This window comes from Apium graveolens, chromosome 6 (genome assembly GCF_009905375.1).
Source record: "Apium graveolens cultivar Ventura chromosome 6, ASM990537v1, whole genome shotgun sequence".
Lineage (NCBI taxonomy): Eukaryota > Viridiplantae > Streptophyta > Magnoliopsida > Apiales > Apiaceae > Apium > Apium graveolens.
Genome location: NC_133652.1, coordinates 7,174,586 through 7,233,959, shown reverse-complemented (window position 1 = coordinate 7,233,959; position 59,374 = coordinate 7,174,586). Strand labels below are relative to the sequence as shown.

The following is a 59,374-nucleotide window of genomic DNA, read 5'->3' as shown; positions in this document are numbered from 1 at the left end:
TTACACAACCGTTAATATAAGTTATTTTTAATGAAAAAATGTTAGTATTTGAGATTCAACGTCTAGGTTGATGTTATATCATTTTCAGAGTCATAATTCGTTAACTAAAGTTGACCCGGCGTCCTGAGTTTTTAATCTATTGAATAAAATCTTAATTTTAAAAGATGTGAGCTAAATATCAATGTCATAATTCATCAATTAACATTGAACTAATTTACATAATTTTTAACACATTGAAAAAAAATCATGGTTCGATTTATCATTCTTACTTTCACAATATAAAAGAGTTTTATTATTATGTTCTAGTATATCAATAAATCTGAATACAATAACATTGAATCTTATACAATTAGTAAAGATAAAGGTATATGTGCGTGTGTATGTATGTAAATTAGTACTTTTGTTACATTTTCGATTAAATTATATTGGTTTCGTTTATTTATATGATAAATATCTTATTTATATGCATGTATAATCATTATTAATATTGAATGAGATAAATAGTTACTCAAATAACACGCATTTATAATTATTCAAAAATTTTAATTATCTAATAAATAAATTTTCGTTATATTAAATATTGTAGTCACTCTAACACTATAGACAATCTATATCAAATTTACTCAACCGAGCACCAATCATGGCCGCGACATAAAAATAATTTATATATTATAAAGACTAACTATTGATATTCAGGGCTTCTTTTTCCATAATTTGAAGAAAAATTAGTACTAATATCTTCATTCAATTTTTTTTCAAGTTTACTTTATAATTATAATCGTTCTCGATATAATAATTTGACAATATTTTATATTATTTATCTAAAATTGAATATTTCGGTCCGATAAATTTTTATAAATATTAGTTGAACTTCTTAGTCTTTTCAATTACTGACCAATATAATTTATTTTTTTAAATAGAAAAATGAATTAAATCAAATGGTATAATATAGTATAGTTTTACATTCCATTCAAAAAAACCTAAATATTAAAGTAATTTGAAATAATTTTATGACGTTATCAAGCATTAAATATTATTTTTGTTTTAAAAAGATTAGTTTCTTTAATTTTTTAAGTTATATATGTATATATAATTACTAATTTGGTAAAATTTAAGATTTCATTCAAAATATTTGAATGCAAATGTATTTTTAAGTAAATTGAGCAAGAAATAGTTTTATTTATTTTTATGAAGAGTCGGCGGATGTTTTACCATTTTTCAAATGACATAAACTAATTAAAAATCTATTTTTTTTTATTAATTGTAGTTTATTTTTTCCAAAAAAATCAAATAAAGTAGAAATTTCATATTACCTCTTTACAAAATTTACATCATTGAACAATTTTATAAGCCTAATACTTTATTTGAAAGTGAAATAAAAAATAAATTAATTTAGTATATCATTGTTGACAACTCATGTCAAATTCTGAATATTTTTAAAATACATACTCAAGTCCCAAAAATAACAATGTAGTGCTGGTCAATTAAGTTAATAATTTTGATATATATTATCAAATGACTTAGTCCTACAAATACCTCAAACCTAGGCAGCGACAATATATTTTAGGCCGTTTTATGTAGTAAAATTCCGAGTAAATTTTATAAAATGGCCAAGTTATTATTCTGAATTCGAAATAAACCGAAATATACTATTTTTTTATATAATTATATCATATCTAAAAGTGTAGTACACATATAGATTATTTATATATAAGTGATTCTATTTATTTATTTTTTTAAAAAGTTAATTATATATACATTTTAATCTCTGTTTATATAAAAAAAATCATAGTGAAAATGTATGATTCGTATTTTTAATTTAATAATTGATTAATATATAAGTTAATGATTCATTTATGTATTATGTTTAACCTTGTATTTTGAATTCAATTTTTTAAAATTAACTCTAAAAATATTCCTATATTTGAAGTTAAATAAATTGTACACTATTTACGAAACTCACATATTATGTGTATGATTAAAAATATATATGATAATATGGTGTACTGGTATGAAAAAGTATACGTGAATAAAAAGAAAAGTACAATTCCCACCAACTACATTTTTTATATAAATATTAAAAATAAGAGTAATGTAGTCATTTCACTGCGATTTTTATCCCACTATCAAGCTATTACATATAGAAGATATATATGTTCTGAGAAATTTTCGGGATTAGCGAGGATCGAACCCAGAAATTACAGAAGATAAACTCTTAAAAATTTGAGTTATTCAACCGCGCGTTCATGTGAAATTACATCATCGCTCTAAAATGTTAAGGTCGTAAAGGGAGGTACTCGTTATTCTTCAACAAAAAGAATAGTTCCATGTTAGTAGACAATTGTTTTCCCAAAAAAATAATATTTTATAATTTTTTATCTAAAATGAATAATAATATTAATATTCACACATGGAATAACTTTTACTATTATTATAAAACTAGTTTACTAAGCCACGCTTTGCAACGAACTTTTAAAACCGCTCGCGCATTAAACATATTTTCTCTAATGATCTGCGTTCTTATTGTTTACCATAAAATTGAGAGTAAAGTGCACTTTGTGTACTTGCACTTATACTGTCAATCACCTGGCATACTCATTTTCAGAAACTATCACTTGAAATACTGGTTTTAAGAAATACTTGCAAAGTGCACTTTTTCGTCAAATTCGTGGAACTTCGTTAGTCTAGTCGAGGGCATAATAGTCTTTTCCTTTTATAATCATTATTTCTTATTTTAAGAAAAGTTTTTAATTATTTTTTATAACCTTCTCTCAAGATCTAAGAGTCATGCTGCTTTAAATATATACATACATTTATATGTATATGTATGTATATCTATGTCCTGTATATATTCATATTTATGCTAAGTATATGTATGTATATCTATGTCTGATATATATTTATATGTATGCTTAATTAGAGGGGTTTGTTTCAATTTACGAGTCTATATGTCAATTACTTATCACATATGATTCTTTTTTCATATTTTTATCAAGTAAACCCATTAAGATTTTTTTCTAAGTAAATTCTTTTTGATATAATTTGTTATATGACGTTGGTTTCTCGATTCTAAAAATTTGAGTCGAGATGTCTAATGGTGTTGAAAATACAATAGTCATGCTAATTGCGAGGGTGAAAAGCTTATACATGTAATGGTGTTTGTTGTTTACTTAAAAAAAAATTAATGGTACTTGAGGTCGGGGAAGAAAGAAAAGATATGGTTTCCCCATTTTTTTCTCTCTCTGGAAAGGTAATTGGATTGATGATGTCATTTATATCGAATTGATGGACACTAAGTTGCAAGAATCACATGATTTTGCAGATTATATTTTTGAAGATAAACATAATTAAATGGTGTTTGTTAATTGTTGTGGTGAATTGTTAATGGAATAGATAGAGATTATAAAAGATACAAATGATTGTGATGATTTGACCATTGTTAGAAAATAATTAATTCTAATGTTGGGAGGAGAATAATAGATTTAAGATTTAATGAATGGGATAAAATATTGTAACTCCAAGATTAATCCTCACGCTATTAGAGTTATTTAATAAAAATACACAACTCGTAACGAAACTCAAATTTTAGTATAGCAAATGATCGTTTTTGAAAGTCAGTATTCCAAGTGGCATGACAGTCTAATATCAATTATACGAAGTGCACTTTTCAATAAATTTGATTATGCAAAAAAACTTTTAAAAGAATGAAAATTGTAAGGACTAAAATATACATTAAACACGTATTTACTTGACTTATAAAAAAACATACAATCACTTAACAACCCATGATGCGCACATATAACCATTTCAAAGACCTTTACATATAAATTTGGACAAACCTGAAATTCGAGTAAAGTAGTCGGTCACGGGTCCAGAATCAGATGTGAACTTTTCTTGCGAGAAAATAAAAAACAAAAATTAATAGTTTCAAATCTTAAAACCAAATATAAAAAACACAAAAATCAAAATTTGGATAAATTATTGACGATTAACCTTTAACTTATGTGTGTATATATAGATTAGTTCGACATAAAAAAAGCAATAATTTTTTTCATAAAAGTATAATAAATAAAGAATGACAAGAAATTTTATTAATTATTATATATTCCTTCCCTGAAACCTTAAAAAAAGTTTTGTCTTGAAGAGAAATTCAAGGAAATCAATAAAAATAAGAAAGAATTCCTAAAATACACCACTTTCTAGTTTCAAGTGCCCAGCGGGAAAACTGCCAAAAATACCGATGAAATGCGCATTTTACAGATGTGTATTTTGTTCTTTTAAAAATTTACAAAGAATACGCTTGTCTGGCATGCGTATTCATTGTTTACTGTATCAGTGAATACGCATGCCAGACATGCATATTCTTTGTAATTTTAAAAAAAAAACAGAATACGCATGATGGTAATGCGTTTCAAAGGGTAAAAAGGGCAGTCCCTCCCGTCAAATGTTATTTTGGGCACCAGCCCCACAGATGGTCGGTATTTTGATTTTTTACCCTAAAACTAAGTAGTTTTTTTTAAGAGAAATTTTAGAAAAATAATAAAAATAAGTTGACTTAAAAGCTAATGAGTTATTTTCTAAGACGTTTTATTGTGGACTTACTTTTCATATTTCGACTTGAAAAGTTTTAGCAGATTATATATTAAATTAGTTTTTTTTAAGATATTTTACCGCATACTTACTTTTTATCTTATGATTTGAATAGAAATTTTAGTAAAATATATGTATATTATGACTTGAAAAGAAGTTTTAGTTATTAAGTTTTTCTTTTATATTTTTTAATTCAAAAGATTGAAGAATTTTTTACTAAGTCACACTTTACATCGGTCTTTTATAACCGCTATCTAGTTAAACATATTTTCTCTAATGAAACGCTCTCTTATTGTGCACCATAAATTCATTTATGCAAAAATCTATTACAAGAATCACTACAAGAAAAATGCTTATCTGCGACCAACTATATCAGCGACCGCACCTGCCGTAGCTAATGTCTAGGATCAGCGACCGCTTACAGCGACGACAACTTAAGTTGTCGCTATTTAAAAATTAGCGACCGCAGCCCGTCACTGATCAGTTGGTAAAAAATATTTGATATTAAAAAAGTAGCGGGAAAAATTGGCACAAAAAAAATTAGCAACTGAATTTTATCAGCGACCGATAGCGGTAGCAGAAAGTGCCACATCATCACTAAAATCAGCGACCGAATTTTGTCACTAAACCAATTCCTATAAACCAGCGACCACAAGTTTTTTTGCGACCGCCTGCGACCATCCATATGTGGCTCCTCATTCAGCACGCAGTTTTCACAATCGTCGAGTCAGCCATCTGTTCATACTGCTGCTGACTGTGTTAGGGCTATATGTCGAGATCCTGAGCTTCTTCGTGTACTAGGAGCCCATTTGAGAGCTCTAGATCCTGAGGAGCTGGCTCGTGCAGTAGCAGAGGTGAATGCATCACAGCAGGGGGATGGCTTCGAGGTATTTTATTTATTGAAGCTACCCAAATTTCTTATTTTATGTTCTTGAATGGCGGAGTTAATTTGGTATACATAGTAGATATCATATAATGTAATATTTCTTTATTGTTTTGTTAAATACAGGGAGCGCATATTGATAATCATGATGATGAGTTTGGTGGATCTTCTTAGTTTTTCCCACTCGCATTTATGTTTCTTTTGTACTGGAAGTTGCTTGCGTTGTACTTTCGTTGGCTGACACTTGAACTTTTGTTTGAACTTTTGTTTGTATTTTTCATTTTTTCAAGATGGTGTAAAAGTTTTTAAATTTTTTATTAATCCAATTTGGATATATGGATATTATGTTTTGCCAATGTAAATTGGTTGTTGTTGCAATTTTTTTGGAAACCCAAGTATAAAATAATAGGGAATTTGAGGAAACAAGAAAAAAATTTAAAATATAGAAATTGTTTTAGCGACCGAATTCAGTAGCTAAAATACAAGAATTAGTTCACCATTAGCGACCGAAAGTGGTAGCTAATGGTTTGTCGCAATATTTCGCGACTGGCATTCAGTAACTAAAGATAGTCACAAATATACTATCTTTGGCTACTAAATTCGGTCGCTAATATCTTCGCAAAGAATAGCGACAGAAAGCCGTAGCTAAGTTAGTCGCTGCACTTAGCGACGGAAATGCATAGCAGATAGTGGTTGCAGATATCAGCGACAGATCTTCGTCCCCGAAAGCCGTAGCCAACCTTTGCGACAGTTGTCTGTCGCTACCACGTCAGCAAGCATCAGCAAGAATATTGCTGAGTCGGATTAGCTACGGCGGCGGTCGCTAATGGCCGTCGCTAGCAGTACGGTCGCTGAAAGGCGTAGCTGATATGTATTTTGGCTACCAGTTTTTGTCCGACGGATATCCGCGACGCCGTTCGGTCGCTGATAGACTATTGCGACAGAATGCGGTCGCTGAAAGAGCTGATTCTTGTAGTGAATGAAAGTTATAAAGACTAAAATATGCATTAAACTCACATTTACTTAACTTATAAAAAAACACACAATTACTTAATCACACATGATGCGCACATATAAAATATGTTAAAAACATTTACATATAAAGTTAAACAAATGTGAACTTCGAGTTAAGTAGTAAATCACGGGTATTCCATGATCAAATGTGAACTTTTTCTACAAGAAAATAAAAAAATAAAAATTTAGAGTGTCAAATCCTAGAATCAAATATAAAATAAAAAAAATTAAAATGCAGACAAGTTGTTAACGATTAACCTTTAATCTTGTATATACATTAAAGAGTTTGACATAAAAAGGTAATAAAACTTTTTTCATAAAAATATAATAAATAAAGAATGACATGAAGTATTTATCAATTATTATATATTCTTTCATGTATCTTTTTTTAAAAAGTAAATTTTATCTTGGAGACAAGTTAAGGAAAACAATAAAAATAAGTTGCTTTTTATATTTTTCTTGAAGAAAATTTTAGGAAAATAATAAAAATAAGTTGGCTAATAAGATAATAATTTTTTTTTTCTAAGACATTTTATCGTGGACTTACTTTGCATATTGTGACTTAAAGAGAAATTATAGCAAAATATATCTTAAATAAGTTTTTTCTAAGACATTTTATCGTAGATTTACTTTTTATATTATGAAATGAAAAGAAATTTTAGGAATATATATATATTTTGACTTTAATAGAAGTCTCAGTTATTGATTTTTTATTTTATATATATTAATTCAAAAATTGAGGAAATTCAAAATATCGTACACTTACTGTTCTTTATTGTCGATAAAAAACAATGGAAGGTACTGGACAATCATGAATGCTTTGTTGTCACTTCAATAAATTCATCAATATTTTTGCAGATGACAAACTAAAAGTACCCCCCACTCTGTGATGTTCATCTCATATATGGCAATGGTGATGAGTCCACCACTATCAAGACTTTCTCCTCCTCCTCTATAAAATTCTCCGACTTTTACCCCTTACTCCCGAGTTTTAATTAGGAAAGAAAGCAAGTGGTGGATGAGTAAAGTAATTTCACTTAGCATTCATATTTGTGCTCCCGACTTTTTAAAAGGAGCGAAAGCAAGTGATAATGAATATAAATTTAACAAACTTTCACTCCAAAAGTGGGATAAAAATACTTTACTTTCTTACCACTTACTTCCTTCCCTTTAAAAAACTCGGGAGCGAGGTATTATTCTATTATACACTGAATTGACTCCACAATATCTTACCATTCAATAACTAGGAATCTAATTATGTGACTTGCAAACAAATGCCAAACGGTTTGTGTTCTTTTAGGAAATTAAGGGCCTGTTTGGCCAATCGTTTAAGTCGACTTACTGACTTATAAGCTCATAACATCTTATTGACGAGTGTTTGTCGACCCAACTTATAAGTTGATAAATTAAATGTTATTAACGACGTACTTTTTCTCAATTTATTTTTCATTTTTCATTTTTTTTATCTATTTTATTTGTAAAATATTTTTTTAATTGTTAATCTAACTTAAAATATAAGAATTAAGATAATTATATTTAAAAATTATTTATTTTAGTTTATTTAAATAAAAAAAATTCTGACTTATAAGTTAAATTATCCAAACACTTATATAACTTATAAACATTTATCAACTTATCACTTATCAGTCACTTATTCAATTTAAGTTATAAATTACTTATTTTAAAATTTTCCAAACGGACACTAAGCAACTCAATTAAGTAACACAAATTAAACGGTGGCTTAGCTGGTTAAACCCACGGTGATAGGTGCTTTCTACCCAAGTTCCAAGTTTCGATTCCAGTGAACGCTAGGGTTAATGATGGGGGTTGTTGTGTTAGCAGTGGAGCTCGACGATTAGAGCAACTCCAAATCCAATGGAGGGGTGTCAACAGCGGTGCCAACGCCATGTGACATGTCATGGGACATGACGTGGCTTGACACTCTTGTTAACACTTTATTGGAGTTGAGTGATGTCATTAGGGTACCAAATGAGTTGGCATGGGATGCCAACTTCATTTGTGGTTCCAATAATGTCATTTCTTGAGTATATTTTTTGTTAAGTATTTTTTTTATTAAATTAATGAAGTTGTCATCTTGGGGTGCTAATCATTGGAGTTTTTTTGAAAGAACGGTGCTAAAGATGATATGGAATAGAGAGAATTTAAAATGTAATATTTTTGATTATGCGACGAAGTTTGAAGGTATCAATCATTGGAGTTTCTCTTAGTAACGATATATGTAAGCTCTGAACACTAGGTTAATAAAAAAGATGAGGCTAGTTAAAAATATGCAAGTTTCGATATTTCAACATTTTTTCCTATCGAATATTTTTGGACTACCGCGTTCATTTGTCCAAATTTGGACCGAAACCATTTCCCAAGTGAATATAGATCAAAATCGGTTTAAAGTTGAATCTTCAGAGTTCGGATCACCGTTAGATTTGCGGTCATGTATCATTAGGGGTGAGCAAAACCGAACCGGAACCGAAAAACCGAACCGAACAGTTCAATTTCGGTTCGGTTCGGTCTGAAATTTTTAAAAGTTTGGTCGATTCGGTTTTTTTGGTACAGACCGAAATTAAGTTTGGTTCGGTTCGGTTCCTTTTTAAAACAATTCGGGTAGAACCGAACCGACCGAATTAGACATATTATATATCTATTATATGATATCTTAAAATATATAATAAATTAAGATTTAAGAATATTATTAAATTACTAAAAGTGATCAAAGTCACTGAACAGTCTCTATTCTCTAATCTATACAGCAACATACCATAATTGAGTTTCAGCACCTACATTACATACGACTACTCAACCAAAATTATATATATTTTAAAATTCTATATTCAATAATTATTCCAATAGTACTGCACTAAATTTGTAATGGCTATGAAATTATGTTTGGTTTAAACTTATAAATTATTTCTTTCTTACGTTGTTTGTAAAATTACTGAAATTTTGATAATTCTTGACTTAGTAATGGATGCATATTTTTGTTTGTTTTTTAATTTAACTTACATATTGCTTAAATAATAATAATTTTTTTAACAAATTCGGTTCTTAAGAACCGAACCGACCAAATTATTACGGTTCGGTTCTGGTTCGGTCCATAATACAAATTTGGTTGGTTCGGTTTGGAAAAAAATAAAACTTCGGTTTTTGGTCTTTTCGACCGAACCACCCGAATGCTCAGCCGTATATATCATGTAGATCTTAACATTAGTAAATGCATGACATATATCATAGACAAAGATAGATACCGAATCCTTGGTGATTGACGAGAAGAGTACGTAGCTCATTATAGAGTAGAAGTTATGAACGAGGTATAAAATTCCAGATCCCCCGAAAGTAAAATATTATAGAAATACATTTTCTTGTAATATTCAATATATTACAGTTCAGCACCTGATATTTCCTGGGTCCTCCATTGGATTAAACAGCTATAACTCGACAACTAGTACGTATGTAACAGTGTTAGCAGAGCTTATCCTCGTCTTGTAGTTGATGGATCATTGAATTATAACTTGTTTTCATGCATTTTGTTGGGATTCATTTGCACCATATAGAGGGATCTGTGGGTCTGGTCATACATACAACTTCAGCTGATTATAGCCGTAAGTCCTCGATTTCGAGTTCGGGCATGCTGATTTTCTTTTCAATTGCACCCAAAATTGCACTAAACCTAAGCTAGTGAAGTATAACAGTAGAGTCCAGTGCATAAAAGTTTGATCGATGCAATCATTTATTCACTATAATTTTCTGCCTATAGAATTATAACATTGATTTTTTTTTTAAATATGGTGAGTTAGAGCATCTCCAAGGGAGATAGCTAAAATAGTTAGATAAAATAATATAAATTAACCTGTAAAGTGTTGTACTTCAACTGTGTTAGTTATACTTTAAAAACAATATATTATTATTATTATGAAAATGAAATGGGTGATGAAAGCATATATTTCTAGAGAAAGGAGTGATGAGTTGGATGTGTTCTAGAGGATGAGTGTGTTAGGTATTGCTGTTGCAGACAGCAACAACAGTTTTTCGCTGAAAAACAGTTAAAAAATTGTTTGATAAATTTAAAAGCTACTTTTTAGAAAAAGTATTTTTGGCCTAGAGAAAACAATTCCCCCGTGTTTTTAGAAAAAAACTGTTTTTCAACGGTTGCGGCAAACAGATGCTGATTTCCCAATCAAACCTTACCAAAAATATCATTATTTTTAATTTTTTGCATTAAAACATATATATATCAAAAAAATTACCAAACAGTCATCTGATTTTTACAATAGCACTTTTTTAGCAGCACTTTTTCTAACAACACAGCAATTTTTAACAGCAATTCCAAATAGAGCCAATATCTATATTTCATCCATGGTTCAACAAATTTGGAAGACCAAAACAGAATAGCTATAATTATAACTAACGAGAGTTGATGGTTGGAGTGACATTTTTGGGTGGATAGCTATATTTTCCTGCCACGTGGACAATATAACTAACAAGTCATTTGGGTCGGAGATGCTCTTATAGGGGTGATCATGTGATCCTGACCGGAGGCGGAGTAGACACAATTTTTTAAAAATCCTTTTAAGTAAAAATATCAGATTTTGCATGATTTATGTATATTACAAAACGAACTCCAAAACTTCAACTTAACCAAAATTCGAAAACTTTTACGTGGTTTCACTAACAATCAAAATTAAAAATACACATGCAGTGAATAATTAAAATGAACAATACGCATTGACACCTTATAAATCCACAGATTAATCACCAAGGTAGACTCGTGAATCGTGATCATCAATCACACAAATTCAAAAAAATTAATTAATTAAATTCGAAACTTTTGCCTGCAAGACTGGCAAGTGATCTCCATGCAAGCAGGACTAATCCAACGCATGGCCTTGATTTTCAGTTTCTCAGCCTGTTCCACCTCTTCTCGAGCTCTCTCCCACAAGACCCTAGCTCTCGAAAACTCGGCCTGAGCCATCTCCATTTCTCGTCTAGTTAAATCCCTTACGCGTTCCACGTACGCCTTCTCCAATGCAGCTAACCGAGTCTGCTCCCTAGCTTGCCATTTCACTGTCTCTGCTCCATTAGGGACCGATAATTGAAGATCTAAAGACGGAGATTCGTAGTTGTTGTATGATTTGTATTTGATGTAGGAAGATAACTCGGATGGCCATCTAGGGGTGGTGTAATTGGGAGAAGGGAGAAGTTGGAGTTCTTGATGATCTTGTTCCATGTTCATTGTGATGTTAAAATGAAACAAAATGATTGTTGTAAGGATGTGTGCAAGTAGAAGTGACTAGAGTTGGTATGTTTTGAGGGTTTGTGGGGGTGGCAAAGGTTCGCACTGTCTCTATATATAACAACTTTATTTCACCCCAACATCAATTGAAAAACAAGGCTCATATTACTTACTCCCCGTCCCTAAATACTTTTCTCATTTGTGTCGGACACGTTTGCCAATACACGTTTTTTATTATTAATATCTTTAATTTCGTATTAAATATAAAAACTTCACAGTATTAAAGTACTCGTAAACACGAATACAACAAGATCACTCATGACTATGTTTGATCTTATAAATTAACCGTAAATTAATAGTCAATCGCTTAACGTAAACAGTGACAAAAGTCAAAATGAAAAAAGTATTGTGGTACGGAGGAAGTATTATATTACTTATCAAGGATGTTCATGGGTCGGGTTGATCGGATTGGAGACGATTTTACAACGTGATTTAATTATACGGTTTGAAATTTACTAACTCAACCCGTAAAATATAATTTCAAAACCCAACCCTATCCGCCTTTGGATCGGATTTTGTCAATTTGAACGAGTTGATCAATTTTATGAAAAAAGTTCAAGACTATTTATCATCGTTCATTTCATAATTTAAATAAACTAAATAGGTAAATTACTTAAATTTGATTAACTTTGAAAATTCAGTAATGTATATCATGTCCTAAATCATATGCACACAGCACACGCATAAGATTAAATAATGTATAATTGCATATAATATATAACTTATATTTAAATCAAATAAGATATTTCAGTTAAATCGAATTAGGTTGGATTGGTCAAAAATTCTAGATCGTGTAATCAACCCATCTAATTTGGTTTGAATTTTTTTTAACCCACAACCAAGTATAGGATTTTTTAACTAGGTTGAACGACCGAAAAGAGGCTCGAGTTTGGTCGGTTTGATCGGGTTGGCCAACCCAAAAACACCCTTATTACAAAATGTAACGTGGTAATTTAATGGAACTTATCTCGATTTGTAACTTGATTTATTCACATGGAATTTCGAAAATAATTTCGTTAACTTGCAAGTGATATGTTACAAGAATTTTACTTTCTACCCTTGAATATACAATTTTTTGAATTTAGGTAATTTTAATTTGACTTGAAATTGACATGTTCATGAATATGAACGCAATCAGATATTCAAATTTTTTTGCCTCTTTAATTTAAAACAAAAATATAAACTTCTCAAAGCGAAAATTCTTTACTTGTGTTAAATATCCGAGTGTTATTCAAAAATTTAGTTAATTGTTTTATAATTTTCTTATTTAAGTATATATATTATGTTATTATATTATATAAATTAATGATTTGAATGAATTGAAAGTAAACATAAGTATAAATGAAGTATGAGATTGAAATAATGAGGACAAATATTGAAAGTAAAGTTATAAAATTTACAAATAATAAAATATGTGAAGCTAGCAAGCTGCCCAGGTCTAAGGCAAAAAATGAATGTTGTTGACAGTGGGATTCGAACCCACGCCCTTTCGGACCAGAACCTTAATCTGGCGCCTTAGACCAACTCGGCCATATCAACTTGGTGATCGGTTTTAACTGAAAAAAGTCAGATTTTTTGCTAATTTTCCTGCTTTTCATCCGAGATTTTAAAATTGGGTTTTATATCAAATTGTCCACCAAACTCGTTAAAATGTATCAAGTAGCTACTCAATCTCCACGGCGACTCATTAAACCACTAAAATATTAGTATATATCACTACGTTAGATTTTTTTAAAAAAGTTAACTTTAAAAATTTGTAGCTGTATATTTTTGTTAAACTACGATTAGGACCAATTAAACGGATATACATATGAGAGAGATGCACTCAAATTTGCTGATAAACCATAATAATCAAAGAAATACACGGTAAACACTGTACTTATGTCAAAAAAAAATTAAAAAATCTAATATTTTAGTTGTTTAAATGAGTCGCCGTGGAGATTGAGTAACTACTTGATACATTTTAACGAGTTCGGTAGACAATTTGATATAAAACCCTTTTAAAATTCATAGTAAGTACATTCATTTCATGTTACTATTGATAATTAATTATTATCACACACTTGATTAACATTTTATTATTTTTCCAACCAAGCACGTTGATTTTATAACATACCTGAACTTACAAAATATTACCCCGTATGAAATTCTTTTCATATCATATAAAAATGTAGCAGAGGGCATTGATGTAACCACATGTGAAGTTTGCTCTGATCACTGCAAGATTTAATAGTGTCAAGGGGCCAAGGGATAACTTGTTGGGATGTATTTGTCCCAAAGATGGTGTCACAAAATTCATGAATGTGTTACATTACAAGATAAAAAGACCAATGTAGGGAGTGTGGTGGGCAAACTGCATGTGAGAGGCTTCAAAAGTTTCCAAGTCCCCAAAATAAAGCTCATCTTTAAGGCTTTAGTCATGACCCTTGAAAGGAAGAAGAGGGTCCTTTGCAATATGGGACAGTGATTAAAGATTAAGAGACCACTTGTTTACCCCATCTCTCCACAATATAATACAACAATGATTTATATATCATGGTCTGCAACTAAGCAGAAACTACTGCTTTACTTTGTGTTTGTAAAGATTTCATTGTTCCCTCCTCCCATTTGCTTTGGAATCTCTTTTGTATATTTCCTTTTGACTTCTTTGTTCTAATAATATAGCACCAGGTTGTGAAGCATAAATTTCTTTTCTTTCGGGGCAGTTTGGTTCAAGACGTGATATCGGGTTGAAATCGGAAATGGTTGGAATTGTATGGGGATCAAGTATCATATCTGATATCATGTATTTTGTTGAGTGCTAAAATCAATATTTTTAATTTAAAATATTTTAAGTTAATAAATTTGATTTAATTATAAATATTATTTTAATTATTATTTTAATATATTTTTGGTTCATAGATTTATTTTTGTATTAAACAATTACATTTTATTGCTTAAATAATAAATTAAAATAATAGAATTAAAGTTGATACTCATGCCGTTCTTTCATATCCACCTCCCCACTTGGGTACGCAAAACCCATATCTTGAAGGTTTAAGGAATGAGTATCAAATTCATTTTTTCTGAACCAAAAACTAGATATGAGGTTGAAATGGTTGAAACTCATACTTGATTACAGAATTGGACGACCAAACCACCCCTTAATTTGTAATTATTGTTCCAAATTATAAGGTGAAATAGAATCTAAATCAAAGGGTTCAACCTCTTTATTTGGCGAACGAGGGTAAGGCTGCGTAAATTATTATTTTTTGCGTTAAGCGGAATATATGGAGCATGTTTTTTTAATAAAGGGCATGTTTTGTTTGGTTTAATTTAGTTCATTTGTTACGAAAGAAAATCTTAGGAAATTTTTTGCGCGATTATTTGAACTTTGAAAAGCCAAATTGATATTTTTTTTGTAAAGGTCAATTATTAATAGATTGAATCGAAAATTTTGGTAACTTTGTTTATGAGCGAAATGAAGTATCCTCAAAATCTTCGTTAATTCCCAAAAAATATACAGCGAATCCAGGATGCAAATGGCGAGTGGAAAGAGACGACTCAGGAAGTTCATGAGGTAATTGAAGAATACTTTACTCGGTTGTTTACTGCATCCAATCATGGGGGAAACTTTCAAATAATGGGCGGGTTTTACAGGTCACGGAAAGGGAGAATGAAGACCTGGTGGCTGATATAACAATGGAAGAGGTTAAATGGCAGTATTTTCTATGCACCCAGACAAGTCGCCGGGCCCGGATGGCCTAAATCCGGCTTTCTTTCAATCGTTCTGGAGTGTGGTACGCGAAGATGTGTTTCGATTCTGTCAGGAGTTCATGGCTACAAGTTTGCTATCGGATAATATAAATTACTCTCTCATCTGTTTAATTCCGAAAAAAGAAGGTCCCTCAAACAATGTCTGATCTTAGACCAATTTCATTATGTAATGTATTAGTGAGAATTTTGTCAAAAGTCTTGTCTAACAGATTGAAAGGGTGCCTGAAGTCGATCGTTTCTGACAAACAAAGTGCTTTTATCGAAGGTAGACTTCTTACAGATAATGCGTTGTTGGCTTTCGAAATAAACCATTACATGAAAAGGAAAACGCAAGGAAAAAATGGTTTAGCAGCCCTGAAAATAGACATATCAAAGGCGTATGATAGATTGGAATGGGACTTTATACTCAATATGATGAAAAAAATCGGATTCCATGACATATGGGTGGAGAGGATAATGAAATTCATTCAATCTGTTTCACACAGTTTCTTACACAAGGATGGGGAATTTGGTAATATCGTGCCTCAAAGGGGATTGCGGCAGGGTGACCCTATCTCGCCATACATTTACATAATGTGTGCGGAAGGCTTGAGTTCTATAATCAGAAGGAATGAACAGGTGGGGTTGATACATGGTTGTAGGGTGGCAAAAGATGCACCGACAATTTCTCACTTATTATTCGCAGATGATTGTTACTTTTTCTTCCGAGCAAATGTAACAGAAGCAGGAGTGATGAAGAGGATCTTGAATCGATATGAGCAAATTTCAGGCCAAGTAGTGAATTACAACAAGTCAGTTGTAACCTTTTCACCAAACTCAGATGGTGAGAATAGGAGAGCAGTGTGCCATGAGCTTGGAGTGGATGAAGCAGAGTCACCAGGAAAATACCTCGGTATACCAATGAGTATTGGGAAAAATAGGGTGGCAGAATTTAATTTCTTAATGGAGAAAGTTGATCAGAAGTTACAGGGGTGGAATAATCAAATTATATCAAGAGCTGGTAAGGTGACTTTACTCAAGACGGCAGCACAATCTATACCATACTTCTGGATGCAGTTGTTATTAGTTCCAAATATAATTTGTGATAAGTTGGAGAAGAGTATGAATGCTTTCTGGTGGAGAAGGGGAGGGACGAATGGTGGGATTAAATGGTTTTCATGGGATCGAATGTGTGGAATTCAAGAAGACGGAGGTCTGGGCTTTAAAAAATTAGTTGAGTTTAACTTAGCAATGTTATCAAAACAAGTATGGAGACTGATAATTGAAAGTAATCCACTGGTAAGTAGATTTATGAAGGCACGGTACTATCCTGAATCTGATTTTTTGAATGCATCACTGGGCTCGAACCCGAGTTACTTATGGAGAAGTATTTTCGCAACTCAGAAAATTATGCAGGAAAGTGTTCGTAGGCGAGTTGGAAATGGATTGAATACCATGGTATGGAAGGTACCGTGGCTCCCGGATGTAAATAATGGGTATCTCACAACTGAACCCCCTGAGTAGCTGCAACATATAATGGTGCATGGATTGTTAAATGAAAATCAGACAGGGTGGGACATGGAAGTGGTTTCTGATCTGTTTAATGAACGAGATAAACAATTAATTGTACAAATTCCAATTCCTATACGGGATAAAAATGACTCTTGGTATTGGATGTTGGAAAATGAAGGGAATTTCTCGGTTAAAAGCTGTTATAGGAAAATTCGAGGGGAATCTACGTGTACTGAGAAGAAATTTTGGAACAAGCTTTAGAGCTTAAAATTACCGGGGAAAATTTTGAATTTCCTCTGGCGAGCTTGTTCTAATGTATTGCCAACATCTGCTGCTTTGAGAGTTAAGAAGGTTGAAATTTCTGAGATATGCACATGGTGTCATGTTGGTGTAGAAAATGTTGTTCATACGCTTTTTGGGTGTAGTATTGCAGAAGAAGTCTGGAAATCGATTGGACTACAAGATATGGTCAGGATCAACTTGAATGATATTGTCATGACAATTCTTAAGCGGATTTTTGTTACAGGTACGAAGGAGCAAAGTGTGATGGTTGGATTAATGTGCTGGAGTTTATGGGTGAGGAGGAACAAATGGCTGTGGGATAAAATAAACATGTCTGCTTTTGGGATTAAGTCAATGGCTCTGAATTTGGTGTCTGATTGGAAACGAGCAACACAAACAGAGCTGGCACTACCGGACACTGCAAAACGTGGACTAAACCGGAGAAATGATGGATTAAAATAAATCTGGATGCATCTTACTACGAAGGGAGAGATAGAATTGGTATTGAGTGCGTAGTACGAGATGAAGAAGGAAGCTTTCTCCGTGCAAGAACTAATGTATTACACGGAACAACGCAAGTAAAGGAAGTTGAGGTATGGAGTTTAAGGGAGACTTTGGAATGGATACGTGATTGGAGAACAACTAAGTGCATCTTCGAATCAGATGCCAAGCTACTTGTGGACGCTTTTCACAAGACTAGAGGAAGATCAAATTTTGATACTATAGTGGAAACTTGTAACGAGAATCTGAAACACTTTGAGGAAGTGTCTATTGTTTTTGTGAGTCGATTCTGCGAATAATGTAGCTCATATTTTAGCTCAGACTGCATATTCTATGTCAGGTCCTATGAAGTGAATTGATATTGCTCCTGATTTTATTTCATGTAACCTTGATTTGGAAGCTCATTAATGCAAGTACGTTTATTCAAAAAAAATAAAAATAAATAAGGAGCATCAATTTTTATATTCCTGAATTCTATGAGACCGAGGCTTGTTTCTTTAGACAGGCCCAATAAGTACGAGGCTTTCTCACAGGTCCAATCCAACAAAATAATTGAAAACTTAAAAGGGCTGCAAATATCTTATACAATCCTACTCATGTTTTTAAGATCATTTTGGGCGGCTTTTGGTCTCTGCCCCACCAAAATATTGGATGGGAAATAAAATTAATAAAGACAAAATGTAAAAGAGTTGATGAATTTTTTTTGTTATTTTATGAAACATTAACAATTGCATTGCATGGATAACAAGAAAAAGAAATATTAGACTAAATCAACCAACCAAACAAATTCAGCAGTGGGCAAGTAACACATCAAATAATCAAATTATAATTTTAAAAGATCAAAAAACTTAAATAAAATTAGGTTATAATTTTATAAAGCATTTTTAGCAAATTAACACGTCTAAATAAAATACTATTCAAATAGAGTTCAAGACTTTAAACAAGATATAAATATCAAAATCTAGATATTTTTTTGCTAAATAAAATTTAGATATGAATTTTATTAGTAAAGTAGTGAATTTAAAAGGTTATACATGTCATTTTATGATGTCAAATAATTAAGTTAATTATTATTGTTTCAAAATTGTAAAGAAATTTAAAAATGACATATATTTATAAATCTATACTATATTATAATAGCCGGAATAGAGATAATTTGGTTCAACGGTGTAAAATTCGTAATTTTATTTTTAATTTATTTATTAGAAATTAGATATTAATTTGTCTAGATAAATATTTTAAAATTAGAATATTCTGAAAACATTTTGTGCAAGGTAGTTGATTTGTGAAAAGATTTGTTATTTGTGGAAATAAGTGTAAGAATAATTTAGAAAATCGAAATTTTTTTAGTTTAGGTAATTGTGTGTATCAAATATTTTATTTATGGAATTTACTTGGAGAGGTTGTAAATCTTTAGGAGGAAATATTATTATTTCCTAGTTGAGATATAGGGTTTTGTATCGTTATAAATACACCATATTCGTATTCCTTGTTTTTATTAATAAAATTCGTAGGGCTCTTCTCAGCAAAAATCAGCAATCTTGTAAAATTCGTAGAAAATTCATCGTAAGTCGGAATTCAGTGATTCTGGACTTTTCGGAGAGGTCTTTTCGTTCTCTACAACTTTCGTGTTTCGTGTTTTTCAAGATAACATCGTTTAGAGGGTCAAAATCGAGTAATTTTAGATCTGGTCATTTTTTGAGGTAAGTTTTCGATCGATCTTACTAGTGTTTTCAAAATTGTATGTTATGCGTTTATATTTGATTATCAAAATATGGGCTAAGTGATGATATTTTTGAATGTATTATGTGTTACAAGTATACGTATTGTTGTATATATGTGGTGTGTAGACGATAATTTTAGATCTCTGATTTGTGCCATGGTTTGTGAAAATATCGAATAAGAATTTAGGACCGCAGTCACCGGATTGTAGTGACAGTTTTATGAAAATTTAGGACCGTTATCACCGGGTTGTAGTGGTCGTGGCATGGGTTATGGATTTTGAATTATTGTTGTTTATGTGCTATGTGTATCGAATAAGAATAAGAATATGTATCAAAAGTATTTGTTTCTTATATCGTATCATATTGATTATCGTATTTTTTTAATATGTGTATGTGTTACTTGGCCTACTAGTTGGATCGATTATTTTCTTGCTGGGCTGTATAGCTCATTCTTACAATTTCAGGTTTCGTCCGAGATTCGAGTTGTATAGCATTGGAGTTCGAGGACCTTAGTTTTGGAGTAGATTGACTTTTGGACCGTTTCTGTTAGCTGCGCTTTTGTAATAGACACCTTTGTAATAGATTTTCGTATTAGTAAATTGTATTTTATTTTAGTTTTGATTTAGAGTTAATGGTCAGGGAGTGCGGGTTGTTATAGTTGGTATCAAGAGCAGGCTGTCCTTCGGAGTGTATTAGGTATGGGACTAGTACATTCCCTAGGATGCGATCCTTTAGACTATCGTATAGGTCTTATAAAATTATTTTGGATTTAGGGCATTTATTTGTTTGATTATTTAATATGTTTGACTTTTGTGTTTTTGTGATTATTGACTATAAGTTTAGAATTTATTTTGTGTGTTCTAGAAAAGATGGATGGAGATAATCAGAACAACAACGAAAATCAGAACAACAATGAAAATCAGGGCAACAATGATGAAGGAGGAAACGTCTTTGACCAGCTGGCTGAAACTCTAGCTGTACTTGTGAATCAGCAACCGAAGCCCAACATCGTCTCTCAATTCAAGCGTTTGAACCCGCCAACTTTTGATGGAGCTACAGACCCGGCTATCGTTGAGATGTGGATCCAAGAGATGGAAAAAGCTTTCGGACTTCTGGGGAGCAATGAGGAACAGAAGGTGACCTTAGCTGTGTACCAATTGCAAGGAAGCGCTTACGACTGGTGGCTTATGGAAAAGAGGAAGAATGAGACGACAAATCTTGAAGAAAATCATGAACCGTACACTTGGGCAAAGTTCAAGAAGGCTTTAGAGGACAAGTACTTTCCGAGAACAGTTCGTCTGCAGAAAGAGAGGGACTTCATTCGACTTCAACAAGGTGGAAGAACCGTCATTGAATACGAAGCAGAATTTGCAAAGCTTGCGAAGTACGCGTCGACCCTAGTAGCAGATGAGAGCAGTCGAGCACGAAGATTAGAGGAGGGACTTCGAAGTGACATCAGGAATTCAGTGGCGTCGTTTGAACTTCAGACGTACGAGGCTGTCCTCAACAAGGCGTTAGTGATCGAAAGGGGCTTGGCAGAATCTGAAAAGGCGTCTGGCAGTTGGAATAAGAGGCGGTTCACTCAAACTAGTGGGCAATCTTTTCAAGGGGGACCACTCAAGAAGCCACACGTGTACGATAACATCGGGGGTCAAGGTGATCGAGAGACGTGTACCAGGTGCGGCAAGAATCATCCGGACAAAGTCTGTCGTTGGAATACAGGTGCTTGTTTTCATTGCGGAGAAGTAGGACATAAGATTTCGAATTGTCCGCACAATCCGCCACCGCCACCAAGGAAGGAAGCAGATAACAAGATGGGCAAAGGACGTGTGTTTCAGCTGACAGGAAATGACAACTATCGCAATTAAGGTATGATTTCTTTTCTTTAGTGACTTATTTAATTTATTTATGTTATGTGAATTTGGGGACCAAATTCTTTTAAGGAGGGAAGAATGTAAAATTCGTAATTTTATTTTTAATTTATTTATTAGAAATTAGATATTAATTTGTCTAGATAAATATTTTAAAATTAGAATATTCTGAAAACATTTTGTGCAAGGTAGTTGATTTGTGAAAAGATTTGTTATTTGTGGAAATAAGTGTAAGAATAATTTAGAAAATCGAAATTTTTTTAGTTTAGGTAATTGTGTGTATCAAATATTTTATTTATGGAATTTACTTGGAGAGGTTGTAAATCTTTAGGAGGAAATATTATTATTTCCTAGTTGAGATATAGGGTTTTGTATCGTTATAAATACACCATATTCGTATTCCTTGTTTTTATCATTAAAATTCGTAGGACTTTCTCAGCAAAAATCAGCTGTCTTGTAAAATTCGTAGAAAATTCATCGTAAGTCAGAATTCAGTGATTCTGGACTTTTCAGAAAGGTCTTTTCGTTATCTTCAGCTTTCGTGTTTCGTGTTTTTCAAGAAAATATCGTTTAGAGGGTCAAAAAGAGTAAATTCAGATCTGGTCAGGCTTTGAGGTAAGTACCTTTTGACTTACTTTTAATTTTCGGAAAAGATATTTCAATTCTGTTTTTGATTTCGTATAAGATATAAGAACTGTGATTTCGAAAATTATAAGGTATAAGTATTTGTGAATTTTAGAACCCAGTCTCTACGTTTTCGAACCGTTCGTAATTTACGCTATAGTTCCGGAACTAGCCTTAGATACCCTTAGTAGGCGCACAAGTGTGCAACTTTAGATACCTATTAAGGGCGCGTAATTATTGAACTTTAGATGCCGACCACTGGCAAAGTGTGGTATAAAGAATAAGAATAAGAATTAGATGCCGGCTACTGGCAAAGTGTGGCCGTAGATCAAGACTGTGGTATTTATAAGAATTATCGTTTCGTTCTGTTTTATTCTGCTCAGATCTGTTATAAAATCTGTACTGTTATAAATTCTGCTCTGTTCTGTTTTAAATTCTGAATTTTAAAATATAAAACTTTGGGTTGGATTTATTTTAGAAAATGTTTTACAAAATTATTATTGTTTTAAGAAAAATCGTTTTATCAAAACACCCATTGTTTTTCTGTTTAAAAGTTAGTCAATTTGTACTTGCTGAGCTGTGTAGCTCACCCCTTTTAACATTTCAGGTTCGGAATTTGGAGCATATTAAGATTAAGGAATGAGAACTATGTGGAGATCTGTGCTGCTTCGTTTTGTGCTATTTGAATTAGAATAAAGATTTTGTTTTTAGAGAATAAATTTAATTATCTGTTAGACAATTATTATCGGATTTGTGGAGCTGCGTCTCTATTTTTATGATTTTGATTATTGAGTTTGACCGCTGCTTTGAATTTCGTGATCTATTAGAATTATCGAGTAATAATATATTTTATTTTTAGTTTTCGATTTAGAATTTAATAGTCCGGAAGTGCGGGCTGTTACAAACGGTTTGGTTCAACGATAATTTCCTAATTTTGATTATTACAAAAATAGATAAATAGTGTTATATATCTAATAAACTACTAAATTATTAAACTACTACTAAATATAGTATACTTATCCTACTAAACTACGAATACAACTTATCATATTATTAAAAGATATAAATAATAGTGTTACATATCTGCTAAACTACTAAATTGTTAAACTACTAGAAATAGTCTATTTATTATACTAAATTACGACAACATGTTATTCTATTATTTTTATTATAAATTTATAATCATTATATATTTATATAAATATTTTAAAATATAATATAACTTGATAAATAAAAATTTAAAATATTAATAGATTCCCGTGCATCGCACGAGATTTATGCTATATTATAATAGCCGGAATAGAGATAATTTGGTTCAACGGTTTGGTTCAACGATAATTCCCTAATTTTGATTATTATAAAAATAGATAAATAGTGTTATATATCTAATAAACTACTAAATTATTAAACTATTACTAAATATAGTATACTTATTCTACTAAACTACGAATACAACTTATCATATTATTAAAAGATATAAATAATAGTGTTACATATCTGCTAAACTACTAGAAATAGTCTATTTATTCTACTAAATTACGACCACATGTTATTCTATTATTTTTATTATAAATTTATAATCATTATATATTTATATAAATATTTTAAAAATATAATATAACTTGATAAATAAAAATTTAAAATATTAATGGAAACCCGTGCATCGCACTGCGATTTATGCTAGTATAATTATAAATAGTATATGTCTATAAATAAGTTTTTAGAATAGGACATATCAGTAGAAAATTCTAAAAAAATTTGTAATACTAATATTAATATTTTTTTATTTAATTAAAATGTGCGGAGAAAATCAAAGCCAAACTCAACAAACTAGATACATTGGCGGAACATCCTATGCATCTCAAACCTCGTAATCAACTCCCCATTCTTTAACCAACAACATTCAGTTCGAACACCCAGTTCGAAGTAGCTTGAAATCACAGCTTCTTAAGGTAATATTTCAATCACTTTACATCATTACAATACACACATACATATATTTATGTTGTTTTGCAATTATAAGTGAGCTATGGATATCCCATTATCAAGATTTCAAGGTTTATCATTTGAGCAAATTAAAAATAGTTGCAAGTTGCCATTTTTATACTCTAATTTCAAAAGATTTCAAGAAAGTTCTTTAATTTCAAGAAAATTAAAGACACCCTTTTTTCAGATTAGTTGTAATTATGTTGAGCAAGGTTTGAAACCTAGGCCTGTGGTAAAACCATCAAGAATTGAACTTGATGGGGAGAAAGTAGATGGTTTCGAAAAACCGAAAATGGGTAGGGCTAGTTCTGGTCTTGCTGGTCAGATAGAGAAGTTAGTTGTGTATAAGAGGTATAAAGAGGCTCTTGAATTGTTTGAGATTTTGGAATGTGAGGGTGATGATGATGTTGGTGGGAGTACTTATGATGCATTGGTGAGTGCTTGTATTGGTGCGAGATCGATTAGGGGAGTGAAGAGGGTGTTTAGTTTTATGATTAAGAGTGGGTTTGAGCCGGATCAGTATTTGAGGAATCGGATGTTGTTGATGCATGTGAAATGTAAGATGATGATCGATGCGAGGTATTTGTTTGAGGAGATGCCGGAGAGGAATTTGGTTTCATGGAATACGATCATTGGGGGGCTTGTGGATTCGGGAGACTATGTAGAGGCGTTTCGGTTGTTTATAACAATGTGGGAGGAGTATTCGGGTCTTGGTGTTGGGTGTCGTAGTTTTGCAACTATGATTCGAGCATCGGCTGGTTTGGAGCTTATTTATCCGGGAAGACAGTTGCATTCGATTACGGTGAAAATGGGGATTGCTGGAGATGTTTTCTTATCTTGTGCTATGATTGACATGTATAGCAAGTGTGGCAGCATAGATGATGCTCAGTGTGTATTTAATTTGATGCCCACGAAAACTACTGTAGGTTGGAACTCTATCATAGCAGGTTATGCTTTGCATGGTTATAGTGAAGAAGCTTTGACTCTATACTATGAAATGCTAGATTCTGGTGTTAAAATGGACCACTTCACATTTTCAATAATTATTAGAGTCTGCGCAAGGTTAGGATCTCTAGAACACGCCAAACAAGCTCATGCTGGATTGGTCCGCAATGGTTTTGGGTTAGATATGGTGGCTAATTCAGCTCTTGTGGATTTCTACAGCAAGTGGGGAAGAATAGAAGATGCTCGGAATGTTTTTGAGAAGATGCCTCTGAAGAATGTCATATCTTGGAATGCCTTGATCGCTGGATATGGAAACCACGGACAAGGAATTGAGGCAGTTAGGTTGTTTCAGAGAATGAATTTTGAAGGAGTAATGCCTAATCATGTGACTTTTCTTGCTGTTTTATCTGCTTGTTGCTATTCAAACTTACAAGATCACGGGTGGGAAATATTTGAATCTATGAGTAGGGATCACAAGGTGAAGCCGCGTGCAATGCACTATGCATGTATGATTGAATTATTGGGTAGAGAAGGGCATCTGGATGAAGCATTTGCTCTGATAGGTGATTGTCCATTTAAGCCTACTGTGAACATGTGGGCTGCTTTGCTGACAGCTTGTAGGGTCAACAAGAATTTTGTTCTTGGTAAATTAGCAGCTGAGAAAATTTATGGAATGGAACCAGAGAAGCTTAGTAACTATGTGGTGCTTTTGAATGTATTTAATAGTTTAGGAAAGTCAGAGGAAGCTGCTTGTGTCTTTAACACCTTAAGAAAAAAGGGGTTGAGAATGTTGCCAGCATGCACTTGGATCGAGATCAAGAAGCAATCTTACGTTTTTCATTCTGGAGATAAGTCGCACGCCCAAACCAAAGAAATATACGAGAATCTAGACAAACTGATGCAGAAGATCTCGAAACATGGTTATGCCCCTGAGAAAAATACTTTACTTCCCGATGTGGATAAACAAGAAGGGCGGTTGCAACCGTATCACAGTGAAAAACTGGCAATATCTTTTGGACTTTTAAACACTCAGGAGTCAACACCATTGCATCTTGTGCAGAGTCACAGAATTTGCAATGATTGTCATCATGCATTAAAATTAATAGCCATGGTATCTAATTGCGAAATTGTAGTGAGGGACGGCAGTAGGTTCCATCGTTTTCAGGATGGGAAGTGTTCCTGTGGTGATTATTGGTGAAGAATATAATTTTGATTCATTCAAATGTGTTCTTCTGCTCCTATTAGAATTTAGAACCATATACTCTTTCGCATACATATTCACATTACTTCTTACATGATTATATAAAGAATCCAAGATTGCTATATAAAGTATTTCTTCAGAGTTTAATGGATAGTTTCTTCAAAGTATATACCCTACTTTAGTTCAAAATTGTATTTATTCCTCTTGGTTTTTTCTAATCTTTCTCTAATTGATGAGTAACTGTACACTGTATCTTTTCGAAGAAGAGAAAGTACAAAAAAAAACGATTCTTTTACGATGGTTGCAATTGTTCGTTTAACTTTGAGGAATAAGTTGAATTGCAAGAATGAGTTCATAAGTTTATTGGCAGACAATATGTATGATAATTTTTAAAATAATGGGCTTTAGTACCATATTCACTATGGCTTGCATTCCTAATCCTAGGGACAAGCTTAGTTGTGTTGATTTCTTACATAGGAAATTTAATGGTGCGTATTCTAATTTACGGATCTCAATTAATATGCCACTAAAGCATCTTCAAGTTCAAGTGCAGATTCACCCTCAATTCAGAAGTCAGAATTAAAGACGAGGTAACCTGAGTAGATGTGAAATTTTTCATACTAATGAGGCTGAAGATGTTATGAAGGTAATTTAATTTATTGATGATACTGATTTTGATTAATTTATGTACCAGTTTTGTGATTAGTTGTGTAATGTCTACTGATTATTTGAATTGCAGGAGCTTGATGAGTCAGTTATAAGTACCAAAGAAGGCAGCTGGAGTTATACTTGGAGGAGCCGAAATTGACAGGAAGCAAATTTGAATGTTCTGGATTGTTGGTAGGGAAATTGGTTAAGATTTGCAGAGCTTGCTGCAATGGCGTGCGAAGTATTAAGCATTCCCATAACTGCTGTAGCATTGTTAGCTGCTTTTAGTGCTTCAATTAAAATTAGAGTTAAATGCATTTTGTGTGGCTGAACTATCACATAAATGCAAATGGTGTCGCTGAACTAAAGAAATTAGCAAATTGGTGGCCAACCTTTTTAAATTTGTGCAATATGATGGCTGCCATTAAATACTTATAACTCCGTTAGTTTAAGGTATCAAAAGTCGGTGACTAAACTGTAATTTAACCAAAAGTTTTTTTTCCGAATCTGACCCATTTTTTTGTTCTCCTCCCTGAACCCCTTCATCTTTACCCTTCTTTGTTTTCCTCATCAATTCTAAGCTAAGCTAACTTCCCCATACATGAAAGCTCTTCCAAGAACTCATCTCCATGATATCATTTCTCATCACCCTTCACAAACACACCAAAACCTATAAACACAAACTCGTATGATGTATGGACCTAGGTTCGGGGAAGAGTCATACTATGTTTGGGAGTGTGAAGCAGGAGGGATTGAGTATAAGGCTTTGAGGGATATTTTGGGTGGTGGTGGGGATGAGGAGAATGATGATGAGAAAGCCGAGTTTCGGACTTTTGTGCAAGTTACTGTTTTGGAGATTTATAATGAAGAGATTTATGATTTGTTGCCGGCTAATGGTGGTGGCGGTGGAGGGTTTTCTCTTGGCTGGTCCAAAAATAATGCTTCCAAGGTAAAAAAAAATGAAAATGTTTGGTTTATCATTTTACTGCGGTGTTAATAATGATGGTATATACATCTTACTTAGATTTGTTTAGTCTTTTTTTAAGAGTAAGTCCAATGCATAGCTATATTTAATCTTATAGCTATAATATAGGACTAAAATTATAAAACTCAACTCCAATGTATAGCTATACATTGATGGGTAAATGCATAAATGGATATAAATGGATACCTGGTCTTATATTTGAGACCAAGATTGGCTAGTCATCATTGCCACGTCATCACATAAATAACTAATAATGAAGTACAAAGAGATCCACTTTAAAATAAAGCGAATGAGTTGGATAAAATATTAGCTAAATATGGAATTATTTGATTGTAAAATACAACTTGCATTGAAGTGCTAGTGCTCTTTTAGCAACAAAAACCACTTTTTGGTGCCATATTATAGCAGTGGTTATAGTCATTTTCCATTTAGCATTGGACTTGCTCTAAACTTGCAACTTTTCAATTGGTGAGCTCCTGATCAGAAAAAAAAACTTGATTTAATGTTCATTTTTGTGTTTTTAATCTGCGAGTTCTAGTGTATGATGTTCGTATATGCTCAAATTTTCTTTCCTGGCATTGGTATTGTATCATGATTTGTTGGCTGAAATTTTTCGAGATGTTTTCTACTGCTCACATTATTGTCCTTCTTCGTCTTGGTAGATCTTTTTAACTGTAAACTTGTCATCTTTGTTTTCGTGTTTGTGATGGATCCTAGTTAGTGGAATTTTCTAAGTTATTGAGCTACATAACTACTTGATCCGATGTTCATTTTGTGTTGTTCAAAAGCGATTTCTTCTATATGATGTTCTTTTATGCTCACATTGACCTTCTCGGTCTTGGAAAATTTATCATGTTTTTAACTGTGAACTTTTCTTTGTTTATTTGGTTATTGTGAGTGATCTCAGTGCTCGTAGAGTTTTGCTTCATTTGATGTTAATTCTCATATTATATAAATTGCGACTTCTAGTGGATCATGGTCTTTCAAGCTTGATAATATCCTTCTTAGATGTCAGTGTTAATAGTTTTGACCCGAGCATTAGTTTACTTGTCATAATCATAAAATCCTTCTTAAATAGTTTAAACCGCTCAAACTGCTTAAATCGCACCGCACCGCATTTTCGTGATGTGGTTTGCGCGGTTTAAGATTTACGCGGTGCGGTTGTGGTTTGAGAATTTGGACAAACCGCATCCACGACGATTTGGTTTGCGGTTTTGATCTAAACCGCACCACACCGCACCGCGAACACCCCTAAATCACATTGTTGTCCTTTGAACTTACATTTGGGTAATGCATGACAGTTTTGGTGGCAGCTTTTCACTTAGTTATATAATAGCATAAGTTATCTCATGTGGTTTTACAAAACTGAATACGTGCAGCTGTGCAGGTGAGACCGGAAGTGATGGGAGGAGGCTAAAATGCAACTTTTATATCTGGAAATGAAGCTGGGAAGGGAATTCAGAAAGTAGAGAGGCGGATATCATCAAAAGCCATATTAGCTTATCCACAAATAAAAATTCCCAGTGCCGAAGCTGATCAAGATTCAAAGGCACCTAACTTCGCCGAGAAACCATTTTTGAGCACTGTTTATGAGGACGACGAAGAAGATGAGGATGATAAAGAAAAGCAAGCTGATGATGAAGTATATGGAGAGCTGTATCATCAAAGCAGTAATCCATATCGTACTCTTTATCCTACTAAAGAGATCATCTCCAACAAAGAAAGCTGCTAATGCCCCTGTAGTTAAGCTAGCTCTGATGAAGGGAAATGTCATTAAAAGTGAATACTAAACTAACGGTGTTAATTTCTAAGTTATCGGAGGCATTATTCTGTACAATTCACTGCAGCACACCCCCTTATTTGCTACTCCCTCCTCTCACTATGTTATTAACATTAACATTGGAGTGGACACACATTTTGAGACTTATAATTTCGTGATTCATTTTTTAAATTTTCATTTTTGAATAAAAATTTAATTTAGAAAATGAAAATTTTAAAAATAAGGTATAGAAATATCCTAAATAAGAGAGCTTTAAAATGCATGCCGAACTTTCTATTTTAATTTTTTTTAATACAATTTCTCCTCTTACTCCTAAAATCAACTTAGTATATTATATTTTTATAGTTTTTATTTATTTATTTTTGAACTATGAAATATTATAAATATGCTTTGTCAATATTTTTTAAAATCTTTATATTATTATCTTATGTGAAGAAGAAAACGAGGGCAGTGAGGTATCACATCTTTTATATATATAATATTATTATTAAATATAAAATATATTATATTAATCATTGACTAATAAATAATATAATTTTATGATATTATATTCATTTGTGAATAATGAGAGAGTGGATAACGAGAAAACTACTTTTAAACTTCTTGATTAATTATATTTATTTAGTATTCTGAAGAATGAGCAAAATCATATATGAAATAATAAAATAAAATATTATTTTAAAAGGCCGATACGAAACGCGACTTAGTAAACTAGTGAACTATGTACCATAATATACTCCCTCCGTTAATAAATAAATTAAATAATTGGAATTTTAAGATGGTAAATGAAGTTCTTGCCACGATAATATATTATACTTCCAGGACGTTAAACAAATCTAATTTAATTAATCCGAAAAGTACACATAATATATAAGAGATATTATCAAATATACTAACTTTTCAAAAGTTTTTTTTACAAATTTTACTATTTTTTGAATTTTTTTTTGCAAAAATACCGAATTAGCAAAAATCAAACAAATATACAACCAGTTAAATGAAGTTTTTCTACTTATATTTTATGTTGCAAGTAGTTGCAATTGCAACTCTTCAAAAGCCAAAAACCGTATTTTTATAAAAAAAAATTAAAAATAGTATTTTTGCAAATTAAAAAAATATTATTACCCGAGTATTTTTTCAAAAAATCCCGTAAAATAACTTGAACCCGACCCGACCCGAAAATGGCACCCCAAGTTTTGATAAACCCTAAACCCTAATTGCTCAACAAAACAGAAATTAATGAACAATGCAGAAAGAGAACACCAGCAACACAAACATATGGAGCCATTTAGAGTTATTAATACGCGCAAAATCAAAAGAATCATTAGAATACATTCTTCAAGCCCTTTGGAGAACTCGAAACACTGGTCTAGACGCTACTGATCGGCGCCTCTTTTGCGAAATCCTTGATTCTCTCCAAGATTCTCAGCTTGATCCTGTATGTATATCCTATATTTATGCTTTTTCATTTTTTTTTTACTTTCATGTAAATGTTAATTGTGCTGCTGATTATATTGTTTGATCACTTGTTTAAGTTTCGGGTTTGCGGTCGTGTTGGTAGTTGTGAATTATTTTTAATTTTGCGTAGTTCTAAGACTTAGCGATATTTGATAAAATGAATTTATAAGCTTAGAGGATTAAAAATGGATTTAACAAGTCGTTTTAGGTCACATTTGAGTTGATTAAAATGAATTTATAAGCTTAGAGGATTAAAATAGAATTGGGTTAGAATCGGATTGTGTCTTACATTTTGAGTCTTAAGTATATTTGCCTCTCCCCTCCCTCTTAAAACTTAGTGAGCTTGACTTACTTTCCTCTGCTCTTACTCCTGCGCTCGGGAAAAAAGGAGCTACTGACTACTCTCAGTGATTGCATTTCCACTTGACTGAGGTGTCTGAACTTTTTATGTTTCCAGCTTTTAGTTTGCTTGCGGATGTTGATAAGGCGATGTGTTTATGAGAATGTTAATAAGGATGAGATTCACAAGTTGTTTCCTGCTGAGGTTTCGCCTGAAATGCAGAGGCTATTGACACTTCTTTTGCAGAAGTTCCACAGCGAGTGGCGGGAAGATATTCAGAAAGAACGAGTAAGTTATTCTATTATGGAAATATCGGTATTAAGCTTAGGACTCAATGCACTGAGTTCGGCTTTTCTGTGATCTTGATTCATTTACATTTTACAGGGTACGTTGCCCGGATTTAAAACCATGACATGGGACATGGCGCATCAGGAAAACGAAATGATGGAGCCTCTTGCAGTTATCAACTTGAAGGTAGGCTGGAAAGACTTTTATCTACTGCTATTACATGATTTACATGGATGTCAATGTATGTAAGATCGTATTATTTGGATTAATAGTAAACCAGCAAATTGATTCTGTATTGTTTGTGATAATGGTTACTTTACCTCTTGCAGCTTCTAAGTAATGCACATACACAAACAAAAGAAACAAATGTGAATTTCCAGCTGGATAAAGACAATTTAAACACGATGATGCAGTCAATGTATTGCATAAAAGACCAGTTGTCAGACACTGTTAGTGTTATACTATATGATTAATTTTGATTTTAATTGTTACAAATGTTTTTTTTTATTTTTCTTCACTATTTTTCTTTTCCTTTTAACCAAACCATACCATTTTCAGGGGGAAACACGACACGAACCTTTACACCAGCAAACAGATATGGTTTAGTATTCAAATATATCTTTACTACAATGGTATGTAATTTTCATGTCTTAAGCTCCAGGATTTCTTTGTAATTATGCAGGAGTGCTTAAATTTTTTGTACATGATTAGTTTAGCACGGTTCAATTACAAGCTGAATTTAATTCAATATTCCTCCTCTGTATGTTCGATCTAATTATATATTCTAAGATGACCCTTTTCACTGGTAGTGACCAGTGTCCTCAATTGCTTTCTGCCTTGTGGCACTGTTCCGTGTACTAGGACATTATATTGAAAAATGAACATGTAGACCTGATTAGGCTAATTAACGAAATTGGATCACAAGAGGATAACGTGTATATGTATAACTACATCCTAACTTTGAACTACACATCATAAATTTGACCCTTAGTTGTGCCGAAAGGATATAAGTTTTGAGTTAATAACCAACCAAAGTCTAAGTTCATACCGGAAGAGTCCCGACTTTTCTCTTGTGGAAGCTTCCATTGCAGTTGCAGCCACAACAATCAGAGTCGAGGACAGTGCTTGTACCTTCTGACCCAGTAGCCATGAAATCCCTGCATTCGTTGTTAAATGTGCCTTCTCATTCTTCTATCACTCATTATAGGTCGTGATTAGAACTCTACTAATAGTACTATGGTTTCGACCATACCCATTTTTTTTCAACACTGCCATCTTCGTGATTTCCTATGTAAGTATGACGGGAAGCCGAGACATGTTACCATTTTTTGAGTCAACCTTGATGCGAATTTTGGGTGGATTACTAAAACAAATTTCATAAGCCAAATAAACTCTTTAAATATGCAAAATAAACTCTAGCCCTGGAATGAACGATTGCGTCACTGCCTTCATCTGCATCAATCTTGTGCATCAACACCTTCTTGTATCTTGATTACGCATTAACATATAATCTTAATGGGGGTAGATCAGTATTACTGAATTTATGATACAAGATTTCTCATTTTTATCTGATCCGTTGAATATGTCCGAGGAAATATCTAAAACAACCAGAGACTCCATTTCCAATTCCAGAAATAAGAGTGCCAATTAGCTTAAGAGTGTGTTTGGGAACATGCATTTCATTTGATATGATGGATTTCAAATGACATGAGTTGAGTTGTCATTTCAAATTCTCATATTTGTACTGATAGTTGAATGTGTTGGATTTAAAATGAAATCTACATCCGAATTCTTTTGCTCATCCAAACATGTTATCGGGCCAAATCCAGAATTTGAAATAAAATCCAATAAAATCCAGGTTCCTAAACAGACCATTAGTGAATTTACGGTTTTGAGTGCCTCTTAGAGGTCCTTTTTTGAGTGCCTCAGATCCTCCCGCTTACAAAGATAATTTTTATTATTTAGAGCAAGTCGAAGAGCTTCCCTTTATGACTTCCTAAATTAGAATACAGGGAACTTATCACATAATAGTGCACCGACAGTGTCCTAGTGGTTCCCTAAAACACTAAGAACCCCTAGCTATTCCCTATTATTGAAAGCCATCCTTATATATTAATAATACTATATATATCAATACAAAAATCATTTCCCTCCTTTTTTACGCTTCTTTCCTCTCTCCAACACATAGTTGGAGTTCAAATTCATTATTATGATAATAATAATGAACAAGTATAAAAATTGTTTTGGAGTTGATACACAAAATAGTATCCTAAATAACTAAGATTCCTTTGTTCAAAATATTTATAAGGGAGGTATTAGGATAGTGCTGGATTTGCTCTTACCGTTTTGTAAATGACTATGTAGGTGCGAGGTGATACTAAATTACAAAATGATGTTATTTCACCTTGTATAGTCATTTAGTACAAGAGTAAAAAGTTCTTTTGTGGATAAAAAATTAACTAATCAAACAAAGTAAAGGAATACTCTTTTACATTCAGACGATAATTCTTATTAGTTCTATCATTAACCGTCCACTTTACTCAAAAATAATAATTATTTAGTTTGATCTAAAGAAGCCCTTACCTTGCTGGATATTAAAGAAAACTTTACCTTTTGGCATTTCCTAAATTAAAACAAGTAGCAAAGAGCATTCGCCCTTCAAACTTGATTTTGTTCAATCTCAAATGATAATCATTTTCTACTATATGTTTCCAACCATGATTGGTTTTGTCTAGATAATTACCTAAATTACGAGTATATGATCATTTAGTTTGAGCCGATGGTAGTAGTGCTGAGAAAAGGTTAGTGCATCAGGGAGTACATTCAAAAGAACAGAGTGATTGGTGAGAATGGAACAAAACTTAAGTATGTTGATAAGGCATATTATCAGCCATCATCAACATAATTTTCAAAAATGAGAACAATTTATGAGTTTCTGGTTCGCAAGAGGGACTTAAGAATCATGAATAATTTGATGTTTGTCATTATTGTCCCTTGGACCGGAAAAGAATCTATGTCCTATCGTAGATGTTTTCTCGTAATTATTCAACAGAAGCTAAAATACGAATAATCTTGCTTATCAAGCAGTCATTGATGTTGATCTATTTGTTGAAGGTTGAGTATACTTGATCGTGGTCATCCTAACAGAAGGTACTTTGGCACAAACATCAAGATGATTCTAGTGATGCAGGCGCTCCGCGCTAGTTCCACGGTCAGAGTTTATTAGGATTGTAAAGATCGTAGATGGAACAAGGGTGTAATTCAGTTCATGAAATAATGTTGAAGCCATCTAACTGAAAAGCACAAAAGGGTTATTTTATGACAGCTACGTAAATGTCGATTGTAAAAAGGATGGAATATTGAACATGATCCTGTAACACATAAGTCATGGTTTTAGAGGTAAGGTCTCTCTACATATAACTGTTCACATGCCCGACTTCCAGATTAAACATCGAGGATATATTTGGGTTTACTTTTTATTCTGGATGTGGTCTTGTTCAAAAGTTTCTTGTGCCTTACTGAATGTGCCGGAGATTATCTCATACTTGACAATGACATTGCAGTCATTTACCAACAACTAAAGAACATGCAACTCCTAAGTCCTAATTTACCTAGTTGTGTTATGAACTTATGATATCTTTTTACAACGCATGTTTGTTTCATTTTCTTTTGCTTCGCAACGAAGTGAGAGATTAATATGTTCTATGTCATATCAGTTATAAAATGCAAAACCGTTGGTTTAGGTAGCTCAATTGCATTTAATTTAGTTCTTAAGACAGCCGCCTATCCTCTTGAGGTTCATTTTTGTCACACATCTTTGTTTCTTTTCTGCAAAAAAATAAATAAAGAAAATTGTCAAGGACATCTTTGTTTCTTTTCTGCAGAAAAAGAAATAAAGAAAATCGTCAAGGATAAAAATATATGTACTTGATTGTTGCTTGTAATTATTTTGATGCCTTCAGTGTTTAATTTCCAGTTCTATTTCCTGCGATTCAACAGTGTTTGGTAGAAATTGCTATTGTTTCTGTTTCGTTATTCATTTCCAATTGCTTCATATTAATGTGAGGTTTTCTGATATAAGGTTTACACAATCATCTCATTTTGTAACTGACATCCTGTTTGAAAAATCTCCATAACAGGTCTGTCAAACCATTCTCCATTTGAAGTTCAGTCGACTGATGGAAGATTGTCGTGGCTTTATTTTTTTTGAGAACTTTTGTTATATCCGAAGATGTGAAACTTACTGTATCAGTGTCGAGGCTTGAGGTTTCCAAACTTAAATGAGTTTATGGTCTTGAAGCTCTCTATATAAATTGTTGAAGGGAGTAGAAGTGTAATTGGCAGCAAGTTTGCTAGTTGAATACAGTTAAACCTCTTTAATATGGGTGAGACTGAGAAAAAATATTATTTTAACGAATTTATTACTGTATAATACAATGTGTACATTATGCTGGGATCGGAGAAAAATATTATTTTAGCAATATTATTATTTTATCGATTATTACTTCAATAGTATGAGTTCATACAGTAAAAAATTGTTCTGGAGCCGTACTTGTACAAAACGGGAGATTATTATTACGGAGTATATTATTATGTTTGCCCATACTCAAATCCGTTTGGCTCGTATACACGAAACACAAAAATATAAGAGTGTAAGATCGGTTGACTCGAATCGTAAAAAAAATAAAAAAAAAATCCTTAAGTTTATCGTATTGGTCCTTGGTAGTAGTCGTTCGGTGGTTCCTAACAAACACGGGAACACAAGTGGTATTTAAATATAGGAATATTAAGAAACCATGTTCTGTGCAATCACCGCTAATGTTCAAAAGACGTGGGTGGGAGTATGAACACATCCCTTTTTTTAACGTTATCAACGATGACATTGCGTAGTTGTATCGGATATATTTCCTCTGTTTCGGTATAGATGTTCCTTTTAAAAGAAATATCCCAACTTTTTTATATATTTTAGAGTAAAGTTCTATGGAGTCCACCTTTTAATTGGAGTATATATGTTCTGCAAGTAAAATATAGCTTAAAATATTGTAAAACATTTTATTTTTCGACAAACATCACTATTCTATTAAAAATCTTGTAGATTGCATACATTTTACAAGCAGAACATTGCAAAAATATATTATTCAACAAAATATGTTTAGTTTGCAGAACATAAATGTTCATGTTGCAGAACATATTGCAGAACATACATATTGTACTGTAAATATATGAGATTTGCATGATTTTGTTGAAGTTATACTATTTGTGTAACATGTTTTGCAAAATAACACGTTTTACAATATATTTTATTTGCAGAACGTAGATGGACTCGGAGGACTCCGACAAAAAAGTGGACTCCATAGAATTCAACCCATATATTTTAATACAAATTTAAAGGTCATTTTTCAAAATTATTCATATACTCCTCTGTCCCAATTTATCTGTCTTATTTGACTTTTTGTAGTCAAATTGACTCAACTTTGACCGTAAATTAATCATCAATCTTTCATTATTTTGGAAAAACAGAAGAATACATATTCAAGTAGAATACATGTACTTTTTAATAATATAATTTTTATATTTTTTTTCAATTATATACTATATGAAATTTTCAGTCAAAATTTGGTCAATTTGACCGCAAAAAGTCAAACATGACAGATAAATTATGATGGAGAGAGTATTTATTATTTCTAAGATTTGACTTTTAAAAATTAGCTTAGTTTTCATTTTTTAATACACTAAATAATGGTATTTTGTGAAAAAAATTATCCAACTAACCTAATTTTTGCAAAAGGGAAATATAATAGGGAACGGAGAGTATAAAATTACATTAATCTTAGCCACCTTCAACAAAGATGAGGAGTTGACCAATAAGCTAACTAACTGCCCGGCAAAACGATTAAGCAGAGGTCAAAGTCAAACTGGTTCGCTTTGTTTCACACTTCGTATTTACCCAAGCAGCCGGTCACAGGTGTATTACACTTGGACTCTGCTTAAATTTCATCACTATTTATTGCTAAATTTTTGGAATTTACAGAACACAAATGTGATCCACTAATGTTTCGGCAGTCCTAATTACTTAAATTTTATATTTATATAATATTAAAATATATCCAATAAATAATTACATAAAGATTGAAAAAATACTCAAAATATATCACTTTACAGTTTCAAGTGCCCAAAATAGCCACCGACAGAAAAACTGTCCAAGATACCGACGAAATACGCATTTTACAGATACGTATTCTGTTTTTTAAAAAAATTACAAAGAATACTATAGCAGTGAATACGCATGTTCTTTGTACTTTTTTTAAAAAACAGAATATGCATGATGGTAATGCGTATTCAGTGGATAAATTGGACAGTCCCTCCGCCAAATGGTATTTTGGGTATCAGCCCCCAAATGGGGGTATTTTGATTTTTCACCTTTCTAAATAAAAGGTTTTTATGTTATATTTTTTTTTAATGAAGTTATATGTTCAATCTATGTTTTAGAATCCACCAAAAAAATATTTTGAATATGTGCAAAAGTTAAGATAGACACTGGATTGATCCTAATAGTACATTTTATTTAAGATAACTAAAATGTACTATTAGGGGTTTGAACATTTTTAAAGGTATAAAATGGATGTTATTATACTTATTGAGAAATAAATTAATAAAGAGATTCTTTTTTCATGAAATCAGTTCACATATATTTTTTAAATTTAAAAAGTCATATAAATAGACTAGTATCAATTTAAATACAAAATAATATATAAATTACAAAAATGGTATTACTATTTCATATACTAAAAAACATTAAACTTCTTTTCTGTCAAAACCCTAATGAGAGTCGGCCGTCATTCATAACTATCATCCATCCTTCATCATCCCCTCCTTCTATTAAATTCACGTCACCCCATCCATCCTCTCATCCCGTATTCTCCATTTTTAAATCTTTAAGTTCTATTATAATAGTTTTCAATAAAATCGAGATCTAAATCTTTTTGGGTGTGATCTTGTTACCGTACCCATCTTTTTGGGTTGTTGATTGTCCCCAATTTTTGGGTGTATGTCTTGTTGCGTTTTTGATTCGTTGTCATGTTACATTAAGAATGATTTTTACGGTGTATTGAGAGATATGGGCAACCCGCTTCAAATCTGGAATTGTGGTACTTATCGCGAGAGCTCACCTTGCACAACAAATGATTGTTCAATATACGGGACATCTGTACCCCAACTTCAGTTGGTGTAACTGATGGATATGAACACTGGTCTATCACCGGTTTTTTATGTGCGCAGGTCAATTGTGATTCTACTATTTTCAGTGATAGTGGTGTCGACTGGATTGTTCGAGAAACTTTTGTAATCATTTTTATTATCAAGAATATTTATATTCTATCTGTTAAACAATCTGAAAACAAAACGGTTATTTGTTTAGTCCGGTTTTTGTTTCACAATCAGGTTGTAGTTGTCAGTTTGGGGGTTTGTTTCGAATGTGTTCTTATATTTTATGTTCAGTAAAATCTTATTGTTCGTAAAAAAAACATTGTATTTCAAGTAAATTCTAAACTTTATTCAAATAAACAAATTGCACGGTAGTGTGAAATAATTTATTTTAATGTGAATCTTAATTAACACTAATTTTATTTTTCTTTAATAAATATTGTCTAGAAAATCTTATTTATCCATTAATATCTAATATCTTTGACTCTGTCAAAAGAATGATAATTTTTTTTTCTCTTATCCACACAAGATCGGATATAATCTCTAAATAACTTATACACTTTATTGATTTGTGATTATCCTAATACACTTAATTGATTCTGATTATCCTAAGCAATTAGACGATTGATTGATTTATTTTCCATATTTATAAATTATTTTTTTACTAATAACTATGCACAAAACTCGTATACACATCACCGAATATAAATATATATCAATATATTTCAAAATTTTCTAATAAAAAAATAAGAATAAATTAAATTTATAAAAAACCTAAAAAAAGTCCTTTAAGACAAAACATACATTTGGGGGACTTCTCAAGTACTCTCTCTCTAGTTGTGTGTAATAATCAGAACAGAAGCCGGCCAAACAGTTTCTCTAACATCATAACTTTCTCTCTCACACACTCAAAACACACACAAAATGAACAACACAACTGCTTCTCACTAAAAAGGTACAAACCCTAATTCATCTATCTTTCTTTTTATTTGCTATATTTGTGTTTTATTTTTTTACATATACATACATACATATATATATATATATATACAAGTTTGATAATGGCGGCGACGACGGTGGAGGGTGAGGATAGGGTGTTGGCGGCGGCTCAACAGATTGTGAAGAGTCTGAACACGTCGAAAGCGTCGACGGATGATATGTTGTTGATCTTCTCGAGTTTCGATAATCGATTGTCGAGTATTAGTAGTTTGATTTCTGATCCGAGTGGTGGGGGGAGTGATAGAGGCGGTGGTAGGTTTGAGGAGGCTGAGAAGGTGATTTTGAGGTGGGATTCGGGTGGGGAGATGGCGCGAAAAGGCGAGAATTATCGAGAGCGGTGGGAGGATAATTTGAGCGAGTATTTTGATGCGGTGGATGAGGTTATTCAGTTGACTGAGGAGTTGTCGATTCGAGAGAGTGGAAATGGGAATGGGGAGGGGGAGATTGTGGATCGGGCTGAGAGTGTGTTGCAATTGGCTATGTCGAAGTTGGAGGATGAGTTGAGGCATATTTTGATTCAGAATACGGTTACGCCTGATTCGGAGAAGTTACATGGTTCGATGATAAGGAGGGGGTCGATGTCGATGTCGTTTGTGGAGGGGGAGGGGGAGAGGGAGGGGGATGGGGAGGGTGGGGAGTTTGGGAGTTTTGGGGAGGATGATGGGAGGAGTGAGTTTGGGCATGAGAGGGGAGTGAGTTTAGGGTTAGGGGATGATTTGAGTTTTGATGTGATTGAGCCGGAGTGTGTGGAGTTGTTGAAGGAGATTGCGGACAGGATGATTAGGTCGGGGTATGAGAAGGAGTGTTGTCAGGTTTATAGTAGTGTGAGAAGGGATGTTTTGGATGAGTATATGTCGGTTTTGGGGGTTGAGAGGTTGAGTATTGAGGAGGTTCAGAGGATTGATTGGAATTCGTTGGATGAGAAGATGAAGAAGTGGGTTCAGGCTATTAAGATTATGACTAGGGTTCTTTTGGCTGGTGAGAAACGGCTTTGTGATGAGGTTTTTAGTGAGTCTGAACTTATTAGAGAGGTTTGTTTTATTGAGACGGCTAAAGGGTGTGTGATGCAGCTGTTGAATTTTGGTGAGGCTGTTGTGATTGCAAGAAGGACTTCGGAGAAGTTGTTTCGTATACTTGATATGTATGATGCGTTGGCCGAAGTGGCGCCGGAGTTGGAAGAGTTATTTGGTGATGAATCCGGAGAATTGGTTTGTATGGAGGTGAAGGGAGTATTGACTGGACTGGGGGAAGCTGCAATTGGAACATTTGTGGAATTTGAAAGTGCTGTTAAGGGGGAAACATCTAAAAAGCCCATACAAGGTGGAGAGATTCATCCTATGTGTCGGTATGTGATGAATTATGTGAAACTACTTGTCGATTACAGTGATTCGTTGAATGGGATTCTAGAAAATTTCGAGGGGGAATCAGGTCATTCACGTAGTGATGATGGTAATTCAGAAAGCATAGCCCCAATAGCACAGCGTCTGCTATCCTTACTTACCACCCTAGAATCGAATCTGGAGGAGAAATCAAAGCTGTACGAAGATAATGCAATGCAGTACATATTTCTCATGAATAATATCCTATATATAGTGCAAAAAGTAAAGGATTCGGAAATTAGAACTGTTTTAGGAGATCAGTGGGTTCGAAAAAGACGCGGCCAAATTCGCCAGTACGCCACTAGCTATCTGAGAGCTGCATGGAGCAAGGTCTTGTCTTGTCTGAAAGATGAAGGAATTGGCAGTAGTGCAAGTAATGCCTCCAAGGTGGCTCTTAAGGAAAGGTTTAAAAATTTTAATGCCTGCTTCGAAGATATCTATAGGATCCAAACAGCATGGAAGGTACCTGATGCTCAACTTCGCGAAGAGCTTCGAATATCAATATCAGAAAAAGTTCTTCCAGCATACCGCTCATTTATGGGGAGGTTTGGAAGTCAACTAGAGAGCGGCAGACATGCTGGAAAATATATAAAGTACACTCCAGAGGATTTAGAGAATTACTTGTTGGATTTATTCGAGGGTACACCTGCCATTCTGAATCACGTGAGAAGAAAAGGCACATAGGCATTTTTATCCTGTTCTTGTAAAGGACCAAGATAGAAATACTTACAGCGGCCATCCAGCTTGGTGATTTGCTTCTCATCTTGTTGCTTTTTTTCTTAATCACAGTTTTTTCTTGTGAAAAGTAGTCATGACCATATCTATTTACCATATTAGTATTGTACATGCATTATAAAACTTATGTGAGAAAACCCATCATGGTTCGTACGTTTATATCTATGATTTGCTTTAGTAATGAACTGGTATTGTGAGGATGATTCTTATTGTTCACATTTGTTATTTATCTGTTGGATTGGATCATATAATGCGGAAAGCCTAATCCTCATATTTAATAATAACTGGAGAGGTCCTCTTATGCTCAATGCCGAATTCTAGTTGCATTAGTTCTTGGAGTGTAGATAGATAAATAGATAGATAGATAGATAGATAGTTAGATAGTAGTATAAATAGGCTGTTTCATTATCTGATATATCTCATCCTTATGTAAACGATTCGTACTTACTATGTCCGGCTGTTCCCAAGACAGTTTTTACTCGAACAATTTGCAATTAGGTAAAGATCGTATATATTGAGAAAATCTCAGGCATTTTTGTGGTCTGCTGACACGTATATACATGTGTGTATCTTGAGAGGGGGGGGGGGCGTTTCACAGAGCTCATGTTTTCCCTGGATCAGTATAATCAAACTGATATCATAGCTAACTGGGATCCATTGAGTGATTAAACCTTCCGTATCTTTTTACAAAAACTAGACGAGCCAAACAGCATACTCCATTTTTTTTGGGTGGTTGGGTGTGGGGGGATGAGCTAATGTTTGCCCTGGATCAGTTAAATCAAACTGATATCAGTTGAGTGATTAAACCTTCTGTACCTGTTAGTCGTGGATAAGAGTGACTGAGTGAGCAAAAACCGGCCTAGCCAAACAGCATTGTTTGGTTCAGTTATCTGTTCTAGAACTGTAATCTATTTCTTTTTTTTAAGAACGCGTTCCTGCTATATGCACACTCTTTTTTTTTTTAAGTCTAACCCTAGAGATAAGTTTCCAACCCTGCAAGTCGTACCTCAAATGCTCCCATCCCACTTTCGGCAGTTGGTTCCTCCTAAATCCCCGTCTATCCATTTATCCTTTGCTTTGTTAGTTAAAATTATGCCAGAGCTAATGCCAATCCTGCTTTATTTGGTGTTTCTGTTTTTGTGGCTTTTGTTACTGATATAGGGGTTCTGATGCTTGTAAATTGTAAGACAACAATTTGTCTTTGGAGTATAATAGCAGAAAAGACAATGAATAGGTGGAGTATGATTTCCAAAAAAAATATGATATGCGGGCTATTATTAATTTACTGTAAAGTTATGAGCTTAAATGCCAGTAGGAATATTATTTACCGAACCTTTTCCTGGCCCAATGAATCTGTTCAAAGTGAATTAAGAGGAGACATGGTGACTTTGGGTTCTCAAACATCACAGAATTTGATAAATTCCAGCTAAAATGGTGACCGGATGCTTCCCCCTACTCACAGGAGGAATGGAGCCGCACTTATCTGGCGCGGATAGAGATTGCTGTTTGTACATATTCCGCCGATTTAGTAACCTTTTTAAGTAACCCCCTTTCTGCGACTAGTAGGTATGGAACCTTCGACGAAATTTTAAGTTTCTGCAGTCTAATATTTAATTGAGAGAGATTTGGACTAGTTTCCCGTAACTGGTACAAGGCAAATATTTGCACTGAACCAGCTCGCATATATGTGTGCGTGTTTGCCTGCAGCTCCTTACTGTATCTTGTTATGTCAGGTAATGCACATAATATAAGAAGCCTCAAATTTGTTTCCGTTGCCTTGTACATCTGCATGTAGCTTAGGGTTCCTTATATTGCATTGTTATCGAGTTCTTTTAAGTTCTTGATCAGACTAATCTTGCAAGAACTTATCTGAGATTGATTTGTCTGTGTGTCTTTGGTGTTGGTGTGTAGCTGAGCATAACTTTTTGTTATCCCGGGACTGGTCTTAGACTCCTAGGTAAGGTCTTAGATTGTTTGACTAGCTTTCTTTCCCCTATGAAGTTGTTGGGTCTGCAACTAAATTGATCTTTTGGATTTGTATTTCGCAATAGATTTCCAAGTTCCTCCTGCATATCCACACGTTGGGTTTCGAAATTGGATTTGCTTTTTAATAAATTGATTCTTCACATTTTATATCAGGGGTTATTTTATTTTGATTTTCATTTTTTGAAATTTAAATCAGGGAAATATTTAAAATGTAAAAGCAATATTATGGTGGGAATTTAGTAGTGTTTCGTGTAGTGTATATGAATGAATAATACGATGTACAGAGAAAATGCGGGGAATGTTAAATTCAGAGCTTTTTTTAATTTCCAGAGCAAATATGCTGTGGAAAGACAGTATTACCCTTACATTAAAATTTTCAGGAATTATTGATTTAGATCCAGGGAGGGCAGTTTAGTCTTTTCAAATCTTATTTGCTCTAGATGTTAAAATTGAGCTCTGGATTTAACAGAGAAAATGTTAGATTGTTGTTTTTGATGCACTCTTTAGTGAACAACCTCATATTATAATGATCTCGCACCTTTTATAATTTTTAGTTAAAATCGTGCTCAATTTATTTAACGATATCATTAAACTGAATTCAAAAGGCCTAACTGAAATGCTAGTAAAATTTTTATATTTCTGGTTAAAAACTCCACCCAAAAAATTAACATTTGATAGAATTTTAAATCTTAAATATTATAACTTTCATCTTCATCTTATTTAAAAACTTATTATTATGAATTTCTACACCTATAAATAGTAAAATTGTACGTTTTTTCTTCTATTAAAAATAACAATAAATCTGAACATACATAGCTATTCACTACAGACAGTTATTCCCCCCACTTTAAATTTCTTTTATCGATTTTTTTTGCTATTAGCAAGACAGAAAACTTTATTTTATCATATTTTGCTGTTGTTAGCAAGATAGAAAAGTAAAAAGTAAAAACTACGGTCATACATCTTTACTCTTGAATTGTCTGTGTAATTTTGAATATAAAAAAAAAACTTTTTTTTTTGTAAATATATTCTCAAAAATATATTAAAAATAAAGTATTAAAGAAACTTTTGTAATATCTTATATGAAAATGTGTGATAAAAATATTTACAAAATATTTTATCTTTACAAAAAATTTAAACATTGTGCAGAGTATTTTAAGAAAAATATGGTATGCAAAAAACTCTTAAAATTTTAATATGAAATTCTATTTTAAATATTGCGGGGATAAAATTTAACTTTATTTTACTTCATTTCCCACATTCTAAAATTCAAAAGTTCTTTTAAAATATTTTAAATACAAAATAATTTACTAAACATATATAATATATTATACAATTATGTGTAAAAATTATTTTACCGATGATGGATGTCATCACGAGATATTAAATATTTTGCATTTCACAAATATTGTAAGAATAAAATTTAACTTTATAATGTATTTTAAAATTTAAAAGTATTTTTATACAAATTGAATTTGCTCACGTTTGCAAAGTTAACACAAGAAACAAAAATCATAATAAATTACTTATTTCACATAAAATATATATAGTGGGGAAAAATTATTTCAATTGATTTAAGGAAAAAAATACTTTTAGTAAAAAAAATAAAAAATATTACTTGGAAATGAGGTCAATTTTGTTGTAAAATTTCTCTAACTTTACATAAGAACATTCCAATACATTAATCATCTTAAAAAAAGAAAACAAACTCCTCTGATTTACTTAAAGTTACATAATTATAATTATCAAATAGGTTAATAAGAAAGAGTGAAACATAACATAATTATAATTATCAAATAACTTAACAAGAAAGAGTGAAATATAGGGTACAAAGTTGCAACAAACACACTTCAAAGGCTGGCTGTGAATGAAGATATGAAGTTTTTAAAAAAACCAATATGACTGTCCTTGCTAGGAAAAAATTCCAATGGTTTCAAAAGAACAACTAATCTTGACAAATCCTGTAGTGCCATTAATAAGAATATACCATGCACAAGTAATAATAATAAAAAACTTACCTTCATTTGATATATGAATTAAAGACTCCTCACTTGGTACATTTAAATCAATTAAATTAGGCTCCGAGATATTTTGCTTCCCTCTTTTCTTGTACTACAAAAAATAATAGTAACAAATATGCGAATAATTGAAAAGAGACACATTTAGACTTAAGAAAAAAAGAGTGTCATACCTCTTTTTGAAGATTTTTCACAACAGTATCTACCTTTGATAGTTTTCTCTTGGTTGGCGGACCCTTTGGATCGTTTTTTAATTGGAGAATGAATAGTTACACTCCAATTTGACATCTTTTTACCTTTACTCGTATCTAACTCTTGGTAGATATATTTTTTGAACTACCTTCATCAACATTCTCCCATTCCAACTCTAATTTTTTAAATATACCAACTAAATGATTGCACCTCTCGGTCTTTTCAGTTGACAAGTCAACTATTCTATAAAAAGCATCACACACCAAGTCATACATGCGTTTTTCTTCCGTATCTCTCCATGTACTATATGTCACCTTGGTCTTACTATGAAATCTTTTTATATTCTTTCTCCACCTTCGCAAAATATACTTACTTGAAACAGTAAAAATATTTTTCTTAAAAAGAAGCACCTTAATAATATGCCTACAAATTATCCCGCGAAACTCAAACAAACGACAACCACATTTTACTTCATAATCATCACTTACCTCTTTGACAAAACAAACATTGTAGTTTATAGTTCTTCGAGTTTGGGAGTCGCCAATATACTAAATTTCTTCCACTTGATACTGAAAAATAGAACCAACAGACTCTAACAACGAGCATTCACAATACATTACATTTATTATTTCCTTATGTAACTCCTTGAACTTGTCATTGGTATAAATCTCTTGAAATTGTTTCTCCATATGGTGTTGTGTAACACAAGGAATAAAAGTACTTAATGAGCGAGTATCATCCTCAACTTCTTTTTCCACTTTATCTTTTAAAGCACACTCTTATTTTTCCACAAATTATCTCAATGATGTTTGACCATTAACATAACCATCAAAGAACGCATTCATACTTTCACTTCTTTGTGTTGTAGACATTCCTGCCAAGAAACAATCTTTTACAAAACAAGGAATCCATCTACGCCTCCCATCATACAAGCCTCTCAACCAGTCATTATTTTCCAAATTATATTTAGAAATCATGGCGCGAAGGGCATATCATATTTATTGGTTAAATACGTAGTATCAAATGTCACAACATCTCCGAACTTTTTGTATGTTGCCCTACATCGTGCATCAGCCCAAAATAGTTTTTTTAATCCTATTTTCATCATCAAGATCAATTGAATAATAAAAATTGGAATCCACTAATTGTGCTTTATTAAAATAATTTTGAAGAGCAACAACATCTCCCTCTTCTAGTCTTAATCTTCTGACTATCCTCATATAATTTTCACAATATTTTTTATTAAAAGGCATATTTTCATGACCTCCGTGTTCAACCACAAGAGTATTAAAACTCTTATTCATCGGGATGCGAGCTTCATCATATAAACTAAGACTTCTCTTTGCATGTACTGTCAATTTTCTATTGCATCGAAAACGATACGCTTTACTTGGACTTAAATCATGATTGTGTTCATTATCAAATTGAGTCACATGCCATTTATCATCTTCCTCCCTTTTTGCACAAATTCTTGCTTTACAACTTGATTTCACAATAGGTTTTAGGATTTAAACTATCCATGACTTTTCGATGAGCATCATCATATCTATGACAAGCAACTGTTAAATATGTATTAACTCCTTCGATTTTTCTAGTATTCCTTATCGTAATTCCAAACCAATTTTGTAACCCATATCGCCTATAATATTCGTAAACCTCAGTCTCAGAATTAAATAGTTTATTTACCTCAGGCGGTGAGAGCTTTTCTACATTTTCTTCAGCATTGTCTCCCTGATTGTTTTCCTCTTCCACTACTAGTTGGTCTGATTCTTTATATTCTTCGTTATTTTCTTTATTAGTCCACTGATTCTCAACTCCAGACTCCATAATTCGTACAAAAAATAAGATACCATTAAATTAGCACAAAACTAGAAAAGTGTATATATATAAAAAAAATTGTATGTATAGAATTCTATATTTAATTAGGTCAATTTTGGTACCTGGTTGTACACAAACAGGGATGATGGAATATTTCATAAAAGAAAAACAGACTGTATCAGTCTAACTAAAAAGATAAATATTAATAAAAAGAAAATAAAAAAATATATACATATAAAAGATGGGGCATAACTGATCCTAAAAAAAGGGTAGTGAGTTTGTAGTGAATAATTATGTACGCTAAGATTTATTGTAGAAATAAAGAAAACTGCACAAATTTAATAATTTAGATTACGCGAATTAGGAGGAAGGTTTTTTAAAGAAAGACAAGTTTAAAATGTCAGGTTCCAGACAATTATCTCATTTTCCAAATAAAAGCGTCACTTATTTTTATTTTGGGGTATTGTTGAAGATGCTCCTCACACAGAGGAGTGTCATGTTCTGAAAAGAAACACACACACAACACTTATCTCATCTGATTTGAATAACAAGATTGACATGTATTCCGCTAAGTATATGGATGATCAAGTGCCCAACCTTGATCATCCATTGGCTGGCACTTATGCCACATTCTCTCTTGAGAATGAAGCTGGATTAGACCCAAATTCAGCTAACTCCCATTCCAAGCCATACACTGATCCTAGGCCCTCTAGACTACCTAAAGTCCAACAACAAGCTTTAAAAGAATCCAGAAAGAGACCCCTAGGAGCTGGTGAAGGTGGTAGTGAGAGTGTTGAGAGAGAAACCGCACAAGTTGCAGCAAATAAGGAAGATATTGATATATGACCCATAGCGACTCTTACTGAGTCTAAGAAGAAGAGAGCTAGAAGGACCAAAGTCACTGTCAGCCATATTGCATCCTCCCAAAATGATGCAGATATTACAAGGAAACAAAGCACATCCCTAGGTGTTTCCTCTCAACAGGGAGCATCTATTGAAATTGGCATGTCTTACAAGACACCTTGTACATAGTCTGCACAACCTCAAACACACACATCTGAGGCACCCATTCTTGAAGATACACACATAGGTGTAGGGCACAGTGAGGTTTTCTCTCTACTCCCATTTGATGAGTCACAATTTACCTCTGTGACTCAGCCCCAAATCACTTCCGAAATTCTATCTTCTTTTCTTCCCACATCACTTATTTCTTCTTTAACATCTAGAGCAGGGGACAGTCACATCCCTTTAGATGTTGATCATTCATTTTACATCATGGATGAGCCCCCATCTAGAGGTCCACAAGAACCCATTACTCCAAGTATAATGGATACCACTCCTCTAAACACTAAGCTAGTTCAAGGTGGATCTTTGACAGATATTGAAATAGCCAACACCTTGTTCGACCTCCCAATAACAACTGAACAATGACTCTGCAGCTGTCAAAAACAATGTTACTATCAAAGCTACAGCCGCTGTCAAGGACAATGTTGTTGTCTTCAATTTCACTGACAAGATAGTTTCAACTTAACCTGTTGTCACATCTACACAGCATGATCATGATGATGTATTCATTGAAGATGCTTCACATGAAGAAAATATGCCTCTCTCTAATCTTTTCAAGGTACATTCTCTACCATCCTCTTTCATGCATGACAGTTCTGCTCCAAACCATGCATCTAGGTTGAGTGAGGGAGTGAAAAAGAAAAGAGAGATAAAAGAAAAGAGAGTTGAGCAAAAATATGAGGGGCAGCCAAATGTGCTGGCAAAAGGAGAGGGACTTGAGCATGTCCAGAATAAATTTCAGGAAGCCCAATTTTAAAAGGCAGTAGGCCATGAGAGTTCAACTATGAGGGATGATGAGATCACTCAAAAAGAACATGAGAGAGTGAGATCCCAAACAGCCTCCAGGCCCCAGTCTCTTCCCTCTCATCCCAAGAGGTTGAGAACTGGTGTCCCTATCGAACAAGCTGAATCAAGGTTGTAATCCCTTGAAGCCAAGGTCACTGCTAGGGATGGAAAGTTGGATACTTTGATAACCTTAGTTACAAATGGTTTTGCAGAGATGCAGTCAGCTCTTATGTCCTTCTCTGAGATTCTTGAAGTTGCCAACTTAACTAGGAGAGAGAAAGTTGATAGATCGGAAAAGGATCCAAAGGAGTCACAAGATGGAGAAAGTGGGGGAGTAGAAAGTAAGGGGGAACAAGGAAATGATGTAAGTAAGGGGGAGCAATGGGCATCTAGTAGTAAGGTGGAGTAAAGGGTAGCTGTGAGTAAGGGGGAGCAAGCGAAAGCTGGTAGTCAGGGGGAGCAACCTAAGAATATTCAATCTAGAAATATTTTTGATATCGTAGAGATGATGCTTAGTGCATAACATGTATTAGTGCCAAAATCTCTAGCTGATGAAATCAGAGGCAACAAACCAGCTAGCATACTGATTCTTCCTCTAATCAGAATAAATGAACCAGCACCCCAGCTGTCAAGCCTTCAAAGAATATTCAAAGAAAAAAAAGGAGCAAATGGCTCTAGGCAAAGGAAAAGTGAAGCTTCCTGAATATGCATCAGAAGTGGATGCTTATGGTGATGGTGAGGAGTATGATCATGATGAAGCCACACTTATTATGCTTAGTCACAATGAAAGTGTAATGCATAATCATGATGCTAGCTTTGAAAGACTAATTCAGAAAGCCAAGTCTGGTACAAGGGATAATTTGTTCAATTTCTCAAAGAACATCAAGGAATTGGTTGTGAATTTCCGTATTAAGGTTAATATAAAAAAGGTGGTTTATCTACGTGTATCTAAATTCTCAGCACTCTATGTTCGTCACTATGCAGTTTGTGCAAAGCCTACTTGCAGTTGTTCTTTTTGCTCTTCTCTCAACAATGAAGGACAAGAAATCAATATTCAATGAAATCTTAAGAGTTCAAGTTCTCAAGATGATTGATGAAAAAGTCCCAGAAATGCATATTGATCCATTCAGTATCTATTTCAGAATGAAGAATTCTTACAATCAAAACATATTTGGGATTATCAATCTAAATGCATCAAGAAACACTCTTCCTACTCTTTTGAGAACCTTAAAGCGAATTCTAAGCTCTCATATCATCATATAGAAAGTTGTTGTTGTGAAAAGGTTGCACTCCATAATTCTTCAAAGGGGCAGGAAGCAAAACTCAAATGTGAAAAAATCAATTATGAAGGCCAATGCTGAAAGAGAAGAAAGGGGTGGAAGTTTGGTGTATGTTGAAGTTGATGAAGCTGTAGAAGATGCTGGTGAGGCAGTTGTTGAAGATGCTAAGGATCCTGAAGTAGCTATCAGTGAAGCTGCTTTCAAAACTACTATTAGTGAAGCTGCTATCAGTGAATATGCTGCTAAGGAACCTGAAGTAGCTGTCAGTGAACCTGGTGTCGAAGTTACTATTAGTGAAGCTGTTGTCGAAGCTACTGTCAGTGAAGCTGTTGTCGAAGTTACTGTTAGTGAAGCTGCTGTATAAACCACTGTCACAAAAACTGTTGTCAAAGATATTGTCGAGACTGTGATGGAAGAAGCTATTATCACTCAATATGAAGCTATTGTCAGTATAGATACTGCCAGACCAAAAAGGCCTAAAGAGAGAGCTGGGTGGTGGAGGTAAAGAAGAAATAAGAAAGGTAAGTACAAGGGAAATGGAAAGCTTGTGCATGCCAAGCCTATCAAGACCATTACCGAAAATAGCTTTGATCTCCGGAAGAAGTCTGCACACAAGATCATAGATGTTGAAATTGACTTTGATAAAAATAGAGATACTGAGGTATACAAATTGCAGCTTGTTAAATCAATTTGCACTTATGTTAAAAAGGATTTTACATTAATGGCTGAGTTTTATTGTATCGATCCTAAGTATCAGACTGAGCATGGATATAGTAATGACTTTGAGGTGACGAAGATCCAGGTACCAGAGATAATAGACTTCTTTGAACTGGAAAGAATGGTTGAGCTTCTTAAGACTTAGGATAATGTACCATAAAAGGTACTAGAACATGTCATTGAATACTACAATGTCAGGAAGAAGGAGATGCTGAACATATATGGAAATTAAAGTCTTCATATTGATCCTAAATTATTGTCTAGTCCGGAAAAAGAAGAACATATAGAAGAAGAAATGGTTGATGATGATATCATTAATCTTACAGAAGATGAACAGAATCAATCTCAGTAAGAGAAATCAAAGAAAGTTAAGCAACCAAATTATCTAGAAGAGGCTACTGAAGAGGAATTGGAAGCCATGATTGTGAGTAGATTCATATCTTTGAATCATATATACACATATGTTCCGTTTTATCGATCTCGTGCACTTGAGGATCCTCTAAGACTCAAGACATATGACAAGAAAGAAATTCATTACAAGAGTCTTTCAAAACCGAAGTCTCAAGTTGTAAAGGATTTATAATACATGGTGGTGGGTTCTGCAGATCATTTGGAAGCTATGTATTCTTGGAAATGTGAGAATGTTCTTAAAAGCAGAATTAATGAAGACCCCTATCTTGATAAGAAGAGAAGATCTTCTTTGTATGCTGTCCCAGGGAAGAAATTCAAGAAGGAAAAAGGAGAATTGATGTTCAGAGGTTGCTCTAGTGGACACATACTATGGTTTAATTATGATTCTGCAAAGTTCATACCATCCTTTTCACTCCAGAGTCACATTGAAGAAGTTGAGGATTATGTGGAATTTGCTGAAGAAGCTTTATTTGTTGTCAGCCTTCGTGAATTAATGGAAGAAATAAAGATAAAAAAAGGAAACAAGGAGAAGAAAAAAGTGAGTTAAGTACAAATTCTTTCTATCTGCTTAGTCTAGAGAAGCATGTTTTTATTCAAACTGAATCATTGCTCCATATAATTGCTACATTTTACTGTTTAATGATTTAGTTGGAGTCACATTTTTCAAAAATAAAGTTTTAAGTATTCTGATCTATATTAGTTAAGTTGTCAGCATGTTTATGTTGTGAATTTGTTATTATTGCTCATAAAAATAAATTTGAGGAGATTGTTAGGATTTATGGGTGATACATGTCAGACAACTTAACTAAATGCAATTTACTTAGTTTATTCTAAGTAAAACATACTTTCACAACCAGAGTATGACTTTGTAGTTTTATTACAAGTCACAACTCTAAATAGAGAAATGTGAACATATTTTCCTCAACCACTATAAATATTTTACGAGACTAATTGCCCAAACAGTTCACATCTCACCAATAGGGGCGGCGTTGAGGTAGCGCGGGATGAGCCACCGCACAGGGCCTTCGAAATTATAGGTCCCCAAATTTTAATTTTAAAAATTAACTAGAAATGAAAATTTATTTCTTCAGAACAAAAAATTGGTTAAGTTTTTCTTAAAAAATATAAGAAATTTGGTTGAAATAGGAGAATTATATTCATTAAAATTCTTCAAAAAGTTTCGTGCTATCATAATGTAAAAGTTATATACATAATTTTAATAATTATTTCTATTACCGTTGCACTTATAGAAAAGAGTTTTTACAAACTCAAGTTGTAGAAATTTTATTTACAAACGATTATGTCGTAAAAAAAGGCTAAATGTCGATGATTATTTCGTTACAAAATAATCTCTTTAAGTGAATATATCGAAATGTATTTGTGATTTACAATATCACTTTAATAGTTAATTTTGTTTAAAAACCATTACTTGAATTTTTAATCGAAGTAAAGATTACGGACCCAATTTTGAAATTTCGCACAGGCCCCTCAATTATTTTGCTCCGGCTCTGCTCACCAACTGCATTGATGATTGAAGTATACAGGAATACAATTTTTTCTCAGAAGAATCGTAAAAAAAAATTGTGATTCAAATATTGAGCATTCTAGCATTCTAACATCTTCATATCCTATAAGCAAATGTAACATTGTCTATAATAACTTGCTTTCGTTCAGACACTCAACTGCTCCTGGAGGATTTTTTTTAAAAAAAATGTAATCAACTTTAATAATGTTCATTTCAGACCATTTCCATGTTTCCTTCCCGAAGAGAGCTCGAAGCAATAAGAGAAAGTATAAAACAATACAAAACAGACTTTCAAACACAAAGAGATTTTTTTATTTCTTTTCGCAGCTTACCTCCTGTTGTTGAGAAGCTCTTCCCTTTCGCCGCTCCTTCTTAGCTCTGGCCTTTGCTTGATGTTTCTGGGCCTTTTCCTGACATTTATGAGCCTCTTTTTCAGCTTTAATTTCATTGTATTTTAAAGTCATAGATGTCTCAAGCCTCTTAAGGCTATCCAAAAAATACTTTACAAAAACTTCATGGTTCTTTTCCAAATCACTAGTTTCATTTTTTCTGATGCGTAAATCGAAAACTGCAACCACCATTCGGATTCGGTTTCGGTAGTTACTAACTACACTGTACACACCGACTACATATACTAGCAAGTTTAACCTAGCTTAACATCTACAAGCACAATACAGATCTGAGTTGTAAAATATAAAAAGGAAAGGAAACTTTCATACATAACCCGAGAGCGCGAGAGTAATATGAGCTCAATGAAGATCAAAATCTCGATTGCATGGGGTTTAGGGTTTTGTTTGAAAAGAGGGCTAAAAAATTGGGGAGGGATAATATTTCCAAGATACTGTAAAAGTTAATGGTAAAAAGATTATTGGACAACAAGCCTAGAATATAACATTAATAAGTATATTTTGGTGTTAGAATTAAAATTGTAGTTCAACAATAATTTATGGTAATTCAAATTTAGTTATTTTTAAAATTTTATCCTATTTAATATAATTTTCATATTCCAATGTTATGCAACAATAATTGTCAATATGAAGTAAAATAGAAAAAAATAGCCTGCAAGGTTGGTTAAAGAATGGATAATTATTCTCTTGGTCACATGTTCGAATCTCACGAAAGGAGAATTTATGATTATGCCTCGTGAACCAGAGTATGTCGATTAACTGTGTTTTATCTTGGTTCACGGGTTTGGAGACTATTGCGTGAGCCCAGTGCGCACCCGAAGGGTAGCGGCGGTGGGTTCCGTACTATTAAAAAAAATCTGAACTAAAATATATAACAACTACAATTTTATGTATATAACTGGGTTTTAATCTCTAACAATCGTGTGTTAAATAAAACTTATCTAATACACTACTTCACAACCTTAGATCTTTATTTTAACGGCACGAATTCAAGATTTCTTTTTTTACCTTCCGCTATAAATATCCGCATAAATGACTTTTTCCTTTCCGCGGATATTTATAGCGGAAAGGAAAAAGTCCTTTCCGCGGATATTTATAGCGGAAGGTATAAAAATCTTGAATTTGGGCCGTTGAAACACAGAACCGACGCCCCTGGAATAGAATGTTATTTAAACGGTCCCTAACACACGATTGTCAGGGACCAGGACCCACTAATTATTATGATAGACTAAATAAAATTATGAAATAATTCTGAAAAAAGGTCTCGGGTCTGATACATTTAAAAATAAATTAGTAGAAAGTCAATAGTATTTCAAACTCGGTACATAACATTTTAAATTTAATTTTAAAATAGGTGAGATTGAGCTAGAGTTTTTTGGTATATTATGAGTGTTTGAGTCCAAATCACTTTGCATAAGTTTCATAACATGATTCATGATTTAACTTTATTATATACTAATATTTCTATACATAATTGAAATTTAAATATATTATGTACAATCAATTCGTGCTTCCGAGCTCAATTTAAGTTTTTATCTTAGAATTTATGACTCAGATCAAATGCAAGCTCGATCTCCAGTCTTGTAGCATTTGATTCGGCTCATATATTAATTAATTGAAAACGGAGTACATATATTACAAGGAGGTTTAACAAAATTCGTAATTTTAATCATTAAAATTATGTTGGATTTTGTCATAACGGGGTTGCTTGAATTAAAAAAAAAAGAAAAAAAAAGATGACGAAACCTCGTTCAAATAATAAAAGACTAATAAGGGGTTGCTTACAGTTAAAGCAAGTAATTCATGTTCTTGTATGAGCTCAGTATTAAATACTACTCTTGTTAATGCAAAAGACTACAGTGTGGCATCAATAAATATAATTTGGTGTTAAAAAAGAGTTGTATTTTAATAATAGTTAGTATTATTTTAAATTCAACTAATTTTATATTATCTTACTTTGGATATTTTGTGCAAAACATGCTTGTGCATAACAATACTAAGTCCTATTGACAACACTAACGATAAGTTGTATGATAATTTATATTTATTTTCTATAATTGTATTTGTTGAGTCTGTAAAAATGTAAAGTAGATTAGACTGGAGGATTTTTCTGTGAACAACTTTCAAGCTAAGTAATAAACTCTGGAAGAAGATCAAATCCTGATCATACCTTAGAGAGAAGGGTAGCATCTTGGATCTGAATAAAACTATTCTAGCAAAAATGTTCTAATTCAGATATCAACAAGTCACAGATCAGGGGATATCGAGAAGTCCAAAATGACTTGTAAAGAATTCTCCAGAGATATCGACAAGTCAACATGCGTGTAGAGATCTCAGATATCGACAAGTCAAAATATATATGTAGAGAACTGGAGATATCAAGTCATTTATTCATGTAGAGATCTAGAGATATTGACAAGTCAAAATCTTTATATAGAGAACTCAAGATGTCGACAACTCAAAAACTCATGTAGAGAACTGGAGATGTTGATAAATCATTCCACGTGTAAAGAACTAGAGACTCAACAAGTCAAATACACATGTAGAGAACTCAAGATATCGATAAGTCATTTTACTTATCGATATGTCACTTCTCTACAGAAGAAAAATAGATCTCGACAAACTATCTCAAATTTAGAATACAGACAAGTTCAAGATTAAAGATTGTCAGTCAACAAACAACTCATTCACTGAATTGGAAAAACTACAAAAGCAGCTTGAAGAATACAAGATCAAGGGTCAAGATTCACTGGATAAAGGATGGTCACAGACCTACAAAGTTCTGCACAAATTTGCTAACACCAGAAAAGGAAATAGACAAGATAGCTTTAGAAACCGTGTTAGTACATTTTAGTGTAAGTTTTGTGATCCCGTGATGTTAGTCTATAAAGCATGCAAGGGTCCTTAGTTTAGAACTTAAAAAAAAATAGATCTAGAAAATCTTGTATTCCCTCTCAAAATTTGTAGTTGAGTTTTTATTTCTAAGAACACAGATTTGTAGTAAAATAAATTTGATTAAATACAATCAAGTGAGTTTTTGATATTTTTTATGTGTTTACTGTCAAACAATTTATCTCTACAAATTCATATTTTCTTTTGTTCAAATTAATCCAAATAGTTTCAAAAGAGAAGTAAAATCCATGAAACACATTCACACCCCTATGTGTTATATTTCATTGCACTCAATTTCTATCAAGCGGTATCATAGCAAAATCTGAAAATAAACAGATAAAGATATTGGAAGAATGAGTGCTCAGAAATTAAGCAGTATCAAGATACATGTCTTTGATAAGATAAACTACACATTATGGAAGAAAAAAATGTTGTTGTTCATAAAAGATGGTCAATCTTATGTACATTCAGATTCTAAAAAATGGACCCTTCATTTCTATGAAAAAGGTTCATGAATCTACAGATGGAGACATGGTCATACATGCACATTATGCACCTAAAGATCCCTCAACGTACACAGAGCCTGGAAAGGAAAAGGTTTCACTATATAACAACTTGCAACTCATATTGATTGAGTCCCTTGATAATGTCATGTACAATAACATTATCAATTATGAGACAACTAAATAGATTTGGGAGAAAATAGAAATATTGTGTGAGGGAACAAAAGAGGTTAGATCTAATCAAAAAGGGATGTTGACAGTATACGGGTTTTATGGCTAAACCAAAGGAAGGTATAACTGAAGTTTTGGAAAGGTTCAATAAGCTGATAAATGATTTGCAGTTTCATGAAAAGTATTATGAAGCTGAAGTGGTCAACCTTAAATTCTTGTTCACCCTTTTTGATCATTTGGAACAAAAAATATATGTTATTAGAGAAGGAAGAGATTTACGCAGAATGACTCTAGAAGTCTTCTATGGTATTTTGAAGACCTATGAGCTGGAAATGTTACAGAGGAAGTCATTGAAAGACAATCAAGGATATGTTATTGATGGATCAAGTCCTTGGTAGCCAATGACAGAAAAACATCTGAAGATGAACTAGAAGCTCAGACTCTAGTTGTTCAAGTTGTTGAGCAGACAAACAAGGAGCCGCAAAAGCAAGTCATTTTAGAGCTGGATGAGGATGAATTCTACACCCTTGATGAACTGGATGAGATGGATCAGTCAATGGCTTATCTTGCAAGGAAATTCTCTGAAATCAGGGTCAAGAAGCCAAAGTACTTCAAGAGCAAGGGTCAGACATCCAACAACGACAATTGGAAAGGAAAAACTCAGTTCAATTCAGCTTGTAAAAGTGGCTATAAGTCAGGGTCCGTTGACATATCAAAGATAAGGTGCTTTAATTGTGATGAACTAGGTCACTTTGCCACTGAGTGTAGAAATCCAAAGAAAGTGAAAAAAGATAAAGCTTATTTGGAATTGGAAGCAAAGTATGAAGCACTCTTGAGAAAGCAACATGAAAAGGCTTATATTGCAAAAGGCAAAAGCTGGGATGATACAGATGATGAGGATGACTGTGAAGAATATGGAAATTATGCTCTTATGGCTCTAGAGCAAGGAGAATCATCTACATTTAAATCATAGGTACCAATTCTAACCACAATTGAATTAAATGCCACTCAATATAAAGAAACTGTTAAGAAAATGAGTGTAAAGATGTTTTATATCCACACAAGCATGATGGCAGCTATTAAGGAAGTGAGTAGGCTGTCAAAAATTAATGAGAAACTTGAGATTGAAAAATAGGAGCGCAACTTGTTGGTCTTGAATGGTCAAACAAGAAAATGACTACCTCAAGGACAAGTTTAAGTGTTCTGGAGAAGTAGAGGCAATGTTGAGAGAAAGAATTGAGAAAAATAATTTGAAGTTCAAATTATTCAAGAATGCATCTCAGTTGGTTGGCCAGTATCTATATCCAGAAAGAAATATACATTGGTTATGGTGGATGACTAATCAAGATACACTTGGGTGGAATTTATGCATTTAAAGAATGAAACTCCACACATCATCAATGAACATATAAAAAAAGTTGAGAAGCAGACTAAAGATCAAAATTATATTAAAAGATTGAGAAGTGATAATAGTACAAAATTCAGGAATGCAGCTTTAAGTGAATTCTGCAAAGGCAAGAGCATTGTTCAAGAGTTCTCAACTATAAAAATACCTTAGAAAAATGGTGTGGTTGAAAGGAAAAATAGAACTCTAGTTGTAGCTGTAAGAACAATGTTG

General features: G+C 32.9%; 6 protein-coding genes and 1 non-coding gene across 8 annotated transcripts; 5 read left to right on the top strand and 2 right to left on the bottom strand.

The window, feature by feature from the left end:
• Positions 1 to 11,127: 11,127 nt before the first annotated feature.
• LOC141667248 (uncharacterized) lies at positions 11,128 to 11,838 on the bottom strand. Its single transcript, XM_074473659.1, has one exon. It carries the CDS (start codon positions 11,730 to 11,732, stop codon positions 11,313 to 11,315), a length of 420 nt encoding a protein of 139 aa, XP_074329760.1. The 5' UTR covers positions 11,733 to 11,838; the 3' UTR covers positions 11,128 to 11,312.
• Positions 11,839 to 13,250: 1,412 nt separating this feature from the next.
• TRNAL-AAG (transfer RNA leucine (anticodon AAG)) lies at positions 13,251 to 13,331 on the bottom strand. The gene has a single exon. It is a non-coding gene; the product is annotated as a tRNA-Leu (tRNA).
• Positions 13,332 to 20,415: 7,084 nt separating this feature from the next.
• Positions 20,416 to 21,414, top strand: LOC141664493 (uncharacterized). The gene has a single exon (XM_074470444.1). It carries the CDS (start codon positions 20,416 to 20,418, stop codon positions 21,412 to 21,414), a length of 999 nt encoding a protein of 332 aa, XP_074326545.1.
• A 2,442-nt stretch (positions 21,415 to 23,856) lies between these two features.
• Positions 23,857 to 29,735, top strand: LOC141666601 (kinesin-like protein KIN-10A). The gene is made up of 4 exons (XM_074472684.1): positions 23,857 to 23,993; positions 26,727 to 26,819; positions 26,913 to 27,770; positions 29,194 to 29,735. The coding sequence occupies exons 3-4, from the start codon at positions 27,510 to 27,512 to the stop codon at positions 29,221 to 29,223; spliced, it is 291 nt and encodes a 96-aa protein (XP_074328785.1). The 5' UTR covers positions 23,857 to 23,993; positions 26,727 to 26,819; positions 26,913 to 27,509; the 3' UTR covers positions 29,224 to 29,735.
• Positions 23,987 to 26,247, top strand: LOC141666600 (pentatricopeptide repeat-containing protein At5g50390, chloroplastic). The gene has a single exon (XM_074472683.1). It carries the CDS (start codon positions 24,071 to 24,073, stop codon positions 26,168 to 26,170), a length of 2,100 nt encoding a protein of 699 aa, XP_074328784.1. The 5' UTR covers positions 23,987 to 24,070; the 3' UTR covers positions 26,171 to 26,247.
• Positions 29,736 to 30,798: 1,063 nt separating the features above from the next.
• On the top strand, positions 30,799 to 36,179 carry LOC141663694 (uncharacterized). 2 transcript variants are annotated; one of them, XR_012551601.1, is made up of 7 exons: positions 30,799 to 31,021; positions 31,499 to 31,669; positions 31,766 to 31,855; positions 31,999 to 32,118; positions 32,228 to 32,301; positions 34,784 to 35,068; positions 35,809 to 36,179. XR_012551601.1 is itself a non-coding variant. In XM_074469485.1 (6 exons), the coding sequence occupies exons 1-5, from the start codon at positions 30,830 to 30,832 to the stop codon at positions 32,273 to 32,275; spliced, it is 621 nt and encodes a 206-aa protein (XP_074325586.1). In that variant the 5' UTR covers positions 30,800 to 30,829; the 3' UTR covers positions 32,276 to 32,301; positions 35,809 to 36,179. The 2 variants fall into 2 exon arrangements, 1 of the variants encoding a protein (XP_074325586.1); XM_074469485.1 differs by lacking the exon at positions 34,784 to 35,068 and having other exon boundaries at positions 30,800 to 31,021.
• Positions 36,180 to 39,683: 3,504 nt separating this feature from the next.
• LOC141666405 (exocyst complex component EXO70B1) lies at positions 39,684 to 42,166 on the top strand. The gene is made up of 2 exons (XM_074472391.1): positions 39,684 to 39,827; positions 39,927 to 42,166. Exon 2 carries the CDS (start codon positions 39,934 to 39,936, stop codon positions 41,932 to 41,934), a length of 2,001 nt encoding a protein of 666 aa, XP_074328492.1. The 5' UTR covers positions 39,684 to 39,827; positions 39,927 to 39,933; the 3' UTR covers positions 41,935 to 42,166.
• Positions 42,167 to 59,374: the final 17,208 nt, after the last annotated feature.

What these genes read in the sequence shown, in the direction of transcription:
- LOC141663694 (XM_074469485.1), top strand. Translation starts at nt 30,830, where the DNA reads ATGCAGAAAGAGAACACCAGCAACACAAACATATGGAGCCATTTAGAG. An exon ending in AAGATATTCAGAAAGAACGA is followed by an intron (nt 31,670 to 31,765) that starts GTAAGTTATTCT and finishes TACATTTTACAG; the next exon opens with GGTACGTTGCCCGGATTTAA. An exon ending in TTGCAGTTATCAACTTGAAG is followed by an intron (nt 31,856 to 31,998) that starts GTAGGCTGGAAA and finishes TACCTCTTGCAG; the next exon opens with CTTCTAAGTAATGCACATAC.
- LOC141666601 (XM_074472684.1), top strand. Translation starts at nt 27,510, where the DNA reads ATGATGTATGGACCTAGGTTCGGGGAAGAGTCATACTATGTTTGGGAG. An exon ending in CCAAAAATAATGCTTCCAAG is followed by an intron (nt 27,771 to 29,193) that starts GTAAAAAAAAAT and finishes GCAGCTGTGCAG; the next exon opens with GTGAGACCGGAAGTGATGGG.
- LOC141666600 (XM_074472683.1), top strand. Translation starts at nt 24,071, where the DNA reads ATGGATATCCCATTATCAAGATTTCAAGGTTTATCATTTGAGCAAATT.
- LOC141664493 (XM_074470444.1), top strand. Translation starts at nt 20,416, where the DNA reads ATGGATGGAGATAATCAGAACAACAACGAAAATCAGAACAACAATGAA.
- LOC141667248 (XM_074473659.1), bottom strand. Translation starts at nt 11,732, where the DNA reads ATGAACATGGAACAAGATCATCAAGAACTCCAACTTCTCCCTTCTCCC.
- LOC141666405 (XM_074472391.1), top strand. Translation starts at nt 39,934, where the DNA reads ATGGCGGCGACGACGGTGGAGGGTGAGGATAGGGTGTTGGCGGCGGCT.